Raw genomic sequence first — 60,948 nt, forward strand, 5'->3', positions numbered from 1 at the left:
TCCAGACCACAACATCTCCCACCAGTCCTTCCCTGTTTGTGGACATTAGGTCTAGTGGGGAATCCCCTCAGGAAGGCTCACTAACCACCTGTGTCAGGAAGCTGTCTGATGCCCAATGTCACTGGGGATTCCCTGGCACTGTCTCTCTCTTTTGCAGTGTGCAACCTGGGTCAGTGATGAGGGTCTCAGAGACACTGAAGCAGCAGATCCAAATTTTAGTAAGTATAACCTTTAATGGTGAGCATGGAAAGTGATGGATAATTCCTTGCCTCTTTGTGATCACCATGGTTCATTTAGGCAAGTGGGAAGCAGTGGGTTGCAGAACTCTGTAAAGATTCTTTATAGTCAAGAGCAGGCTGGGATGACGTGTTTGGTGTTGACTGTCCATGACGAAACGCCTAGAAAATTCAGGCTTATGAGCCTTTCTTGCACCTGTGGCTCCAAATCAGTCCCGCTTCAAAGCAAACAAAACAAAAACTCTCTTCATGCTTCTGTAGACATGAATTACCTGCAGTTCTGCATGGGTCAAGTTGTAATGCTCTGGTTTCTCTAGCAATGGGACATGTCATTGCTATCAGTTTGGAGCTGCTTGGCACTGGAGTTTCAGTGCAGCTCAACAAAGAGATGGACAGTGCGATGAGAACAATGATGACACTGTCAAAATCCCAGCCTCTCAGTGAGCGGGAGAAGCTTCACGTATCAGCGCTGGACATGTTTGCCCACGGGTAAGTGTCTAGCCCTATGGGGAAGGGGGCAGGAGCTGGTCTTGTCATTCAGAATCTCCTTGCTGTTGCTGTGTACCACCTTAGCACATGTCCCACTTGCTCTTCTGTTGTCGCTTTCCACCCATGTAAAGGACTGGGAAGAGTTTTACCTACCACAGGTAGAGGCGATGCTTGGGAGTGGTGTTGCCTAGCTGTCTAGCTAGACAACTAGTGAAGGATCAATGTGCAGTGTTGGTGGCTGTGCTGCAATTTATCTACCCAGGCTCTATCACCATGACTGTGTAACCATGAGCAATGTAAGAAGGGGATATAAATTCATATTCCAATCCTGGAATATAAAGGGATAGTGTTCCAATAGTTCATATACAGTATGGAAAGAGTAATCTTGAGAATGTTCCACAAGTAGGTAGTAATTTCAGTGTTATTTTAAAGTAAGCCCCTCAGGTTTTCAATCTAAATAGAAGCCTGAAATATGTTTGTGTTATAAGTTGCCCCCTTAATTAATTTTCAGAGAGCATTGCATTAATAATAGAAAGGAATTTACTGAGTAAGCAACAGCAAGCAAAACAGCGCTGGGTGGCCGGGGAGTCTCAGCTCCGCCAACGGTGTGCACCTCACCCCCGCCAGGGTCCCTTTTTATATCTTGGTAATTCCGGGATTACGCAGCACATCCTGGTATATTCTGCGACTGCGCGCACTGTTGCTAGGGGGTCATCTCTGTCCCTCTGGTGGTCGTGAAGATGAAGGCCGTAGTCTTCCTCAGCATTGTGGTTCAACTTCTTTTTTTATTTGGTCATGTTGGCCCAGCGTGAAACAGGAATGCAGGATGTTGATACACTAGTTTAGCAACTTATCAGGAGATGGTTACATGAGCTTTGCAGCAGTGTCTTTGAACAAAAGAGGCAACTGAGATGCAGAAGGAGAGAAGGAGAGGGGGTTCTCTTTTTTGTTACATTAAGCAAAAGAATTTTCATAGTGTCTAGCCAAGCATTATACAGCTCCTTACTTCAGCAGGGAGCTTTCGCAACTCCCGCTCCTCAAACGGAACTCCTTGTTTTTATAATACAAAAGACAATGAACAAACATTTATTGTGATATAGTATAAACTCACTTTAGGATAGAATAAAGCTTGTGGATTGATATTGTATAAACTTACTTTAGGATAGAATAGAACTTGTGATTAAAAGTTAGCAAGGACAAAGTAAACAACATCTTGTTATCCGTAGACCTTCTGTTACGTTTAAGCATTTTGTTATTTGAAAACACCCCATTATCCGTTAACACTCAGTCAGGCTGAGACTTGAGATAACTTGAGTCAACTGTCTGTTATGTCCTGTTAACTGAGACATCCTGTTATCCGCCGACCCCCAGTTAAACCGAAAGACAACTCAGCATTTTTACAGCCTGGAAAACAACTGATTAAGAAAGTGCATTACGAGGAAGACCTACGGCCTTCCTCCCAAAGACCACTGCCCACATCCTGGAGACCCTGGCCCACAATTCTTGGAAGGCTTTGCGCAAGCGCAAGGACTGATAAGCTAATTAGCATACGAAGCGAGGGTAGGCGGGGTTAGGTAATGAATATGTATAAGTGCTAATTGAATATTCATTGTTTCGCTGTATAAATACGAGATAGTTTGTCACTTCAAACATGCACGATAGGCGGAAGGATCCCCCGTGCATCCAGCGCTGCAATAAAGAATATACCACTTAAGGAAATTCGGCTTTGATCTTTAAATCAATTTGGCACCCCAGATGGGACAACCTCTCTGCCAGTCTGCAGGACCCGCTGGGGACAGGACTCCCTAGGGTACCCCCGGGATTTCCCGGAGGGACTCCTCGACTCACTGGATCACTGCAGAGGCAGACAAGGACCCCATCATTGTAAGTGAGTATATTCTTTATTCTGGTTTGGTTTTCTGGTAGACCGGTCATCTGGAACTGTCCGTTAAGTCGGAAGGTGATCTTCTGCAGGACAGTATTTGGTATATACTTTGTGGTTAGTACCACAAGTATATCTGGGGACCTTGAGGTCCATCTGGATCTGGAACTGTCTGTAAGTCGGAAGGTGATCTTCTGCAAGGCAGTATTTGGTATATACTTAGTGGTAAGAACCATAAGTATATTTGGGGACCTTAAGGAAAGAGCTCGCTTTAAGGTCCATCTGGAATCGTGTTGCCTATTTTGGTTTTCTGACTCATGGAATGTGGTATTTAACTCTGGTTATTGTTACTGCGATTTTGGCTATTTTCTTGGTGATAATAATAAGTTTTGTGACGTTGTTATAAGAAAGATATCATTACAGTGTTACATATTTCGGTTTTCTGACCTATCGCATGTGGAATTTGACTCTGATTATTGTTATTGTGACTTTGGCAATATCTCCTGGTAATAATAGTAGTTTTGTGACATCACTATTGAAAGATACCTGCGTGCCCACATTTTTGTAAGTGATACATATATTCTGAAATTGTGAATTAGAAAATGGGGGGGTGAGAAAGCAGTGAAATTCCTAAGAAAAGTACGTTGGGCTGTATTTTAAGTCATTGGAAGGATATAGGAGGGGTCCCGGGTGGAGGTGAAAATAAGAAAACTCTGATAAAATATTGTTATCAATGGTGGCTGCTTTATAAGTTGTAATATGGAAAAAAGTGGCCTTTTAATGGAGCCTTAAACCATAATACGTTGCTACAGTCAATGTTGTTTTTGAGAAGGAAAATAGAATGGAATGTTGTCAGCATCTTGGAGGGAAAAGGTACGGAATTAAGTTGGTCCCTGACTGAGCCTTTGGTGCTGGCATTAGAAAAGTACAGGCTGGAGAAAGATAAAGGAAGTGTTAAAAGGGTTGTTGAAGGTGGTAAAGGTTGTGTGGCATGTAGTATTTGACAGAGCTGTTTGAAGTTGAATGAGCAGGGAAAGAGGATGTAGGAATGTTAACAGTTCTGCCTCAGCCCAGGGCTGAGATCTTAAAATCTTGGGTGTTAGCCCTCTGGGGCAAAGGGATCATGATGGGTCCCAGAGAGTTGTCACAGAAACAGAAAAGCAGTTAACTCTTAAAACAACCTGAGTTCATGTGTGAGCTCAGATTGCCGATGGGATCGCTCAGGGAACTGTGGACAATTGCATTTCCCTGACCGACCCCCACTAAAACCCTAATCATCCTGAAAATTATGAACAGTTAAGTAAATACTAAAATCTGGACGAATTGGGAATTGAGAATATGCTTCCAATAAGGTCTAAAAGAAACCCCTGTGGAATTTTTGAACCAACTCTGAAATATAATGGGGAAGGAGAAAACAAACAAACAAACAAACAACAAAAAAAAAACAACAACGGTTTGGACCTGGCTTCGGACGACAAATTGACTAGCCTGTTTCTAGGGTAATCATCGGCCCCTGATTTCAACAGGTCTAAGGGGGACCTGGGGTATCTACCCTAGCAGATCCTCCACTGATTATAATGAAGTTAGGAGAGGAACAGAAGTGAAATTTTTTTATTGATATGGGGCAACGTATTCAGTTCTAAATCAAGCATTAATGCCTTTATGGAATGATTATGTTAGGGCAAAAGGGTGCAACCAAAAAGGCTTATTTTCGTGAACCTTTGAAGTACAATTTGGGGAAATGCTATATATGGAGTGGTAATTCGTGTCGAGAAAATGGTTGATATTAACAAAGAAGGGTGATTCAGGAGACTCCATGCAGTCTCCGGTTTCTTGTTCTCCAGCTGGTTCTCTTGTTCTCCAGTCCATAAGGCATGGATGTTTCTGGGTGTTTGCTGTTGTTGTTACATTCAAAGTTGTTTGACCAATAAAAAAGCTGTTTTGAAAAGAACTGCTGTGGAGAGAAGGGTATAAGAGGGGAGCCTGCCCTCAAAGGAAAAAAAAAAAAAAAAAAAAAAGCAACACTATGAAGTTACATCAGTAAAGAAGCAGGAAAAAGAAGTGAAGAGGAACAGGCTGGGAGAATAGAGACTGTTAAGTTATGGAACTTAAAGGATTGTTTATTACCTATCCTGATTGTATGTATGTATAGTCATACTCGGGTTATTATGTAAAGCAATATATAATGTATAATATGTGATGTATAATATATAATTATATATATATATGTGATCGTATATTGTATATTATATGATATATATATTATATAATAACAATCTGCAATAATAATATATAATATATAAGCAATATATAATATATATATATAATATTGCAATAATAATATATAATATATAATATCTGTATACTCTGTATACATGTATTTAGAACGTTTGATGTTTGTGTGTGCGTGTTGGTGGAGCGTAGACTCCCTGCACACCCAGCACTGTTTACTTGCCTTTTATATACCTTTTAGAAATATTTGTTTTATAAATATTACAAAATTCAGACCTCATTTATAACAGGAAACAAATGGGGATACATAGGTTTTTATATCCACCTGGATCTCCAAAATCTCTATTAGGTTGAGATTTGTTAGAACAATTAGAAGCAGAAATTATCTTTGAAAAAGGGAAAATGGAATTAAGGATAGGAGAAGAACAACTAATAAATGTGTTAAGCCTGGCATTAATATAAACAGACCTTAAAAGTGAAATACCCTTAGAGATCATAAATAAAGTATATCCAGGAGTTTGGGCCACTGAAGTTCTTGGAAGAGCTAAAAATGTGACCCCAATAATTGTTAAATTAAAGCCAGGAGAGAAACCCGTTAAGGTTAATCAATATCCTTTGAGGATAGAAGATAGGAAAGGAATTAAAGAGATAATTGATAGATTTATACAGTATGGGTTATTGATTGAATGCGAATCAGAATATAGTACACCCATATTGCCAATTAAAAAGGCAGATGGAAAAAGATATAGGCTAGTTCAGGATCTGAGGGCCATAAATAAGATCACTGAGGATATACATCCAGTAGTGGCAAACCCTTATACTTTGCTGACTAAATTAAGGAATAGTCAAGTCTGGTTTACCGTACTGGATTTAAAAGATGCCTTCTTCTTCCTACCTTTAGCCACTGAAAGCCAAAATCTATTTGCCTTTGAATGGGAAAACCCTGACTCAGGCAGAAAGACACAGCTAACAATGGACAGTGCTACCTCAAGGATTCAAGAATAGCCCCACTATTTTTGGAAACCAATTAGCAAAGGAACTTGAAACTTGGATACCTCCGGACACTGAAGGGGCTTTGTTACAATACGTAGATGATCTCTTAATAGCTACCGAGACTAAAGAGAGTTGTATTCAATGGACTATAAGTCTCCTTAATTTTCTGGGTTTAAATGGATATCGAGTCTCTCAACAGAAAGTCCAGCTGGTTCAACAACATGTGACCTACTTGGGATTTGGAATTTCGGGAGGTCAGCGAGAACTAGGAACTGAACGTAAGGAAGTCATTTGCCGGACTCCAGAACCCCAAACGGTAAAGGAGCTACGAACCTTTCTAGGAATGACAGGTTGGTGTCGCCTTTGGATTTATAATTATGGACTAATGGTAAAGCCTCTAAATGAATTGATAAAGAGTAATCAGTCAAAGTTAGTCTGGACTGGAGAAGCATGAAATGCCTTTAAACAACTTAAACGAGAATTGATGCAAGTTCCGGCTTTGGGATTACCGGATCTCTCAAAACCCTTTTGGTTGTTTTCTCATGAGAGACAAGGGATAGCTTTGGGAGTACTAGCACAAAGATTGGGTCCCTATAAATGAGCAGTAGCTTACTTCTCTGAACAATTAGATGAAGTAAGTAAAGGATGGCCCGGATGCCTTTGAGCTGTTGCAGCTGTTGTTATCAATATACAAGAAGCTCGGAAGTTTACAATGGGACAGAAAATGACAGTGTTAGTCTCCCATATGGTCTCAACAGTTTTTGGAACAAAAAGGAAATCATTGCCTTTCACCACAAAGATTTTTAAAATATCAAGCAATATTAGTAGAACAAGATGATGTGGAAATTGTGGTCACTAACATCGTAAATCCAGCTTCTTTCCTTAGCGGAACTCTGGATGAACCTATAACTCATGATTGTATAGAAACAATGGAGACTGTGTATTCTAGTCGACCCGATCTTAAGGAAGAACCTTTAGAAGATGCTGATGAATCTTGGTATACTGATGGGAGCAGCTTTGTAAAACAAGGACAACGTAGGGCAAGATATGCTGTTACAACTGCTCAACAGGTAATCGAGTCTAAACCATTACCCCCTGGGACATCCGCCCAGAAAGCAGAGATAATTGCTCTTACACGAGCACTGGAACTAGCAGCAGGAAGGAAAATAAATATTTGGACAGACTCTAAATATGCATTCAGCGTGGTACATGCTCATGGAGCAATTTGGAAAGAACGTGGATTGCTGACCGCTCAGGGAAAACAGATAAAACATGCTGAAGAAATTTTAAAATTGTTAGAGGCTGTAAAACAATCAGAAAAGGTAGCTATCATGCATTGTCAAGGACACCAAAAGGGAACGCTGACTTTGAAATTGGAAATCGATTGGCAGATCAGGAGGCTAAACAGGCAGCTGAAATAACTGAGGTGAAGGCATCGTCTTTAATACCAGACGGTAAAATCCAAACTATATACATGAACATTTGAAAGGTAAAATGAAACCAGATGGATGGGTATATTTAAAAGATAACTGTGTAATAATACCCTCTAATTTGACATGGCCCATAGTTCTTACGGAACACAATAAAACACATTGGGGAAAACAAGTAACTCAACAATGTAGCATCTGTTTATTTAATAACCCCAATACCAGGAATAGAATAAAATTTGGAATAATCAGTAAAGGAAATTTATCTGGGACCACAGTGGTAAATTGATTTTTTCGAAACTCCCTAGAAAAGGGGGGTATTGTTATTTTCTGGTTCTGACTGACACGTTTTCAGGATGGCCCAAAACTTTTCCTTGTCGAACAAACAAAGCAAGAGAAGTGGTTAAAGTCTTGTTAAATGAAATAATATCATGCTTTGGGATTTCAGTAGCAATGTCTTCTGAGAGAGGTTCACATTTTTGTGTGCAAGTGGTACAACAGATAAGTAAGATTCTAAAGACAGATTGGCAATTGCATACTCCTTATAGACCACAGGCAAGTGGACAGGTAGAAAAATGAACCATTTGATTAAACAACAAATAGCTGAAATCGGACAAGAAGCTAATTTGTTATGGCTTCAATCCTTTCCTTTAGCATTACTCAGAATTAGAGTTAAACCTAGAGTAAAAGAGAATTTGAGCCCCTTTGAAATTTTGTATGGAAGGCCATATCAATTTCTATTTAGTGGAAATGATCTAATGCAGCTGGGATCAGAATATTTATATACTTATATAACTGAACTTCAAAAACAATTAAATAAAGTACATAAATTTGTGTTAGGGACCAGGGTTAGAGGGCTGGATCAACCAATCCACCCCTTTAAGCCTGGGGAATATATATATAAAGACTTTTTCAGGACAACCCCTCGAGGAAAAATGGAATGGACTATATCAAGTGTTGCTGACAACTTACACTGCTATCAAGATTAAAGAACAAGCCACTTGGATCCACTATTCCCGAGTGAAGAAGGCTCCAGGAGCTCCTTGGAAAGTAACACTAGGTGACGATGAACTGAAACTAAAGCTTAGTTGAACAAAATGAGGACATTATGGTCGGGAGTATTTGGTAATATGGTTGGCAGAAAATTTGTTCATAGAATTGTTTTGTTTTTATGGCTTATAGTTGTAATTGTGATTCAAGAAGGTGCCTCTGTGATAATAGAGAATGGAGGGTGGCCTTGAACTAAAGCCGTAACAACAGAGGATAAGAACTTTAATGGAAAGTTAGCAGTTATGGTCATCTGGCGAACAAATGGTAACTATTTATGTAAACCATCAGAATGGCAAAAATTAGGAGCACAAGATAATGTATCCTTAGCTCTTAGTTGTATGCAAGCACAGTTATGGTTACAGGCAACGGCTGCCTTGATCATTAGGGAAGGAAGTGAAGGCATTTTTCCAGCTGAAGTCCGAAAGGCAGTCTGGGACAATACCAATGATTTTGAAAAGAAGTTCCAGTCTTGGTGGACCCTGGTGAATTTTACTTATGATCCCGTTGTTAACATGGCTACTGCCTTCGTGCTTACTATACGTAATGCTACAGTTCATGTTATTCACCTGATCCTTGCACTAGGATTAAACCATGAGAAGACAGTGCTTTATCCTTCGGAGCATAGAACATGGGCACGAATGGAGAATGGGAAATGGCAGTCTGTAAATCTAGAATCATGTGTTACACGGGAACAACAAGGATTTATTTGTGAAAGTAATACAATTGATGCTCAGGATGTATGTTTTGACACCAAGCAAGGTATCTGTCACTTTGAAATTCATCCAAATACTAGTCAAAAGACTGCGCTTGTATATGTTAGTCAAGGGTGTGCGTGTTTAAGAACTGCTTGTGATTTTGTAGAAGTAGATAAGGAGAATATAACTCTCCATAGCAAAAATCATTCTAATTTTTGTATTCGTAGCTTTGTTAGAATCGTTGGGTGTGATTTTCTATGTTTGGCACCAGTGGTATCCCACCAGCTGATCAAGTCTAACAACACAATGTATCATAAGTTACTACCTACACTTATTGGGATGAACCTCACACTAGTGAAGCAACTAGTTAAACACCAAGACCTGATTAAAATTTTAAAAGGCATTCAGGAAAATGGAGAGAAGACTCTAATTACTGTCCATCATGATACAAAGGAAATAAGCAGAGTTTTGCAAAGAGTAAAACGAGACACAAGTCACAACTGGTGGGATACACTTTTTGGATGGTCGCCAACTGTAACTGGAATTTTGAACACATTGAGTCACCCAATTATTGCTTTATTGATATTAGTTGGTATAAGTTTAATATTGTCTTTTGTATTACTTGTTTGGAATTGGAAATTGTTACAACGAATGTCCATGTTAACCTCCTTGACAAATGTGCATGGTAAGGTATTGAGGGGTACATATCATAAAGACTGGGAAAAAAATTTTCGTATTAAGTAAAAGAATTTACTAGATTTTCCAAGAAAAGGGGGGAATGATATAGTATAAACTCACTTTAGGATAGAATAAAGCTTGTGGATTGATATTGTATAAACTTACTTTAGGATAGAATAGAACTTGTGATTAAAAGTTAGCAAGGACAAAGTAAACAACATCTTGTTATCCGTAGACCTTCTGTTACGTTTAAGCATTTTGTTATTTGAAAACACCCCATTATCCGTTAACACTCAGTCAGGCTGAGACTTGAGATAACTTGAGTCAACTGTCTGTTATGTCCTGTTAACTGAGACATCCTGTTATCCGCCGACCCCCAGTTAAACCGAAAGACAACTCAGCATTTTTACAGCCTGGAAAACAACTGATTAAGAAAGTGCATTACGAGGAAGACCTACGGCCTTCCTCCCAAAGACCACTGCCCACATCCTGGAGACCCTGGCCCACAATTCTTGGAAGGCTTTGCGCAAGCGCAAGGACTGATAAGCTAATTAGCATACGAAGCGAGGGTAGGCGGGGTTAGGTAATGAATATGTATAAGTGCTAATTGAATATTCATTGTTTCGCTGTATAAATACGAGATAGTTTGTCACTTCAAACATGCACGATAGGCGGAAGGATCCCCCGTGCATCCAGCGCTGCAATAAAGAATATACCACTTAAGGAAATTCGGCTTTGATCTTTAAATCAATTGTGTATTACAGTTTGGATAATAGAACTGGAAATTGCTATTTTTTTTCCAAGAAAACATTATCTGAGCTTGGATTGGCTTCACTATTATTTTTATTCTATAGTAAAATTCACTATTTCATACACATTTTAAAATTCACTATTCTATTAACCTAAAAGTATTGATTTTTCTGGTCTTGTGGCCTAAATTTATGTTGACATCTCTTCTCAGGCTGTCTATACAGTACATGGTGACTGGTTTTGGCTTTAGCCATCCTGATTTTTTTCCCCTGCATATGCTGGCAACTTCCTTGTGCTTTTCTTAAGTTGCCTGTCCCTTCTTCCACCGGACATAAACTCTCTTTTTCTCCTAGACACCAGGCAGGGCAGACCAGGTCAGTGGCGGGAAGCCGCCGGGCTGCCGAGGCGCCCCGGGGCGGCCGGGCCCCGCGTGGCCGGCGGCGGCAGCAGCAGCTGCCCGGCGGCGGCCCCGGGGGCTCGGCAGCGAGCGCGGCCGGCGGGCTGAGCGGCCCCGGCCCGGCCCCGCCGCCGGCGGCCCCGCCCGCCCCTGCCGCGGCCCCTCCTCTTGAGGGCCGGGAGCTCCCGAGCCGCGAGGCAGGGTCGGAGGAGCAGCGGTGGAGCCATGGCGCCGCTGAGGGACTGCAAGGTCCGGCGGGGCGGAGGGGAGCGGAGCGGCGCGGCGCGACCAGGGGAGGGCCGGGCCGGGCCGGGCCGGGGGAGCCCCGGGGGTGCCGACAGCCCGCGGGGCAGCGGGGTCGGGGTCGGGGCTGGGGCTGGGGCTGGGGCTGGGGGAGAAAAACAAAAAGCTCCTCTGGGTGCTGCAGGTTCTGCAGAGCGCTGCGAAACGGCCGCGCGGAACCAGAGGAGTAAAGAGGAGGGATCGCTCACAGCCGGCTGGCATGGCAGCAGGGACACCGCTAGAAGGGAAGAGTCAGCAGCAAAGCAGCAGCAAGGGCGAGGCTTTGGTCTGGTCCAAGAGAAAAGGCAAAGCAGGAAAAGGAGTGGAGGCAATGGCACTCTCCTCCAGGAAGCCTGGCAGCGGGCAGTCTGTTCTGGGTTTAGGGAGAAGGATGAGGGGAAATGAGCGCAAGGAGCAGCAGAACGAGCGTGTGTGTTTAGGCTCCCTAAAAGTTTTGACGACGACGGCATTAGTTAGGTAAGTTAGGAAGGAAAGCCCCTGAGGTAGTGAGATGACAAATGTGGTGGTTGTGTGGCCATCCGGTTTAGGAAAAGGCAGTATTGCTTGTGTATATAGAAACCTGGAGTGTTCCTTTCCTGTGTCACTGTTTCATATGAGGTGTATCTTCAGCAGAGGCACCAGCTCAAATTTATGTGCAGGGAGTGAAGTATGGTCCTCACCTTGTAAGGTATATAGCCTTTCAAATTCTACAATTTATAATTTTTGGTTCTTTATCCCCACTGCTAACCCAACAAATTGAGATGTATGGACAGGTGCACAAAAAGTGTCTGCATATGCTAACATTGTTCTCACAGCTTTTTCCTGTTTTGAAAAAAAAAATAAACATTTGAAAAACATCAGAATGTCACCACTCTGTCCGTCATCTCAGTGTGTGAAATCCTTCGTTTCTCATCTGTTTGTTGTGCAGGCCTGGCAGGATGCTGGACTCGGCCTGTCCACTGCTAGCAATGAAGCCTGTAAACTCTTTGATGCAGTGCTCACCCAGGTATGATGAAAAATGGGGTCTGAAGGGACTTCTGGATAAACCAGTCTTTGGTGTAGCTGATTTCTACATTCCTTTACAGCTGAAAGATTAGACAGAAGCTGTACTGAGTTTTGTTTCTTGAGGAAGGCATGATTAGGCAATCACAGTGTGTGTGTTTGTGTTCATGTGTCTGCATTGGTTCTTTCCAGTAGCATGTGTGTTGGTTAGCTACTGGCTGTCAAGTCTGACAGGGAAGCTGTGGTATCAGAAATGTTACGTTCTCACACATGTTCTTCAAATTGGGCTGAATTCAGCCATTAGCAGTCAGCAGAAAACCCTCATAGCAGAGAGTGATGCCAGACACTGTAGCTGTAGGAAGAACTTCAGGTAGTGTGCTCATCCTGCTGGACCCTGGACCCATAAGCTGCATAGAGAACAAAGGCTGTCAGTTCTGCTGGTGGCCAAGCTACCTTAAAGAAAGCAGCTTCTGTGTTTTCTTACTGACCTAATTGTATCTGAATGTAAAGGTTCTCTGCTATCATTTTTCTTGCTTCTGACTTTCACGTGGCTGGGAGGAGGAGAAGATGCCCAATGTCACTGGGGATTCCTTGACACAGTCTCTCTCTTTTATAGTATGCAACCTGGGCCAATGATGAGGGTCTTGGAGGTATCGAGGGATGTCTCTCCAAGCTAAAAGCAGCAGATCCAAATTTTAGTAAGTATAATCTTTAATGGTTAGTATGGAAAGTGTTGCATAATTCCTTGCCTCTTTGTGTCAACTGTGCTTTGTTTAGGCAAGTGGGAAGCAGTGGGCTGCAGAACTCTGTAAAGATTCTTTATAGTCAAGAGCAGGCTGGGATGATGTGTTTGGTTTTGTGTTTTTCTTTTCATTTCAAGTCTTCTTAAATGCTTATCATGAAGGGCCTAGGAAACTTCAGGCTTATAAGCCTTTCTGTCCCCTGTCACTACAGATCAGTCCCATTTTAAAACAAAACAAAACTGTGTTAATGCTTCTGTAGAGATGAGTTTCTTACAGTTCCGTATGGCTCAAGTTGTAATGTGCTGGTTTCTCTAGCAATGGGACAGGTCATCGCAAATGGTTTGGAGTTGATTGGTACTGGAAGTTCAGTGCGGCTCAACAAAGAGCTGGACAGTGCAATGAGAACAATGATGACACTGTCAAAATCCCAGCCTCTCAGTGAGCGGGAGAAGCTTCACGTATCAGCGCTGGACATGTTTGCCCACGGGTAAGTGTCTAGCCCTATGGGGAAGGGGGCAGGAGCTGGTCTTGTCATTCAGAATCTCCTTGCTGTTGCTGTGTACCACCTTAGCACATGTCCCACTTGCTCTTCTGTTGTCGCTTTCCACCCATGTAAAGGACTGGGAAGAGTTTTACCTACCACAGGTAGAGGCGATGCTTGGGAGTGGTGTTGCCTAGCTGTCTAGCTAGACAACTAGTGAAGGATCAATGTGCAGTGTTGGTGGCTGTGCTGCAATTTATCTACCCAGGCTCTATCACCATGACTAGTTTTCCATCAGAACTGTAGGAGGGGAAGTGCTGTATGGCCTCTATGTTAAAACGTGAAGCACTCCTTGTGTTAAATCTGTCTTAGATCTGTCAGTGGAGTAAATGGTTTAGAACTAAGATACTTAATATTTAAGTACTCTGATGTCCAGTATAATATAATACACACTTGGACCCACATAAGTAAAGTCTAGAACAGACCTTTCTTCTCCTCTCTGTTGTCTTCCTATGTCAAAATAGATTTCCTCTGAAAAATGGAAAGCCTGTCCCTCTGCATGGGGTTTTTACAACCCAAGTACAGCACGTGGCATTTAGCTTTGTTGCATGTCATGCAGTTGGACTCAGCACATTGATTTGGCCTACCCAGATCACTCTACAGAGCCTTCCTACCCTCAAGCAGATAACAGCAGGTCTCTGTTCAACCCCATAAGAAAATCTTTAGATTTATGGTTGAGCTACTGTTTTTTTCTGTGCAGTTTATAATTTGTTTTTTTTAACACACGAATATTTATTTTATATTGTTTCCCAGAAAGTACCCAGTGAAGATAATGTCATTGTTTCTTACAGGAAAAAAAAAAACAAACTTAAATTCTTTCAAGAAAAAAAAAAGTTTTTTGATGTTGAATTTTCTCTTTTTCAGAATAGCATGAGTTTAGAAGTAACAGTAGAGTTGGGTGTGTGTGCCTTCTTTCAGCATTCAAAATATTTCTATATTTCTAGCCAGCTCCCCAAAGCTTGTGATCTATGGGAACAGATTCTGCAGAGCCATCCAACGGACTTGCTAGCCCTCAAATTTTCCCAGGACACTTATTTCTATCTGGGATATCATATACAAATGAGAGACTCTGTTGCAAGGGTTTTTCCTTTCTGGACACCTGATGTTCCTCTGAGCAGGTAGGTCATGCTTCATTTTAAAAATAGGTCTTTATCTGGTGTAAGGTATACATGCTTTGTCTTTTTAATTTCAAACACATCCAAAGGATAGGATCTACTGAATAAAGACACGTAGAAAAGATCACAGCTTGTAAGTGAAGTCAAGTGAATTATAAGTGACCACACCTAGAACACCTCTCCTATATCCCTGCTGATACTGTTAGTGATTTTCTGTTTTGTTTGTTTTAGAAGTGAGCTTTAGGTCAGTTAGTAATTTTTGCTAGCAAATGTGGCACATCATGTAGCACATAGGATAGTTTTTGTTTGCTTGTTTTATTTCATTTTATTTATTTAGTTAAGTCCTGAAAGTTTTGGTTTCCCAAGGTTAATTTGGGGTAATCTGAATCTACTGACAAGCAGTTAGTTGACAAAAACAATTATGTGGGGATAATTTTTTAAATTATTTTTAAGACCTGTTAAATTACTTGAAAGCTGCTAACTTTATGTAAAAATCTACATCAAACTATACATCAGTGTATACATTTAACACTTAGAGATAGAATAGACCCTCCATAGTCAAACATAAATTTCTAAATGTTCTGTGAATATTTACATGTATGTAGACCCATGCTCTGTATCTTGATATCCGGTACAATCTTTTCTCCTTTTCTCTTCCACAAGCACTGTAAAGAATATAGACTGAATGCCTATATTCTTATAGAATGTCTATATTCTCATTCTTATTCTCTACAATCATAATAATGAATCTAAAGCACGCCACAAAATGTCTCATTTTTCCAGCAGTGTTATCTCAATTTAGGAAAAAAAAGTAAAATACTTTGTTCTTCTTAACTACAGTACGCTGATGTCATTTCTTGGGGAAGTAAGACTCCTTAGCAGCTTTGACTGCATTTTTGTAATTTTTTCTGGACACAGTGTTATAAAAGTGCATTCGTTGTCCACTTAAATGTAAATCAACAGGAAATACCCATATATTAAACATTTCTTGAAGTATAGAAATCTGACAGGCATGTAGAGTTTTGTATGAATCGATACCTTGACCAAAATAAAAAATCAACCTTTATTCCTCTCAAACCATGAAATAAATCAGGTGCAATGTACCCCACATGTTTTAGTATTTTTTTTCTGCCTCCTGAGTTTAAAACCAAAACTCCAGCAGATACTTTGAGAAACAGAGATGTATCCAGTAGTGTTTTGCAATCTACAAATCTGCAAATACAATAGCAGTTAAATATTTCTTAAAATGACCGCATCATGTACATGCACAGAAGCATACAACTTCCCTAATTTTCCTTTACATTGGACTTTTATTGCTTAACGGGGATGCCTTGTGACTTTAGAATGACGTTAACCAGTTTTGAAGAGCCACTTCATTTAAAGGCACTTACCTATAGGTTAGTGGGCACTGGAGAAAGTGCAGAAGACTACAGCCATATGCATTGCATTTGAGATATACAGATAATTTTGGTGGCGGTATTTTCTTGCTTCTGACCATCTAGTTCTGCATTTTTATAAATGTTATAGAGATTAGATTCTTCTCTGCAACTCTAAATTCCAGTTTATCCAAAGAAGTAAATGTCAGCTCTCAAAACACTGGTGATGTGCATTTTGTTCCTGATTTCCATGCTGGTGTCTCTTGGCCTCTCATTTCCTATGAGAGCTAGCTTATTGTTCTGTATTCTGCAAGCTTGAGCCCTTTGAATATTATCAGTGTGGCTTACCACCACCAGCAGCAGCCTGACAGTGAGTTTGTTCTATCTCCAGCCTGTTGTATTGGGGGAGCCAGAATAGCCACTTTATACAAACCAGAAAGTGTTTTGACACATTCCCACTCACTGTTTCTAACTGTAAATCTTAAGTCACTTGTGGGTGCTTTTTTTTTTTTTTTTTTTTTTTTTTTTTTTTTTTTTTTTTCCTGTTGGTAAAATTCAGTATGCTTCAGAATGTGTTGAATTTGAAAAATGCTAGTGGTGGTTTAGACTACCTACAGAAAAGCAGACATTGAGTCTAAATATTGTCTACATACTCTACAATTCAGAATCAAAAACACAGTGTTCCCAGTTCCATGTGATGCTCTGGCTAGCACAATAAATAGATTGCATGTTTTTTAGTATACATGTTGGGCATGAGGAAGAGTTGGTCTTTTGTTAGATACACATTTAAAATAGATGGGATCTGAGCTCTTTGCATGGTTCAATATAAAGTGCACTGTAAGGACTGTTTTGAGTTAACTGTATGTTCTGGTATGTTTTTCAATCCTACCTTAAATCTAGTTCTTAATGATGAAGCATTGTTCATTTCTCTTTTGCTTAGCTACGTTAAGGGCTACTATTCTTTTGGACTCATGGAAACAAACCTTTTTGATCGTGCTGAGAAGCTTGCCCTTGAGGTAATTGCCTTTTATTGATGGTAAAATGTTTTAGAATTCTTAGTCATGCTCCCTATCTCTGAGTGACGTTTTGTGCAGATACTGTAAACTGACTCATCGTCATCCCAGTTGTTAAGAGAAGTAGCAAAGAGATAAAATTTAGCATGGAAATTCTCACAATTTCACAAAGAACTATTGATTAATATTCCTTAGAAAGATTCCTATATCTATGCCATACCATGGCAATTTCATCTTAACTGTATTGCCTTCATTTCCTTACAACCATGCCATGCAAGATGGTATCAAAACAGCTGTCTAAAATCCACGAATATCGAATTTTCTGTTTCCCCCATGTATAACTGTCTGTTGACTCCTATTAAAGAATGTTAGATTGACTTGACATAATTTGCTCTTGACAATCCACCCTGTTTGGGTTCCTCCTCCATTTTTTTTCTAGATGCACATTCATGAATTATTGAGCAATTAAGTCTACAGTGTTCCTGGGGATCAAAATTACTTGGTGTGTTCCCTTTTTATGAAGACAGTAGTTACACCTGACTTTCTGTAGTCCTCCAGGGGTCTCAGATACAATTCATCTTTAATGGGTGTTTTTGCCAAGGTTCTGTTAAATCAAATGGCTGAAAGTGACAAGAAAGACTTAACTTTACGAAATGGCTAAAACTTATTGGTAAATGGAGTGAGAAAGAGTAAATTGCTCAATAGTCAGAGCTGGACATGTTCTTAAAGGAATGATTACCTGCAAGAATGTGCTATGGGGTATATTATGCCTGTGTATGCAATTCTTTTATGGTTTATATTGACATATGCCTTTGAAATAAAACATCATTTGATAATCTTCATTAAAGCCTGCATTCTAAAGCTGTTCTGCACATGTTTATCTCTGTGCAGTAGAAGTCAGGAAGTGAAGTCAGCCAATAAACATTTTCTTCCTTTCTGTCCAAATCAGTCTTCCAGGCTATGGTTAGTAGGAATAGTGCAGGGATGTACTTAACGTGCAGCTAATAAATACAAGTCTCTTGCTTCTATATCAACAATAATAAATATGTTTATTTGCAAGTTTGTAAGATCACATTTTCCCTTTTCGACTCACAGGCTTTGGCTATAGATCAGACAGATGCGTGGTCTGTTCATACTATAGCTCACATAAATGAAATGAAAGCAGAGGTGAAGAAAGGGTTAGCATTTATGAAGGAGACAGAAGCCAACTGGAAGGTAAACTTTCTCATAGCATCTCTGAAAAAAAAATCCTAGGTCTTCTTTACCTCCTTCAGTCAAGTTCTCTGATTCTTCATCTAGTTTATTCTTCTCTCCATACATGTTACAAGCAATGCAAATTTCCCAGATTACGAGAAAAATCACTTGTAGTGCTGTTATCTGTGCCAATTTTGAAGCATAAAAAAATTGTATATTATGAACAACACATACTTTGAACCACTTTATGCCATCGTAACTAGGACTGCTGAGATTACACAAATGCCAAACACATTGGTTGGCCATGTTTCACAAAAAGTCTGTCTTTTCACACTGCCTTATTTTATCTAGAAATATTGAAAAAAATACTGCTTTTCAACAAGTTTGTACACACACGCGCCATAGTTTCTTTTTCTTAAGCAGATGGAACTGGCTAAATATTTTATATCTCATAAAGTCATGGCCATTGCTGGAAGATGAAATATTAGATATGAAAACTGATTTATTTATACTTGCATGTTTATAGAAGTAAAATGACAAGTGTTATTTTCATGAACTTTTTGCTTAGGCTGAGGCTGAGCAACATACATCAATTGAGGAACCTATGTGATCTTCCTCAGGGGAACCAGCTCTGAGATAACACAGGCAAAGCAACATTTCAGAAAGCTCATGTATTTAATGAACTTTTTGATTATTTTTGTTTGTTTGTTTTTGTTTACTTCTTGATAGGGAAGGATGCTAGGTGAGCTGTAAAGAAAAGATAAATTATGCTTTTGTCTCTTTTCTAGTCTACTCAAGTTACTTCGTACATCCAACTTATTTGAGTATCTCTCAGTGGTATATTGAACAGTTTTGTTAATTTGTCATGTAGTCCTTTGCTGTAAGTGGAGCTTAATTTTTATTTGTGTTGAACAGCATGTCTTTTCCTAATGATTAAGTGAAGAGCAGATAATAATATTCAGAGCATAAGGTTGTGGAGTTTGAAGTTGATAGAACCCACAAGAGTTTGTTTTAGAGTCATCTCAACTCACTGTACCATGTTGCCCAAAGAACAGGGCTGGATAGTGAGGCTAGAAGGATGATTTTTTTTTTTTTTTTTTTTAAATTAAATCATTGAGGTACCAAGCTTGGATATGCAAGCAGTCAATCCTCTCTTCAGGTTCATATCTTTGATGTCTCAGAAAGGATTCTGTCCTTTGACATATTAGTTAATGAAACAGTGATACATGGAACTTACAGTTTGGGTGACACCTTCAAAACTACCAACAACCATTTCTGAAATCAGCCCCTGACTTTTGGAACCTGTTTGAACTCTGTTTCTTAAAATAGTTCCATTCTTCTGAGCTTTATACCCTTTATCCAAATAAAACGAAGTGCCAGATCAGTAAGTGGAATTGTCTAGAATACCCTCATGTCCACTCCAGTACAGTTAAGACTTATAACTGCTGACATTGTCATAATGATAATGTATATAATCACTTCTTTTATGCAATATTTTTCATCTTAGCCTTCATGAACCCATCTTTTCATCATGAACCCAGTTAAAATGTAATCATGTGGAAAAAAAAGCAGGGCTTTCTAAGGGCTTATGTTTGGCCTGGTGAATTGACAATTAGTACTTCTTTTAATGACCAGGATCTTTTATATCTAGCACCACTAGACTCCTTTTGGTGTTTTTAATTCATCTTTCTTTACAGTAAGAGTCATAAAGAATTTGTAAGGTTTTTTTACATGGTAGTTTACTTTTTATTGTTCCTCTCCACACAAAAAAAGAAGATGCCTTTTTTTTATGTATGTTTCAGCACAAAATCAGAAGGGGCAGATTATGTTACCAGAGGGGGCCTCTGTGCCAGTACTGTTGGTTATTAAATGGGAAAGTTTTTCTCCAGAGCTATTGCAAAGAGTTCTCAAAGTCTGCTTTTATTTATTTTAGCAGTCTGCAAGCCCACTTCTGCCTTAGCAATTTAATCTCATTCAGAACTCAAAATCAGCAGCAGAAGAAAGGTTTTGTTTTATTCAGTGAGGTAATCCCATGTTCTTGTTTATATGGCATTTGGTATTGTGGTATGGTAGTAAACGTGATATTATCAGGTTTATGCCAACCCCTTAACTATTTTAGTTGCTCATATTGGTTTTGTAGTATAATATTAAACAAGTAAAGATTACTAGAGGATTTATATTAGCACCATAAAGTTCACTGGGAACCTTTGTACTTCCTGAAAGTGAAGCAGTTTTCATCATTACAAGGAAGATTTTTCCACCTGTAAAAAGATTAAATTTAACTACAGTGTTGTAGGCTATGAAAGAATATTTAAAATCCTGGTACCAGTTGAGAAGTAGGATGCAAAGTTGGTACAGTTCAGTGAATATTTATGATATTCAGTTATAATAAATAATAATAATAAATATATATAATAAATATAATAATAACAAATTCAGTTATATAAACTTCGGTTTTCATCCTGAATTTCAAGTAGCATATGCATAATGAGAAATTTAAAGTAGACAAGCTGATTTAACGTTCTTGTCTCTTCTGTCACTTGAAGTACTCCTTTATGAAGAAGAAAACAGAAATCTGTCTAGATACATTTAAATGGAAAGTTATTTTGTATATAACATTTTTATTTTATTTTTTTTTTGCAGAACAGTGATATGCTTGCTTGTCATAATTACTGGCACTGGGCTTTATACTTCATTGAAAAGGTATGAGACATTTTCATACAGATGTTTTATGGTCCAGACAGATAATTGATCTAATGCTATTTAAAAGGCAGCCCTAGCGTTTATTTATTTTTTTTTTTCAGCTGTCTAGAGGGTTGTGTGTTTTTTTTTTTTTTTGTAAAATGGCACAATGACATTTTTACAGGATAGTTCGCTAGTACAATTATTTTGAGAATAATTTTTTTGTAATTACATTGAACAAAGATCCAGTAGCTTCGTTGGAATGTTGAAAAGTTGCTTTATTACATGATTATTACATGTTCAAAGATAAAATAAGGTCACTAATTACATTTGGCACAATTATTTTATAGAAAGGTGAACCTGGATCTCTAATTTTTAGACAAAAACTTTGTCTAAAAATAAAATTCTCTTCAAATTCAGTACTTTGTTGTTGAACTCAAAATTTGCCGACACTAGAAAAGAGGAAGTACAACAGCTCTAGATTTGATAGCTAATGTTATTAGTCAATGATACTAATTCTTGCTCTTATAGAGAGATCAAATTTATTGAAACCCTTTAAGTTGCAACTTACCCAACCTATCAGGCTGCAATGCAGAATTTCCTTGGACTTGATAATTCTTTGTAGTTGTGGGTCTCAATTCATTCAGGAGACAAATGTGTCATCATGGAAAAGGTGCTGTACGTTGGTCAGCAAACAAGATAACTTGCTGATGTTCAGCACTATTAACACTATTATACAGCTTTTGTATAGCCTGCTTAACATTAGTTTTATTCTTACCTCTTTGCATAACTTCATGATGCAGTAATGTCTGCAAAGAAACCTGAAAGGAAGATTAGAATGAGAGGTAACACCTTGTCTTTCTCCCTCATGTGTAACCTATGGCAGGATTAGTTCTCATTATTAAATGAAACCTAAGCGTAGTGGTTATTTTACCTAGTAAAGCCTGTTTTATCTTAGTCTCTGTTCTTTCTTTTCAGGCCTCAAGGAATTCATTGACTTTTTTTTTTTTTTTTTTTTTTTTTTTTTTTTTTTTTTAAACAAGTCATGAGGCAGTGAAGTAATATGGCACCTATTAATTGTATTTATATGTTTGGTTACTACCCATCACTCTTGTTTTCTCTACCTGAATGTTAATGATATGGTCCTTGATTGCTTTTACAGGGGGAATATGAGGCTGCTTTGACAATTTATGACAATCATGTGAGTAGGAGCCTTAATCTTTACTGGAGAACATGCTTAAGGCCACAATACGTACTTTATTCCTTCTGCATGAAATTGAAACCTATTGCAATTGCCATATTATTTTATTATATTATTTATATCTGTTGTTTGGGAAGCTGTTTGTCAACTACTGAAATGCCCCAAATACTCAAATACTGATTCAAGCCTTTCTTACACTTTTGCTTGAAGTAGCTGTAATGGCACTGTTGGTACTGTTTTCCAGGTGTCCACGTATCTTTTTCATGATGTATAGGTCTAAATGCCCCTGAAAAGAAACTTTTTTAAAAGGATGTGAGATAATTTTCTTGTAAAGTCAAGTTACCTTTATAAAGAAGTGATTTTTGCATGTTAGCTACTAAGTCAACAAAAACATGTCTTTTTATTTCTACTTAATATGTTATGGTGCTTTACTGCATAGATTTCAAAACAATCTTAGTAAATAAGTGCTATCAAATTTCGGTAGTATAACATCTTTGTAAGGTTTGTAAAAATAATGTTGTCATTAAGAAAGCTGCTGTGCAGATTCCGGACTACTAAATCTGGCAAAATGAAATACTAATTATGGCACTGTACTGGAAGCAAACAAAAAAACACCTTGATGACCTTCCATGCTTACTGAGTTTAACTCCATAACATGTAAAGCAGCACAAATGAAGCAATATGTGTGTTTGTCACTGCAAATTACCACATTCAGAAAAGATGCAAATAGGGCTATTGTCAGACAGGTATTTTTGGATGAATAAAAAGATAAAATTAATTCTGTACTTTGAATATAAGTTTGATTATCTGAATAAGTTCCTGCTAGCACATCAGTTGGGCAGCTTATGAATACCTGTGATTACAGATTGCTCCTCAGTGCCTGTCAAGTGGAAGCATGCTGGATATAGTAGATAACTGTTCAATGCTGTACAGGCTTCGTCTGGAAGGTAGGATATCCAACTGTTCTTTCTTAATCTGTAAGAGGAACAGTTTTCTTTTTGCCTTCCTCTCCCTACCCTCACCCCACACACACTGGCATGTTGGAGAAGTTTTTAGAGATACTTACAGAGCAAGCTTGGTCAGTGTTACAGAAGAAATCTTAAAATTTCGTTCTTGAGAAAAGCCTCAATGTGAACTTTATAATATTTTGCTGTTCTGCTTTAGTTGGGATAGAGTTAATTTTCTTTATAGTAACTCTTACGATCCTATGTTTTGGATCTGTGATCAAAGCAGTGTTGATAGCTCACAGATATTTCAGCTATTACTGAACAGTGCTTACACAGCATGAAGGTCTTTTCTGTTTCTCATGTTGCTCTGCCAGCAAGTAGGCTTGGGGTTGCACAAGAATTTGGGAGGGAACGTAGCCAGGACAGCTGACCCTGATTGACCAAAAGAATATCCCATACCCTAAGGTGCTATGCCTAGCAATAAAAGCTCGGGAAAGAAGAAGGAAGAGGGGACATTTGGAGTTATGGTGTTTGTCTTCCCAATTAACTGTTAAACATAACGAGGCCTGGCTTTCCTTGAAATGGGTAAACATCTGTCAGCTGATTAGAAGTAGTTCCTTATTTTGCTTTGCTTGTATGCTCAGTGTTTGTTTTATCTATTAACCTGTCTTTCTCATCCCACAAGTTTTCTCACTTCTGCCTTTCTGATTCTTCTCCCCATCCAACTGAGGGGGAGGCAAGTGAGCGAGCTGCTGGGTGGTGCTTCGCTGCCTACCAGGGTTAATCCACATCATGTGCATAACCTTTTTTCTTTCCAAGATATTTTTTTTTCCCATGCCAGCACAGTATTTCATTCAGCTCAAGCTAGCAGAGGTTACATATTTCTTTTCTGGAAGATTTAACTTATATTGTCCCTGGAGATCTGAGGCTGAATAATTGAGTACGTTAGCTTCTAAAATGCTATAGAGCTTTCTTGACGTAAATTTCAAATTAAATACTTTATATTGTGATATTGGTTGATATAGCAAGTGCACATCTATTAGCCTCTGGCTTTTGTGTACTCTCATAACTCTGTGTCATTTCTTCTCAACTTTTTAAAGCTAGAATTTGCACACTGGAGTTCCTGAAGGGTGGTGTTGGAGGGTGCAGGGTTTCATAATATTTTACTGAAACACTAATGGTGCATTGGGTTTGTTTATGCAATCCATCTTATCTGTCTGTATAATTTGATTGCTATAGGCAATTCACTATGAACATCATCTCCAAGAAGACACGAGCAATCTTGTATTAAAGCCAGAACCTTGCTTAATGCAGTCTAGAATACTGGCAATAAATTACTGACAGTCAATAAACCCTTTGCCCAGATATGACAGGCTGTAACTAAGCATTACTTATATTATTATATTATAATAATATTATAATATAATTTTGCCACTCTAGGGTCTGTTTTCTTGAGTTTAGTAGCAGTGCTATCTGTGCTGTGTGATGCTGATTACAAAGTGATGCTTTTGCATGTGGTATTTTTATTGAAAAAAATATCTTTTACTCATAGGTGTAAAGCTTGGAGACAGGTGGGACAACGTTCTCAAGATTACAAAGAAACACACCAAAGATCACATTCTTTTGTTTAACGATGTACACATCTTGATGTCTTCCCTTGGAGCCAAAGACCACAAAACTACTGATGAGCTTTTAACAACTCTTCAAGAACTTGCCAAGTAAGTAAATGAATTAAAATGTTATACTGAAAAAATATTTTGTCCTCTGAACTTTAGGGTGGTAATGCCTCTGGCTTGCAGAAGTGTTACAACATATTCTTCTCTGCCTTAGAGTGTTAGTGGGACAAGTCTGGTTTGAATCAGCTGACGTGCAATTAGAAGATCCCTGTAATTATTTTTGAGTTCTATCTAGAGGGGCTTCTGTTTTGTTAAGCAAGAATCGCTTACATTTGAACTCATGAGCACTAAGTGAACATTTGCTTTGTATTTTCTTTTGATGAATTCATACTAAGCTATGTTACATACAATAAGTAAAGTATTTCACCCATATAGTAATGAGGACATTGCACAATATATGTTAGCTCTCTGTGGTGGTTATTTCTGCTCTGCTGTAAAACATTCTTTAATCATGGACCGTTAGTTGGTAGCAATGTTCTAATAGCTACAATTTGGTGCATTGTGAAGTATCTCTGCAGGAAAGCAATTTTTAAATATTGCTAAAGCAGTTCTAGAGAATATTTTGATTTGAATTATGTGCAAAATTTGCATATTGAAGTATTTCAACTAAACAATGTTTTTTCTTTATGTTCTCTTTTGTATTGAATAACTGTAAATGATAGTAATTCTTTTGAAGGGATTGATCTATAGATTACATGTATGTAAATGCAGGTGATAGATCCTAAAAACAAATTACTGGTTTAATGGTATAGTTTTAAGCACAAAATTTAGTAATTTACAAAGTTGTAAACAGTAGACCACCTGATTAGACTCTGCAGCAAACATGGGAGAGAAAAAAGATTAATACTTAACCAATACAAATTTATATCTAGTTACTCTTAATGAAATCTCTCTCATAAGTGTGAGTAATGGTTTTCAATGTATCAATGCCGAACAACTGAAAGTGAACAGAAAGCTGCTGAAATCTGTAGAGATTGTGTCTGAGAACACACAGCTGACCTATGGGCTTGGTAGGCTGGTAAAGTCACAAATGGCAGTCAAATAACATCCCTGTTTGCCCGGCTTCACTGCCTTGAGTTACAGTACCACCTTTCCCCTCCTGCTTTTGGCTATAACATCTTAGGAATTTCAGCGTATCCTGCTCCAAACCCATGATTGCTGGTATGGCAATCATTGCCAGTTTAAAATTTCATTCAGTTCTTCCCCCATATAACTTGTTTTTCCCCTGCTTCAGCATCTATTGCTTCCCTTCCCTTAGAAAAGAAGGAGGAAGAAGAATCTGAAATTCTCACAATTTGTTTCTGACAATAATGTTTCTCAACCAAAAATAAATGTATTTAAGAGTAGTTACGAAAACAAGGATCTGTCAAATCAAGCCTAAGCATGTCTGATTTGACTGAAGTAGGAGACAGTGGATATCTTTCATATAATTATATTGATATGTAAGTATATGTAAAATGTGTAAAACTGCACACACCACTTCAGGAAAGCTGTAACACACTACGTATCTCTCCACCTACTGTTTCCTTTTGCCTGTGTTCAGCCTTTTGTAGTAATAGAACTGCACGTTTTTAGATGTAATTTGAAGCATTATGAAGGTTAATTTTGTTATTTCAGAAAACTGACTGTAAGATGGAGAAATTATTTTAATTGTTTGGATTAGTGGATTACAGAATCACAGAATCACAGAATTTCTAGGTTGGAAGAGACCTCAAGATCATCGAGTCCAACCTCTGACCTAACGCTAGCAGTCCCCACTAAACCATATCCCTAAGCTCTACATCTAAATGTCTTTTGAAGACTTCCAGGGATGGTGACTCCACCACTTCCCTGGGCAGCCTGTTCCAATGCCTAACAACCCTTTCAGTGAAGAAGTTCTTCCTAACATCTAACCTAAAACTCCCCTGGCTCAACTTAAGCCCATTCCCCCTCGTCCTGTCACCAGGCATGTGGGAGAACAGACCAACCCCCACCTCGCTACAGCCTCCCTTGAGGTACCTATAGAGAGCGATAAGGTCGCCCCTTATTTTTTAAGGGGGATTAATTTGTGAATCATGAATATATTGTATTCATGCATGTAAATGATATCTAAGATGTGTTTTACTTGTGGCTTTTTTTATTTATTTGTTTAAAATGCAGTCATAAAAATGACCCAGACCAAATTCATTTGGGGCTTTAAAGTTGACAAGAATTACAAGCTGACTACAGACTGGCACATGCATTCTCCAAAATCCCACAAGGCCTAGGAAAGCTTGTGTTTCTTTTTTGCTAGTTGGCGGAGACATAACTGTTATTTTGTTGATCACATCTGTCAGAATGTGATGACGTCCATCCTGACATTTTACCCCCAAGAACTGGATTTCCTGTGCAGGTCCCTTGACCTTATTCTGTTTAATGGCAAAGGCAGCTTTCAGGAGAATTTGAATTATTTTCTTCCCTTTCTCAAAAACTTCTTCTGCTGTGTTAAATCTCCTTGAGGCACACACTTGATATCCCCATCTTTCTGCATTACCCACCAGGTATAACCTGGTCCTTGGGCAAAGACAATCCCACAACTGTGTTTGCCTTTTCCTTTGGCGGGGGCAACCCACACCGCCTTCTGTGGCGGTCTTTGGTGGTTGGTATCCCATGTTTATTTTCATGGATAGAAATGTTAGTTAATGCAGGGGCGTATATTGTTCTTCATGAATCAATACTTCAGATCAATTGCAAGAGGAAGTAAAAACCAGTCTTTGATGTCTGTGCATTTTCTATGAGAGCTGGAAGAATCGTTTAAATGAAGGATTGTTTCATCATTTTCAGCTATCTCAGACCACTTCTTTAAAATACACATCTGTTATACACTTTTAACTTTCCAGAGGAGGATGCATGTTAAGGAATGATAAACACATTGGGCAACACTGTATACATAAAAATCAGCGTTGACCTAGAGGACAATAAGGGAAATTTATGATTGTGACTCAAAGGGAATATTTAGGGCAAAGCTTAGTGCTTTGAAAGGTAGATCTTTAAAGACATTTTGATTGTTTATACAGAAAGCATACAGATACACACATTTTATTTATTTATTTATTTATCTATCTATCTAAGGCGTGAACTGTAGCAATGGGGCATTTACTGAGGTGTTGCATAGCTTTCTGTTTACACCAGTGTGTACATTTTGTATCATCAGATTTTTGGCTTGGTAAGTTTAAGGCAGTATTGTGGCTTTCAGCTGTGGTTGCAAGCACTTTAAACAGAAACCAGTGACTAAAGTTACTAGGCTGATTCCTCAATGTTAAAGACTTAATTTGAAAATTTACAGAGAAATCTATTCTAAGCAACCAATGGAATTCATAGCATTGACCTGTGCTCCGTATTCTCAGGAATGGATTTGTATTGCTGGCGTCAAATAGCTCTCTTCCCCTTCTGGTACTGCCAACCAAGCTTTTGGCACGTACATGCCACTGCCTCCAGCTGTCAAGGTGTGATCACTGTCAGCTCCTTTTGTAGCAGTGGAAAAACAATTCCACATTGTCCCATTGCAGGTATTGCCTATAGACCAAACGGCTACAGTTTGGCTACTTATATTTTTACATTTTTTAATATTGGGAAGGATGTCTACTAAAATGTATACATCTTCTACAGGCTTATTGTCATGCTCTATGTCTCTTTCACTCTTAGACGGGTTAGGTTACAAGCATTTAAAAGAAAAAAAAAGAGAAAGAAAAATAAAGAAAAACAAGTGCTATCTAAAATCCCTTGCTGTTTTTGCATCTAAAAACAGTCTGTCATGATGAAAATAAGAGAGCAGACTTTGAGAGCTGTCATTCCCAGCTGTCACTGGGAATGCAGTGTATATTCCAAAGATGGTGAGGCACTGTGCTGTGTGGCAAGTTCTTTTGAAAGATTATTATTTGGAGCTCTCTGCAAGAGACTGATTGCCAGTTTTGGCAATGGTAAGGACAGTCAAAGAACTAGCAATAGGATGTTCTGGTGAGAAGATCAGAAGAGAAACTAGTGTAGAATTTTCTGGCTTTTTCTTAGCCTAAACTATTTATTGCAAAGGCAGGAGGCATTGGGCTTGTGACTTGCAAATATGTGCAGAGGAATAAAAACTGATTAATGAGTAACAGAGGTGAAGGTAACATAACCACACAGAAAAAATATTATCCTAGTACGGTACCTGAAATATCAGGCTTTGCAGGGTAAAAAGAATAACTCTGTCTGTAGGCAGTGACAGACTGGCACAGAAATATGCGTGCTTATCATTTGACTTATGCAAGTTCACCACTTTCTCTTTCTACAGAGCACCTTGTGAAGACCATGAACTTTCCCTGGCTCCTAGTTTGGGGTTACCACTGTGCCAGGCTTTTATGGAGTTTGAAAATGGAAATTGTGACAAAGCAGTAGATTTGCTGTACCCAATCCGTTACCAGCTAATCCAACTAGGAGGCAGTAATGCTCAGGTAAAGGAGGTCAATAAAAGATGTTTTAATGCAACTTAATCCTCTTCCAGTAGCCTCCCTTTGATGCTTACGTTATTAATAATACTTCATTCTTATAAAATGAAGAATTGTGCTTGTGACTGAATCCTGTTTACAAACACTTACTAACAGTGTTAGCTATTTAAATATGTCAACGAGAAAATGTTTTCCTTGGGGGCTTTTAGTAAACAAGACATTGTAACCATTGTAATGATGTTCATGTAAGTCTAAATTACATATTAATTTGTATTTTGCTAACTTTTTTTCTGTTTTCAGAGAGATGTTTTCAACCAGTTATTGATTCATGCTGCTTTAAATTGTAAATCAAAAGCCAAACAAAACCTTGCTAAGTAAGTTTTTTTCCTGATTTTTTTAATGGAAATAGTAGTTTTCAAAAATAACGAGTAGTAGCAAGTATACTGAATTAGTGCTGAAATTACACACAAGCATTCATGGTTAAATGTTGCTACATTTATCAAGATAAAAAGTGCAATTGCTTTCAGTTCCAAGTGTGCATTCTTACAGTCTGGATGATTTATCTATATTTGTTTAATGGCAGTTGATTTTCAGAGGGTTCTGTCTTAAACAGTGGCCTCTTGCCTCATGGTCTGTGTACTTAATGGACTCCTAAACTTCAGCAAACTGCTGAAAGTCAAGTCCATCCTAATAATAACAACAGTTTTACTGGGAAATATGATTAACAGAGTCTGATGTGAGCTTGCCTCAGTACAAATTGCAAGTGTCTTGCTGGGCAGAAATCACAGATGTTGCTCATTGACCTGTATGGAGTTCTGTTGAAAGTCATCAACTGGGCCTGCCTGTGCACTTTAAAGAATGGATCCTCAGGGCAACGTAAAGCTTTGCCTGTTCCACTCCTGAAGTCTCTTTGAAACATAAATATTAGGCCCAAAATCAAAATGATTCTTTTGTACACCCTGACTGCTCATTTTCAGTCTCTTGTCAGTGCTAAGAAGCATGCTCTTCTGCCTAAACTTAATGCCAAGGCTAAATGTTTCCAATAAAGGAGATACGCACCTCAAGAGCAGGTCTTTAGGTATTCTTTTCTATCTCTTACAAGGACACTGCAGATGATCTTACAGGAAAAAATGATGTACTCATGACCTTCATCCCATTTATGTGCTACCTATTTTCCTTTCTCAGATGCCTCCTGAGAGAACGTGATGTGATGAGACCAAACTCACCAATGACAGAGCGACTTATGAGGAAGGCAGCAGCAGTTCATTCAATGGCTTAAATCTGTCCTCTGTGCTTGAGATGAGATAGCAGTATGCTTAGCAATCAAAGTCTGGGTGCGGGGAGTGGAAGTGTTCTATGCTGTAGCCCATGTTCGAGAATCACAATTAAGAGTACCCTAGGAGCTAGAGATCTGATGACAATTTCCTTAAAAGATATAAAGCTGTTGCATTTCATGTTATATCTTGGATGATTCTACAAGGAAATAAGAATACCTGCTGATAATACACAGCTATCAGTAGCATCCTGAGGCACTACTTTTCTGGTATGTTTCCTTGAAAGCTCCCTTGACCCTGATAATATTCAGTACAGAAACAGTGCCTGGATTTCAGTTATTCATTGGCCTGGTTTATTACTTCATTAATACGTTAAATAGTGAGTGAACGTTTTAGGTAATTCAAATAGACCTCAGCATTGTCGATGGGCAAGTGTAGGGCCAGAGCCAACACAGACATAAACGGAATTCCATTTCAACCTTCCAGCCCATTAAGGCATGAGTTACCTTGGCATTACAGATCTGTCTGCATTCAGGATCTTTTTCCAGATGCTTTTTTTAAATCTGTCTCTTACAAAATATTAGACTTCAAGATAGAGGCCCAGAACTTCTTGAAATTACAATGTGGAAGAGCCAGACAAGAAGAACAATGGCTGACTGCTGGTTAGGACTATTTTAATGTGGATGATTGCTTGGCACCCTTAAATCTTTCAGGAAAAAATGAAAAAAACTGGATCTCAGCTAAAAGAGTGCTGTCTCTGAATAGTAATTTGGGCTGGAATCTTTGTGCTTAGTTTCTAATAACTCAGGCCTTACTGTCATCTCAACAGCAAGAGACACTTTGTTTAGCAATGTAAGCTTTAAAGCCAATGTTCATGAGCTTTATAGGAACACTGGAGCATCTCAGTGCAGGTGAAAACCGCCAAGGAACTCCTCCAGAAAGAGAGCTAATGGGAGTTGTCAGAAAGCTTTGTCCTGGCATGAGTGATGTGACGAGCCTTGGTGCTGCAAATAAGGCATGATAAGAGACATAAAGCTCCATGAAGTTCTTGTGCTTCTCAGTTCCTGCAGTGTAGCAGAGTTAAAAGCTTGTCTTGCAAGAGTAATCCAGAAATCCCTAATGGAGAGAAGATAGTATTTCAAACGAAACCTAATGCCTTTGTTCTTGTTCCTGTATAGAAATGCCACACCCTTTAATTGCCCAAGCTCTGACTTCGGTATCTACAAGCACTCCAGGACATGTCTGCCCCTCCTTCTTCTCTAGCTTGGGCTCTTCCACATGTCCCACAGTAGCCCCTTTTCACACAGAATCCTTCTGACCTAAAGCACTTGCATAGCTGGCCCTATGCTCGCCCTGGAGTTCCTACATAATAGAGGCTTAAGATATGCAAGTGTCTTGCTGCTTGCCTTCTTCCCCCAACCATCACTGGAGGAAAAAATAGTTTAGTTTAAAAAAAATGATAATTTGTGAACCCATATAAGGGTATTTCAGTCCTTGCTTGCAGCCTTTTGAATGCTGTGGACAGTCATAGTTCACTGCTCTTCAGATATGTCACTACCTTATCTGTCCAGCCATGACTGTGATTGGCTCACTCAGTGATAAAGTTAGTGTGGTTTTTTTTACTGTTAATTTTTAATCACTGCATGTCAAGCAATGACTTTAGACAGATAAATTTTTACTCAAAAGATGTAACAAATCCTACTATCAAACCGAAGTCTGAGAAATCTGCTGGCTGCTTATGAAGTGTGTAGTATAAGTGATGCATTGCTACGTAAATCTAAGAGTGATATTTTAGTACTTCTGATATATTGTGATTTAGAATTCTGTCTGCTTTACATTAATAAATTCAAAGATGTCCTCAGTTGTGCAGCAAATATATGACGTCTTTGCCTGTATGAATGAAGCTTTTAAATGAGTTGACTCGAATTTGTAAACCTATAGTAGGATGCATTCTCTTTCCTTCTATGAATGTGACTAGAAGCTCTCATTCAGCTAGTTCTACACATCTTGCTATAAGTGAGCATTTCTGTTTTTCAGCCTTGTCATCCCCGTTTTATTTGAAATGATCCAACCAGTCTTTCTGTTCAATCTGTCTTGCTTCACCATGCTGTGCTGAACCATTTTCAACTACCGTTATAGTAAATAGATGACAAAACACATAGAGAACAATAGGAGAACCAGAGGAAGAACTTTACTAAGGATTGTGCTGACTCCTAAAAGACCTGATAGGAGCCTTCCAGCACCTAAAGGGGGCCTACAGGAAAGATGGAGAGGGACTCTTTATGAGGGAGTGGAGTGATAGGACAAGGATTAATGGCTTTAAACTAAAAGAGGGAAGGTTTAGATTAGATACAAGAAGGACATTCTTTACTCAGAGGGTGGTGAGGCACTGGCACAGGTTGCCCAGAGAAGCTGTGGATGCCCCATCTCTGGAGGCCAGGTTGGATGGGGCTTTGGGAACCTGATCTGGTGGGAGGTGTCTCTGCCCATGGAAGGGGGTTGGAATTGGATGGTCTTTAAGGCCCCTTCCAACCTAAGCCATTCTAGGATGCTATGAAGAACACAGCCCACAAGTGGCAGGGTTAATAGGCAATGCTAGGATTGCCATAAATAAGCAAACGTGGCTTCTGTTCAGAGTCACTAGTAATGAAAAGAATTGTTTCCAAAATTATGTACTTTATCATGGATACACTTTGATTTAGTCTTACCTTGAAGCTTGCTTGTTGCAGCAACAACTGGAAACATAATTCGGCACTGTGGCCACCTTGATGTTTAATGAAGCATTATTCCTGTCTTCTTCCACACTAGGTCTTTTAACAAGCTCAAAGGGCAAAGGATTACTGTGTGCCTGTTCTTGTAGCTTTCTTCTCTCTTCGGCTCAGTTACCCACACAGAAGTTTTTGTCTTCTTTCCTCAGAGCAGCTCCCATCTACAGTCTGCCCCCGCCCCCGACCTTGATTAAATAGCCAGTATCCTGTGCATCAGAGAATTTTGGCTTTACCCAGCATGTTTCCCATTTCCTGCCACACTATGGAAGTGCAATTTGACAACGTGAAGCATAGCACTGGAGTTCCAATTTCTTCCCTTGTCCTTCTAGATTTTGTAGTTTGGACTGACTTATTTGTCAGCATTTCACTTCATTCTTCATATGCTTGCCTGTCTTGCAGATTATGGTGGATCGTGGGGAGAGGGAGGGAGGTGCAGCACTGTGTCTTGCAAGTGTTCAATTCTTTGAAAGTTACTTATCTAGGTATTCCAATACATCCTTAGAATAAGTCAATACCTGAACATTTTCCCCACATTTTAAAATCAGTTCTGATACTATTTTGCTTTATTGGTTGTTTTTTGTTTGTTTGTTTGTTTTTGTTTTTACTTTAAACAGCTGCTAATAGCAGCTGTTTATTGCATGGAGTCTAACCAAACCACCATAGTACTTAATATCAAGGACATCTTAGCTACAAAGTTAATTTACATAAATATACTCAGTTATTGTGGTTTGGGCTAGGATAGAGTTAATTTTCTTTGCAGATGCTTGCATGATGCTATGTTTAGGATTTTTTTAATGAAAATAGTGGTGATAACACACCGGTGTTTTTAATTGTTTTTAAAGAGCCAATGACTTTTCACCTTCTCATGCTGCCCTGCCAGCAAGGAGGCTGGGTGTGCACCAGGAGCTGGGAGGGGGCACAGCCAGGAGAGGTGACCCAGTCTGAACAAAAAATATTCCATAACATATGGCATCATGCTCAGCAACTAAAACTGGGATAGACAAGGAGGAAGGGGAGGATGTTTGGGGTGATGGTGTTTCTCTTCCCAAGGAACTGCTCTGTGTGATGAGCCCTGCTTCCCTGGAAGTGGCTGAACTCTTGCTTGCCAGTGGGAAGTAGAGAATTTTGCTTTGCTTTGCATGCAGTTTTTGCTTTACCTAGTAAATTGTCCTTATCTCAGCCCATGAGTTCTTGAACTTCTACCTTTCCAATTCTGTCCCCCATCCCACCTGGGGAGAGTGAGCAAGTGGCTTCTTGGTGCTGAGCATCTACACTAAAATGCAAAACTACATCCACACAGTTGTCCAGTTTAGAAACATGGATGAAAGGAAGACAGTAAGCATATGTATTAAGTAGCTAGTTTACTAGATGTGTTGAGTTTTGCCATCCTTTTACACATAGAGACAAACTGCACACTAACAAGCTGAAAAGTGACTGAAAACACATTTTATTTGCAAACATGCCAAAACCCAGTGATTTAGGAACTCTACAGGCAAACCAAAAGTGAGGGAATTTGAATATAGGTAAAACCTTCCCATTTAGTGCATTTGTTTTCATTTAGTTCTAAAACAGTCATTCTAATAAGATATACTAGTTTTATATATTTTCCCATTCTCTGGGTAACTTTGAGAATTTGAGTAGTACACAGGATTGAAAGACTTGTGTTCAAGATGCAAATTACTAGGAAACTATTTGTTTTACTGTAATGCTTATCTTAAATTAACCGTTAGTCTTCCTTTAGCCTCAGCAACAGTTTGTCTGTCAGTAGCTGCACTGCCAGAATAAGATATCTTTCTACAGAAGGTCTTTAATCTACTTATGAATTCATTAGTAAAATTCAGTAGAATCTCTATATGACATTATCCTTTTGGGATGAGAAAAAACATCTAACTTAATTAAAAGGGTTTAACCACTGTTAGTATGGTTGTACCTCACTGACAAATACGAAAAAGAAAATTACCAAAAAATGGACCAAACTAATCAGTATCCAGGATCACCATGCTTGAAGTAGTAAGAGGAACTACACTTGACAGTGAATTCTCAAATGAATGCACTGTGTGCAACAAAACACATATACGAAATACCAGTAGTTCTACCACTGGCATTGAGGTAAAATAACTGGTCTTTTCCAGTTATTTTTTATTTTGGGAAAAACGAAAATTAACTTACACAAGTAGGACTGAAAAGATCAACATTTCTTAAGATGTTTCTCTGGTCCTACAGCATTTGCTAAGCAAGTGTTCACAGTGAGAAAGTACATGGCCACATTCTCTTGAAAGCCTAGCTGACTGTCGCACAGCCTTTATGTATGTACAACCATTAGCTGCAGCCAAACCACCAAATTTTAGTTTAGCTTATTCACAGATTGTGACTTTCATAGTTTCATTTCTGATGTATTTCTGTATAGGTCACAGAGCAAGTTAGAATCTTGAGAACTGTTAAAAAACAGAGAGCTTAAAAGCTACCATACCATTAATTGTTCTCTTAACCAAACCTGTTTATAAAGAGAAATCCTCTATTTCCAAGAAAATGTGTTTATGATTATTTATCTACAGAAGTTGTAGCATTCAGTTTCCTGTCCCATGATTCTGATTTTTCTGCTATGGTTATCCAAATGTCTATGCTTCATTTGGGAGAGAAAAGGGAGAAGACAAGGAAATTAGTCTCAACAGATATAACATCTGTTTTGCCAGCCCTCCTCAACACAAAAATTCTTTGGATTAACATTCAAAAATGTTGTATTAAAAAGAAATATGAGAACACCTGCAATTTTGAAGATAACACAAGGGATACAAACAGCTCTGATCACTTTAAGATATAATACATTTTTTTCCTGCCTCCTTATATTCTATCAGATACTCTGGGTAAATTTGATTTTTTTCAAAGATAACAAAAATGGAGGGATTTAACTTGTTGTCTACACAACTGTCATAAAAACAAAGCCCATCAACAGACTTTGGTGGGGGGCGAACGTAGTCTTCCCTGCCTCGAACATAATCTCCAACCAATACACGAGCCATGAACATGACGTTTGGTTTCACTGCAGACTGACAGTACTCATGGGAATACGAAGCATCTCTAGAAAAGTAACTTCCTAGAAAAAGGTAAAAAAAATATGGTTATAAGGGATGTGTATAAAATGACGGTGAAAACAGAGCATCACATCCTTTTTCAGGAGGCATTTGACCCAACTTTCAGGTCTCCTCTTACTCAGTTTACACAATACTGTATTTACTTATTTATTTTACAAGAGAAAGGGTTTCACCTCAGAACTTCTATTTGGAATTTGCTATTATACGAATAATTATAAAGAAAAACCAAACACAGCATAAAAACACTACAGGTATGTGTGTTGCTATTAGAGGGATAGACAAGAAAACACAAAGACCTTCCATGATCATACTGAGAGAATACATACCTTCTTGTTCCCTGCCATGAGTAGCAGCTATTTCTCTGGCAAGTCTAAATCATGACCTTGAATGTTTAGAAGATCCCACCTCCAGCTACAGAGGCTTTTTCAAAGTCCCTCAACACCTTGTGAAAAAGCATATTGCTGCACAAAGCAAGTTCTTGTCCTCCCCAGAGAGAAGGAAGATGCTAACACCAATTCCTACCTTATTTATTTATTTATTTATTTATTTATTTTGGGGTGGGGGGTGTCTTCATCTTTAAAGACTTCAAAATCAGGGGGTTCTGAGGTCTGACACTCAGTCATTTCCTACATACCCTTTCCATAGTTGGCTCCATTGCTTCCACAAGTTCTCCAGTCAAAGTTGTTTATGCAGATATCTTCCAGGCGGGCATCCTTGGTTCCATGGAAGAGGAGCCTTTCGTTTACTTCCTTCTTTCCAGCTTCCTTCTTCATTTGCTCCTTTTTCCTATCAGAAAAAGGCAGTATGGGAGAGCATGAGCCATGGAAGAAAATTGAGAAAGGGTTTAAAAAAATAATTAAAAGTACAGGGTGTACATGTAAATATTAGCTGGGTAGATTTCCTGTCTGCTTTCTCCTCTCAGCTTGGAAGATGAGACAGACTAGCAGCATGATGAAAAATTGCAAGATGAATGATCTACAGATACCAGTGCCCAGCAATTCTAGATCAATTCATTGACAAAAGCCAGTATTAAGCAAGCATTGACACTACTGCAGTCCCCACTGCTTTTGCTCCTGTGCAGGGTCATACTAGTTCTGCTTCAATGTCTCCTGTCCCTTCCCACATACACACACAAATGCTGCAGAGTGGAGGTTGTACTAATCCATGCTCCAGCATAAAGCCTAGAGGCGGCTTGTTCTTTGCTCCTTCAGTAGACTGAAACTGCCATGCACATGGGGCTAATCACACTGCAAGAGGACAGGGCTGTGCTGAGACAAGTTTTCTGCATGCACCTGACATTCCCTGTATCACACCTTCCATCATAACCCTCCACCACCCTGAGATCCTGCCCCTGCAATTCTGCTGAGGAGACAAGGGCCAGGAAGAGATAAACTGACCATTCCTTCACCACTGAAGACCTTATTAATTTAAGGCCAACATCAGACGGCGAGCTATGAGCAGTAGTATCAAAAGAGGAAATGACAATGGGAGACTTAACGAGTATCTCCCATCACTACTGCACAGCATCACGACCTCCCACAGATTTTCAGAAGCTGCTGAAGTGGACAACAAAGTAACATTCTTCAGGAAGTTATCAGCTACAAAGTTAGCAGACCAAGGTAGAGGGGAGAATACTTCCAACTTTGGAACTGCCTTAGTAAAGTGATAAGAACAATGGACTACAGTTCGTTGATAGAAAACTTCATAACTGTGTCAAACTCTGCCTGGTTAGTTTAAATACCTCATTGGGGAAGGATAAAAGGTAGACAAAATTACATGTTTCCAGGTGCCTAAGTTTTGCTAGATAGAAGTGTTTTATTGAATTAGTAGCCAATAACTTCCAGGGTTCAATTACTTTACAGGTCAAAGTAATTATTTGAGAAATATTTTTCTTCTTCATTACCATTTAGAATGGTAATGAAATGGTCCTAGAATACTTCTAATATGTAACCGTGCTTTTGTTTTAAACTAGACAACTGTTCTAAGCAACAACTTAATCTGACGTGGTCACTGTCCCTGGTGCCAGCTCCAATCTGCAGGTATGTGTCTTGGCACAAGTACCAAGAGTTTGAGATCACTGATGCAGATGTTGAAAACCAGAAAAGAGCTTTGGAAAACAGATCATTATCTTAAAGCATAAGGATGCACCATTCTCAGTGAACACTGACTTCATTAAGAAGAGAAACTCCTGAAGAAGCCTTAAAAAAAAAATCTGACTGGGAAAAAAAAGGGGGCCTAAGCACCCTTACCTTTACCCATTTCTTTTTTCACACAGAATCACACAGAAGGGTTGAGGTGGGAAGGGCCCTCTGCAGGCTGTCTGGCCCAACCCCTGCTCCAGCAGGGCCACCCAGAGCAGGCTGCCCAGGACCATGTCCTGGTGTTTTTTGAAGATCTGCAAGGAGGATCTGGAAGATAGTTTCCTGACACAGCTGGTTAGTGAGCCTACCAGGGGAGGTGCCCCGCTAGACCTTCTCTTCACAAACAGAGAAGGACTGGAGGGAGATGTGGTGATCGGGGGCTATCTTGGGCAGAGTGACCATAAAATGGTAGAGTTCTCTATTCTTGGTGAAGTCAGGAGGGGACCAGTAAAACTGCTGTCTTGGATTTCCGTAGGGCAGACTTTGAGCTGTTCAGGACACTGGTTGGCAGAGTCCCTTGGGAGGTGGTTCTGAAGGGCAGAGGAGCCAGGAAGGCTGGGCACTCCTCAAGAAGGAAATCTTAATGTCTCAGGAGCAGTCTGTCCCCACGTGCCCAAAGATGAGCCGGCGCAGAAGAAGACCGGCCTGGCTGAACAGAGAGCTGTGGCTAAACCTTATGGAGGAAAAAAAAAAAAAAAAAAAAAAAAGAGCGTTTATGACCTTTGGAAAAGAGGGCGGGCCACTCAGGAGGACTATAAAAATGTTGTAAGGCTGTGCAGAGTCAAAATTAGAAAGGCCAAAACTCATCTGGAGCTCAAACCGGCTACTGCTGTTAAAGACAACAAAAAATGTTTTTACAGATACATCAGCACAAAACAGAGGACTAAGGAGAAACTCCATCCTTTACTGGATGCGAGGGGAAACTTAGTTACAAAAGATGTGGAAAAGGCTGAGGTGCTTAAAGCCTTCTTTGCCTCAGTCTTTAGCTGCAAGACCAGTTGTTCTCTGGATACCCAGTACCCCAAGCTGCTGGAAGGGGAGCAGAATGTGGCCCTCACAATCCATGAGGAAATGGTTGACGACCTGCTACAGCACTTAGACGTATGTAAGTCAATGGGGCTGTATGGGATTCACTCAAGGGTACTGAGAGAACTGGCAGAGGATCTGGCCAAGCCACTTCCCATGCTTTATCAGCAGTCCTGGCTGTCAGGGGAGGTCCCAGTCAACTGGCGGCTAGCAAACGTGACGCCCATCTACAAGATGGGCTGGAGGATAGACCCGGGAAACCATAGGCTGGTTAGTTTAACCTCAGTGTGAGGGAAGCTCATGGAGCAGATTATCTTGAGTGTCATCACGCGGTACTTGCAGGGCAACCAGGTGATCAGGCCCAGTCAGCATGGGTTTATGAAAGGCAGGTCCTGCTTGACGAACCTGATGTCCTCAAAGTGACAAAGTGCTTATCCAAAGTGTGGAAGTGATCTACCTTGACTTCAGTAAGGCCTTTGACACCATTTCCCACAGCATTCTCCTCAAGAAACTGGCTGCTCATGGCTTGGACTGGCATACACTTTGTTGGGTTAAAAACTGGCTGGGTAGCCAGGCCCAAAGAGTTGTGGTGAATGGAGTCAAATCCAGTTGGAGGCCAGTCACTAGTGGCGTTCCCCAGGGCTTGGTACTGGGGCCGGTCCTCTTTAATATCTTTATTGATGATCTGGATGAGGGCATTGAGTGCACCCTCAGTAAGTTCACAGATGACACCAAGTTAGGTGCGTGTGTCGATCTGCTGGAGGGTAGGAAGGCTCTGCAGGAGGATCTGGATAGGCTGCACCGATGGGCTGAGGTCAACTGTATGAAGTTCAACAAGGCCAAGTGCCGGGTCCTGCATCTGGGGCGCAATAACCCCAAGCAGAGCTACAGGCTGGGAGAGGAATGGTTGGAGAGCTGCCAGGCAGAGAAGGACCTGGGAGTGATGGTTGATAGTCGGCTGAATATGAGCCAGCAGCGTGCTCAGGTGGCCAAGAAGGCCAACAGCATCCTGGCTTGTATAAGAAGCAGTGTGGCCAGCAGGGCTAGGGAAGTGATTGTCCTCCTGTACTTGGCTCTGGTGAGGCCGCACCTCGAGTACTGTGTTCAGTTTTGGGCCCCTTGCTACAAGAAGGACATGGAGGTGCTCGAGCAAGTCCAGAGAAGGGCGACGAAGCTGGTGAGGGGTCTGGAGAACAAGTCCTATGAGGAGCGGCTGAGGGAGCTGGGCTTGTTCAGCCTGGAGAAGAGAAGGCTCAGGGGCGACCTTATCGCTCTCTATAGGTACCTTAAAGGAGGCTGTAGAGAGGTGGGGGTTGGTCTATTCTCCAACATGTCCAGTGACAGGACAAGGAAGAACGGGCTAAAATTGTGCCAGGAGAGGTTTAGGTTGGATATTAGGAAGTCAATTAGGATATTAGGAGTCACCATCCCTGGAGGTCTTTAAAAGACATTTAGATGTAGAGCTTAGTGATATGGTTTAATGGAGGACTTCTTAGCATTAGGTCAGAGGTTGGACTCGATGATCTTGAGGTCTCTTCCAACCTAGATAATTCTTTGTCTGAGGAGACTCCACTACTTCCCCGGGCAAGCTGTGCCAGTGCTGCATCACCCACAGAGGGGTTCCTGATGTTCAGAGGGAACCTCCTGTCTGCCAGTTTGTTCCCACTGCCTCTTTGGCACAAACAAGTGTTTTTAACAAGTACTTTGTATGCTATAATGGATAAACATTTGTGCAATAGGCAGTTTCTGCTCAACCCCTCTGACAATATACTATTCCACGCCACTGTTGATATCCTCATCACAGTTTTGTGTCATTCATGTATTTCTGTCACCCCCTCCTTCACCTTCGAAGGAGTCATGCAAAGGAAAGCTCTCCCTGGCAATATGGCTTTCTCTGGTCCATCTTAGACTGATAGGACTTAATCACTTAATTTCACTCCTCAGTCTGCCCCTAAGAAGGAAATACCAGTCAAGTTAAAGCACGGGTGGCAACCTCTTTCACTTCATAGGAAGTAGATTTAGGACACCAGTTCTTGCAGACCCCCTGCCCTGAAGGATGACAAAACAAATACTAACCACTGAAATACTTTCCAGAGTGATGGATTCTGAATCCTTTGTACTCTAACGATGTTGTAGGTTTTCATAGTCTGCTCAAACTGCTTCTTTATTTCTTTGTATTCAGAGGATGTATTACTGATCTCCACTGCCTATAAAATATAAACCAAAGCAGAAAGCATGAGGCTTCAGTTTGCTCATAACACAGAGAAGCCTGATTACAGCAGACAAACACTCAGAATGGCCCTCTTTTAACTTAATGGTCCTCATTAAGTTGATTTAATGATTTAGATTGTTGAGAATAATTAGGACAAACAATAAATATATAAATCAGTATGTCACTCCTGCTCTGCAAGGACACCTCACCTCTCTTCAGGAAGGACACTGATAGTGAAGAAGAGGTCAATTAAATTTTTATCATCTCCAAGTAAGGGTTGACACTGGTCGCTATAAATCGCAATGAAAGTGTAATCTCAAAAAGCAAACTTGACTGATAATTTCAGATAATATTTGTTTTATGAACAAAGTTGATTAAGAACAAAAGTATTAGATAACAATTACTATTTGTAACACACATGCGGTCTCCAAGCATCAAACCCCCTTAGCTTTCCAAAGCTAACACTTGGAAAGTTGCATTTAAATATAGATTTAAGGAAAACAAGAAAAAAAAAGCCACATTTCTAAACATGAGAGCAATTAAGATTCTAATAGGATGTTACACTAAATACTCACGTAAACAAATATATTTCTTCCTTTCCTAAAGAAAACAAAGTCTATTAATCCATACTTTGTGTTTAAAAATCCATGAAGAAATGCACATTTTTCCCAGAGAAAAGTTAATGTAAAAGAATTTAAACACGATTTGTGCTCTTCCGCTTACATCATGAATAATTTTCCCAGTTTTCTCTGATCTTCTAGAATGGGCACTTATATTCTGTAAACTAGGATGAAAATGCCTAATGCTGGCAGACTGATGTCATGCAGTAGACATGCAGTCATGCAGTAGAGATCCAGCAACCCACCTACCAAAGGTAAGAAGGAAAGCTGTGGTCATTCAGGGAGGTAATATGAAATCAATACTTCAGCCTATCAGTTGAAAGATGCACATTTTAGAAGGGTAAGTTTGTAGGGGAGATAAAACAGGGATTAAATTTTACAGGTGCATATAAATAAATGAGTGTTTTTCTAGACATCATGTCTAACCCATGCATTAAATACTTACTGAAGAAGAGGTTTATTTTATGAGAGTCTTATAAGGATCAAGAATAAAGTCAGCTGCACAAGGAAGAATTACTTCTTTGTATTTATTAAAAAGTTTTTACACAGTTGAAGAACATTTCCTACGCCCTAATACAAGAATATTTTGCAAAGCCTCTTCACAATGCAACACAAAACAATTTGGACCAGCTAGTATTTATTATCTGCATGCTTTATGACACCGCAGCTTACTGTCACCTACAAGATGAAAATTACGTCAACAATTACGTCAATTTTAGTACTACATCTTTTATTGATACATAAACAATTCTTACTTGGACTATAAAATATGCATTTGCTATGTTCAATCTTTTGTTAAGGAAGTGTAAACTTTCTAGGTACAAAAGAATGTCAGGTACAACAGAATGCCTAAAGCTGTAAGATGGGTACTTCAATTATTTTATGATGTGATGGCTTCCAATCACATCAAAGACAGTTCTACTTTGCATAAACTCTCTTTTGCAATAGTCTTTATTTCCCCAAAGACACAACCCCTACTAACAAAAGGTAACACCACCTTGCTGTAGCAGGTTGGTACTTAGCAATAACAAAAGTTCTTTAGCTCTTTTCATCTTCAAACTTAAAAAGGAAAATCCTAGCAAGGAGAACCATTTGCTAACCCTTTATGACACATCAGCTCTCATCCTTGATACAGCACAGCAGTCTTCAGCACACCAGTCTTCAGCACACATTGTCAAGATTCTGAAACATTGCTGCCACATGAAGACTAATCCTCTAACATAAAAACACACCACCTTCATCACACACACTTCTCAGTCCTACATTAAAGATACAATTTAAAACCCAATATGAAAAGAAAATATCAATTCCTTTTTCGCCTTTAAAAGGTTTATCAGCTACTAACTTCACTTTGTCTGTTAAACATATACAGCAAAGAGATTCACACCAATTTTCCAACTGGTGTTTGTTACCAACATCTAACATGCTTTTCATATACTCTACTTTCTATAGCACTATGACTAAATGATTTACAGATTAAGACACTGCAACACTCAAAAAAACAAGCAATGTTACCAAAACAGAGCTGCTCTTTTTAAGCAAGAAAGACTCTCTCCCTATCTCATAGGTGTTCCTTTTTATAACGGGTCACTTCCAGTGCTGCAATGTTTGTCAGGATTATTTATCAGTATCTGAAGAGAAGGTAATTCATCAGGTCGTAATTGTCAGATGTTACGATGGTCACCACATGCATGCAGAATCCCAGCCAGTCCATATTACCTACTGCAAAAAACATGCTTAGGGCCCCACAGAATTATTTAATCTAGCCCAGGCTTTCATTTTTAGTATCAAAAAGTACTGTGGGCTCTGTCATTTTTATATACAGAATTAACTTTTCCTTTCATTTGAAAGGCATTCATTTTGTAAATTAAGAGACAGTTTTCTTAGGTCACAACTCAGCAAGCAAACTGAGCTCTAGGAAACAAAATGATCTTTATTTTCACTCATCCGCACAAGTTCCACCAGAGATACCACGGATCTGCATGTCACATTCCAAAGCCTCTCACACTCACTTCAGCGACTCCAGAAACATCAAACTGAATGGACTCAACTAAAATTCAGACTGAAATTTTCAGAATAAATAAGGGCAGCACTAAGTGCATACAACTCATAGACCTATAAGGAACTGAGCTACCTGTCTTCACGTCATTCTTTTGAAAAAAATCAAGCCTACGTTAAAAATCAAGTCTTACTCAGATAAGTTGCTAAAAAGCCAAGGGAAGAGCCAATGAGCTGTCTTTGTTATTGTGACAGAGCTCAGAGTATCACAGGTCCAAATCTTCAAAAGGTCTGGCTGCTAGGTTCCCACACAAACTCTTACTAGTTCAACCATCAGGTGCTAGACACCTGAAACTTTTACAGTCTGAAAAAGTTAGTGGTTTTGTTGTCGTTTGCCTGTTTGTTTTTCTACAAATTGTGAAAAACAACTATATGAAGGGAGCTAATGTACCAAGCAATTGACTTAAACTTTACCTATTTTTTTTTAGCAGAACTGTGTTTAGATGAATTTGCTATACACACACACACAGACAGATACTAGTACTACATTCAGTAAGGCACAATCCAACAGAAGGCAGTCAGTGTAAAATTAAACATTCAGGACAAAGCAGAGTAACAGAAACCAGACCATGGAAGCTAAGAGGCATGATAATTCTGGTTCTCATGCCTTTCCCAATGTATTAGCACTAGGGAAAATCAAGTACAAGGAGTGAAAATAGCAATGGAGCTCTATGTCAATTGAAAATAACCAGAAGAAATTATTAGTCTGAAAATATATTACTTCTGTCCTTCCCTTAGCTATCAGTATGTCTGTTCCAATACAATTTGAACAATATCACACAAGATTTTGTAACAGTCATTGAGTAAAACCTCTTGTGCTCAACACGATGCACTGTTCCTTAATCAGGGTCAGAAACAGTATATAAAAGGACAAATGTAACACCAAGAAGCATTTTTTTTAGCATGCTGTAGGACTTCAATAGTCTGTGTTTCTCTTCCAGAAAGACTACTTTTTAATATCATTAGAATGAGTAGTTAAAAAAAAAAAAAAAAAAAAAAAAGATACCTTGTATTTTAAGTCAGCCAAGTCAAATGGATCCCAGTGAGGAGGACAGGCTTGATTTGGAATAGAAGAATCCCTCTGACTGCTAGCAAAGGGAAAGAAAGTGCGAAAGTGTTATCATTTGTAGTCCTGCTCTGACTATTCAATTTGGCAGCATCCCGTTTGGGCAATTCCTACATTTAAAAATAAACAAAATAAACCACAGAGAAATTGGGAATCACTCATTTTGTAAGCTGCCATTCAGTTGTCACAGCCCTCTTTCATGTACCAATTTAAGACATGATTGTCCATCACCAATCCTGTGGACGTGGTACCTGGAGTAACGTATCCCAGAAACGAGGCAATGCACTGAGCAGGCAGCTCATCATATAGCAAGTGGATATGTTTTCTTCTAGCAACAGCTGAATTCTCTGCACAATTACTATCAACACTGGCAGCAATTTTGCCTTATAAATACTTTTCAAATATGAAACAACTTGAGATCATCATTTACCTTTGCTTTATCTTCTGCACTTCTTCATAAGACACAAACTTTGGTCGCCTGCAGACCTGTCTTTGAGTTTTAGAATAAATGTTTGTCTGGGTCATTTCTAGAGGGAAAAAGAGAGAGGAAAAGGAAAAAAATGTAATGAATAAGTATAGCTGATAGGGTCATTAATTAATGATAATCATTCATTAATGAAAAATGGCATATTCATTGTCAATGTTATCTGCTGAAGAATAGTTGCACAAAGCTTATGTAAGCTTCTTGTCCTTCCCTGTAACTCTTATTCAGCCTGTACCTATCTTACTGGCTCCTATACGTCATTCGTGCTCTTCAAAAGTTGCTCCAGCAGCACAGAAAGGGAGATTATCTCACTTTACTTCAGTTTTACTGTGACTTTATGTGAAGACTTTGATCTTTTGATTTCTGTTCCTATGTGAGTCTAAAGAGCATCAAGGAGTAAGGGGGAAGGGTACTTCTGTAAGGAATCACTTCTGTCACCACCTCATTTCCAGTGAGCAAATCTGGTAACATAAGTAAAGTAAGGCATAGCCTTGAAAAGCTGGGATAGTTTGCAAATTAACTTCTGTAAAACCCTGCATAGCTGTAAATGAGAACCTTTAAAATGAGTACCTTTAAAATTGAGCTGGTAACCATACAAGCCAGCCTGGAAAGGTATGGTGGCATCTGGATCTGCCAGATACAAATTCTCAAGTATGTCAGAAGATGGCGAGTTCACAACATCACCTTCTCCCTTTAGGAAAAAAGCGAACAAACGAACAAACAAACAAACAAACAAAAACAACAAGAGAGAGAGAAGAGTAATGATTAAACACAGTCAAGACTAAACCTTAGATAACTAGTTTGGGTAGAAGGAAAGAAGAAGCAATGAGAAGGATGAACAGGGATCCAGCCAGAACTGTCGTGGCCTATTGTGAGTACCAAACACTCCTAAATATGTGGAGATACATAATACTGGACATACAAGTATCCCATGTAAATCTCTATAAGAAATATAGTTCTCTAGTGTACAAACCAATGTAAAACATCAGAGTATGCTGATGGAGATGCTTTCTATCTAAGCTGCTGATTGAAATCAAGGCCCAGCTTTACCACATCCACTATATATATCATATTCCCCTGCCTACCTTTCCCTGTCCCTGGATCAACTCTGCATTCAGCCAAGAAAACCGTTTGTGCAGCTACACTGTGAACCAGGTAGGGAAAACTGATCTTCCTGAGAAGAAGGAGAGGTGCCTTACTTATTTCTTTTCCTGTATTTCTCTGACCAGTGCCCCCTACTCCTGATCCTTGGTAATATGGTTATCATAACTAATGCCATTTTGTAGAGTAAGCAGCCATTATTTGTAAGTGAGATGGTCATATATCAGCCCCCCCTTTCTCCCTCCTCACTAGCCTTGAAGGCCCTGGGGTGCCAAGCTGATTTCTTCCCTCCCTTCTGGTCTTGAAGACTCTGGGCATCAGGCCAACTATTTCCCTCCCCGTCAGTCTCCAAGGTCCCAGGCACTTGGCCAAACAGGACGTGGTGACCCTGCTACAGCCCAGGGAAGTGTAAGAACACACTAAGGACTGCCTGTAAAGTCAAGCAGCTACAGGTCCTAAGTGGGACGTGGACTGGAGCTGCTGCTGGATGCCAAAACCCGTGATCCCCCAGCAGCCAGGGCTGCCTCCACCACTGTGCTTCCTTCAAGGACTGAGTGACTCATAATCCAAGTATTCCAAGTGTAGATTGTGACTGTTATATCACATGCCAAGTGTTAGGATTTGACCCTTTTGTGGAGTAGTTCTTCCTCCAAACTCAGCTGTGGTTCAAGATTAACTAATGTTACATCATTCTTCTATTGTCAATGGGCAACAGGTGTAACAGGTGAGTACAAACAGGTGAGTACAAAACTCCTTGATTATGTTCCAAATCCTTATGGCCTGGATCATAGCTGAGTCTATGAAGTACCAGAAATGGACATTCTGGAAGATAACAGAATGGCATGGTTGGTGGAAAATACCAGATTTACCTTGTCTATCTCATAGCCAGGATGTAAAAGTACTAAGAGTCAATCATCTTGTGATCCTATAAATACTGGTCATAAGCAAAGAGCCCCTTGAGCTCTTCAGGATCGCAGTGGGCTATGAACCAAAACTCCCCCTGAGCTGGCATGCCTCTCAGGGCAGGCTCCTCTAGATTCTAAGATATTCTGCTGCATATGCTGAAAAAAGAGGTAAGTGAGTAATTCACCAAAGGCCAGATTGTTGAGATTCAAAGATCATCTGCTGAATATGCCGATGAAACAAAAGGGTAAGTAATGCACCAAAAGGGAAAATGTCCTTAAAGCATGCAACTAAGTTTAAGAAACCCCTATACCTTGCAGTAAGTCTCATGTGAACCTTGCCATTCTCAAATCTTTAACTAAATCCCTTAATATCACACAAACTAGTTCTGTGGTCTACCATAAAGTGTTAATAAAACCTAATTCCTGTTAAGTTCTAGCTTGTCCAAATTAATTTGTGACAGACCCAGCCTGCAGGGGGTTCAGATGCTTAGAACAAACACTAATTAACCATAAGATATGCTGATTATAAAATACTGTGCTATGCTGATCATAAAACCTGGTGCTACATTAATTACAAAATTCTGTGGAATAATAAATCTTCAATTATAACTACAATTTAGTAGCATCTTCATTCTGCCCAGGATCCCTAAAGAACCATCTGTCCCCATAGCATCAGATGGCAATTTTTCAGACAGATCACTCTCCTATTAAAGAGGATTTGGCCACACAAGGAAAAAAGTGATGTTTGACCTGAGACAGCAATCCTTACATTTCTGAGGCAAAAGAGCAATGCTTAAAACAGGCAAGACTACTTCCTGAATAATTTTAAAAGGTACGTATCTCAGGGATAGTATGTAGAACACATGGACAACTCCAAAACGGAATCTGATGGCAGAAACCAACAAGCATCACTAAAAACAGTCAACATAAGCTGAAAAAAAAAAAAAAGACTATTTTGTCTTCTTGCATTCACCATCAAGATCTTTGTCAAGAAAGCAGATTTGACAAATCATCCAGGTACAAGGAAAGACAATTGCTTGTACTGAATCTCACACTAAGAAGAGGCATGTTCCTTCCCCTCCAGCCTGTTACCATTTTACTACACCTGTTAGGAACATCTGTAGCTTCCCTATCTTATTTGACACTGAAATTCAAGCACAAGTATTTACTCAATTAACCTTGCTTGTGTAAAGGGAAGTGGAGGGAAGAAGCTCCACACATTCCTTCAGGAGTGATTCAAAGCACAGGATGAGGAAGATGTACAGGATATTGACTTGCCTGTTCTCCATATTCAACCCACTGGCCTTGGTCATTCTGCCAATACCAAATCCACTTTGTAGTCAATACAAACATGGGTTGTGTGACAGATGATGGTGTAGAGAGACGTCGAAGCAATGAAGAGGAGCAGGTCATTGTCTGGAAATTAATGTTCTTATCTGCTATACTGTAAGGACAAATTCAGAGATTTATTATAGTAAACAGTACGTATTTTAATAATCTAATCCCATGTTTAATCTGCTGCAATCTTCTTTAATATAATGTGACAGTCTGAACTTAATTAGGCCTGAAATAAGAGTATTTTCCACAGCATGCATAGCAGCTCTGAAAACTGCTTCCAGCATTCAGAAGTGATCTATGGCCTGCGAGAGAGCAAATATCATCTCAGTCACTAGCCACATTACATGCTGCCAGCTTTACAGACAGTCTGGGGCTACACACACAACAGGCAAAGATTTTTGCAGTAAATAAATGCACACAGAAAATTTTTCTTGGTAGAAAAATGAAAGCTGGTAAGCACTTTACTGACTTGGCCAAAAATACCTGCAGCTTATCAGCTTTGTTCTTTTTCTGTGGTTACAAAGAACACAATCACAACTGTGAGTTTTAGAAATCCCACTCCCTGGAGCTACGTGGAATTTTACTCTTTGCAGTCTTGAAAAATTAATTTGAGGCAGCCTCATCTTGGGAATCTTGCTTGTGATTTGCACCACCCAGCAGCCTAGTCAAGCAGCAAACCAAAATAATTTTCTGGCTTAAAAGGCAAGAGCCAAAATGACAATGTCAATTTATCAAGGGCAAACTTGGGGTCCCCTACCAATCCAGCTGACTTACAGTGTAGAATTCAGAAAGGAGTTAAAGGAATAATTAATGACCCTAGCATACATTGGGAAAGTGAAAGGGCATTTCATAATATAGACCAGCTCTGAACTACTGTTAAGAGACCTAACTTATTTTTACTAACTAAGTTCTGATTTATTACCTGAAATACTAACGCTCTAAGCACTGAATTCCAGCTTACACTTATTACTCTGCAGAGAGTTTTAAATGCAAGATACTGACATGTTATACTTTAGAAGATGAAAATGGGGTGATATTTACATGCAGTCACTTTTACTTTTCTTTTTAGTAAGGAAAAAAAACAAAAACAAAAAAAGCCCTCATCTTTGTACATTCCTCCCAGACTCTGAGAAGCTCATTAATCAGAAGTTATAGAAGTCAGACATCCCTAAGAAGAAATCAAGAGCTTTCCCTCATAGGCTCAAGCACAACACTTTAAGCAACGAGTCCAGCTATCAGTATACCTGTTCATTTTTGGGTCACAATAGGCCTTTTCAATTTCCTCCATCATGGAAAGGTCATTCCAGGTGAACCCATTAAATACTTGCCATCGATATGGCAAATGGTAATGAATCGATCTGCATTTGTCTGTAATGAGATCAGATTTAGTCAAGAGCTCTGCAATCACAGAAAGTAAAACAAGATAAGAGAAAAAAAAAAAAAGGAACAAACACTGTTTGCATTCTTTGGCTTTACCTCCTGGGCTTTGGTATGAGCAATAAAGACAGACCACTGAAATTAGAAATGTGTTGAAACAATAGTGGTGTGTGTTTATTTAGTATTATCTAGGAAAGCAACACAAGCTCTCATCCTGCCAAATGTATTCAAAAAAAAAAAAAAAAAAAGTGTTTATGTATCACATCACCATGTTTCTCAGCTCTAAAGGGGCAAGTTTACAGGCACTCCAAAACAGTTACTTCTCTTCCCCTCAATCCCTTAGAGCTTCTGACCTGGTTAACAAGATTGACTGTTAAAGTGTTTTCTTTAGGCCCAGCCCAACGAATGAAGCAGCGTAAAGGACTGCAATACTCCACAGAATATGCTGCAAGAGACTCTACATTCATCCTGGAACATGCAGCACACAGGCCTACTAACAAGACAGTTAGGCACTGTCGGAATTGCTACTTTGCTTCTCAGAACATGGGAAGCAACAACTTCAGCTGCCTTGTATGTGGGACCTGCGTTACACAGAAATGGGAAGACTTTTTAGGTCTGTGCATTTGAGTTCAGACTTTAATGTCTCTGCATGAATGCATGCTGCTCTATACAGGCACAGTCCGACCTCCATGCCTCCCTGTTAGGGTAGCTGATGTGCACTCCACATCCGAGTACAGACCAAACCTCTTATTCACAACTTTTGAACCAAACATCGTATGGCTAAACACACTAACTCTCCAGTGGTTGGGTTTAGCTGTTTGGTGGTCACAGTATAGTTGCTTTGAGCCTGGGCACACCATTCACATCATGCAAGTCAAAAAGCTCATAACCTTCACCCTCAAGCCTGGTCTTAAAGAAGCAGAGAGAGTCTGAGAAACATGATACCAGGCTGGGGTATCTGCTGCAGAGACAGGGCCAAAAAGTTTTATCACTCCTTTCCCTTGACTTTTCTGACCACAGAACATATGACAACTAGCCCTGGTTACAAAAACAGAATAAGTCACTTCTTTTTTCTTTTTTTTTACTTCTTTCTGTTTATAGGGGTGGAACATACCCTGTCTTGAAAGCACCATCTTTAAATTAACTTGAAATGCTGTAGAAAAACAAAACAAAACAAGACAAAAAAACACACTTAGTCTCTCTGGGCTAGATTTCATTTCTATGGTTCATAAAGTACCCATAAAAGGTATCATTTATTTTTAAAGCACTGCCTCTCTTCCAAGTAATGGTGAAGAAGAGGCATTATCAAACCCTAAAGTGGGAAAGAGTAATTTACTCATTTGAGTCAGAAAAGGAGCTTCTGAGGGGAGAACATCTTTACAAGAACACAAACCCACTACAGAGATGTTAAACACACACAAACATCTGAGACCAAAGTATCTTCAAGCAACTAACTACACACTTCCTAAGCAAAAAGTGAACACAGTCTGACCTAGCTAAATGCTCTTTTGCTGAGACAAGGAAGTCAGAAAGGGAGTAGAAATTTAGAAAGTGACAAGTTGACCAGAAGACAAATGTAATGCTACATCCCTCTTATCCAAGGAAGCCTAAATCACTTAGGGCTTAGGAGACTGTTCTGGGACTTTCTCTGAATACAATTCTTATATTTTCCCCAGATCCCTATTATGATCCCTATTATTGGCCACAGCAAGAATCACATTTAGCTTACATAGTACAAGTACTGTATTTTCTTAAGTCATTGTAACAGATCACTTTTTAAAGGACTTAATGGTGCAAGAATATGCCTATTATCAGACGTATGTAAGACACAACAGGAATATAGGATGACATATTATCAACCGTCAGTGAGGAAAGCATAAGGCCAGTCGTTAATTTTATCTAATAGCTACAGAAAGTATAACATTTAACAGTTAAAGGGTTTTACAAAATCATGCCCAAGGCCTGACCTCATCAACATAACTGAAACAGACCGCAAACATGTCATCAAAAGGAGGGAGGGTTTATGTGTATCCACTTGAATTTCCTCTAATTATGTTTGCAGTTCTGACAGAGTTCATTACTGACTTGGAAACAAAGTGAAACAGTGAGAATGTATAACTGGCCATGGACAATGCTGAGGTGCTGACATGCCATGTGCCTCCACTAGTCAGAGCCATCAAGTGGACAGTACTTCTTCAGACACTGCTCTCCAAAATACTATTACTTCTTGTAAGGCTTACCATTATGTTTGCAGTACTTCCAGACATAGAACAAGCAGATCTCTTCAGTGTTATCTTCCTTCTTGTCCTTCAAAATGTTCGCAGAGGAATCGTCTTTTTTACCTAACAAGAAGGTAAACATCAGTCCTTTATTTACCCTGTGAAAACACAACCCCACAAGAAAGATACTGCATTTGGCATTTCATCCCACATATAACAAGGAGTTGACTGTAATAGCCAAGCCAAGCACTTCAGGATCTGACTATCCCTGTATTCTGAATTAGGCCTTTGAAGCCAAGGCCCTTCTGCCCAGGAGGGCAGGAGATGCAAGAGTTCCTATTCACACAGTAGAGCGTGTATCAATATGACCGCTCTACTGCTAAAGCTGTATCCATTCCTTGGGGACAAGGAAAAGATCACAGACACACAACTCTCTCTACCTCCCAGGAAGGAAGCAATGGGTGCAGAGCTGTTCCCGATTGCTCCCCAGACCCGACACACACATGGCTATGCTGCACAGTGCTCAGACAGAAATCTCAACACTCCTCTGCAGGCTGTCTGACACTTTCTGCATATGGTAGGTTAAACTCATAAGCTGCTCTCCCACTACCACAGGGAGCTGTAGGACTGTATGAAACCAAATCCCGGTGAGAACCCCCGATCTCAGGACTGGAGAGTAGAAAAAATCCATACCTTCATCTTTACCTCTGGCACCTGCTGGCAGCTGGAGTTGGCTCTGAGTAGGTTCGTTGCTACTGGGATCTGCATGAGAAGACTGAATGAATAGCAGTGCTGTAACAGAACCTCAGCTAGCTGGCAACATCCCAATTTGTGTGTTGAGGATTACATTCAGCACAGATCATTTTACAGGGCACTCCACTGCTGACAGATCAGCAGTGACAGTTAAAAATTCCAGCTAGTCACAACTATCAGCAGCCACTCGATAGCAATATCACACACAATAGGAAGGCAGCTATCCCTCCTACATGACTTAGCCATGAATCCATTCCCAAATGCAGATCAACGGCAGAAGGGAAAAAAAAAAAAAAAAAAGGCCCATGTTGTAAGAGGGGAAATAGGAAAAAAACATTGGTATTTATTTAGATCTACCTTTTGAAGCTTTTGAAGGTGGTACATGCACCCCGGAGCCCACTGTTGTTTCTAAAGGTAGCTTCTGTTCTTCACTCATTGTATCTGCCTGTTTTTTCATCGAAGTTTCTACTGGCTTACAGTAGTAAACATGGAAGTGATGATGGGGTTTAGCTGTGAGGTAAGGAAATAACAGCTTCTACAACTGTCAATCTCAAAATCTTATTTAAACCCATTTTTTCTTATAACTTACTTTTCTCCTTGTTCTGTTCCTTGTTGAACTCCACATGCTTGTGATCATATATAATTTGGAAGTTTGCAACTATCTTTGCATCAATGCCTGCAGTTTCCAACACTCTCAGTGAGTGTTCATCCAAGAGCTTATGGGATCTCTTGCATACAAAAAATTTACATTTTCCTTTGAGATAGTGTCGGCAAATATGAAGCCTGCTGCAATTGTTTTTCTGGTTGCAGACACCACCCTTTCTGTTGTAAAATTGGCAGACCTATAAACAGGGAGAACAGATATGACACAAAATGGAGACGCACAGTAGATTCAGTGATTTTTTTCTTTGTTATCTACAGGCATTCAGCTTCTATGGCAGAAAAACTGATAAGAAGCACTTCTATACTGTGTGGGTGATGTTCACCGGCATAGGTTGCCCACAGAGGTTGTGGGGTCTCCTGCACAGCACAGGTTTCCTGATGTTCAGGGGGAACCTCCTGTCTGCCAGTTTGTACGCACTGCCTCTTGTCCCCTGGCACTGGGCACCACTGAGAAGGGCCTGGCTCTGTCCTCTTTGCACTCTCCCTTCAGATATTTATAGACATTTGTACACATTGCTCAGACTCCCCTGAGCCTCTAGGCTGTACAGTCCTAGCTCCCTCAGCCTCTCCTCAGCGGAAAGATGCTCCAGTTCCTTCACTGGCTTAGATCTGTAGGCCTTGGCTGAAGAGGCTCATAGGTTACCACTAGTGACAGCCAAGCAACAGGAGAGCATACTGTGAACATTAACATGGACTGCCTTCAACAACACAACCTGTATGTACTGTTTATAAGAGCATGCTCCTATGGAGATGCATAAATGCATAATGTGCTCGGTGAACCTTGGTGTACTATACAAAACATTCAGTTCTGTATGGATAAAAGACCAATAGTGTTTTGTTTTGTTTGTTTTTGTTTGTTTGTTTGTTTTTTTTAAATACTATAAAGGTGTGAAGAACAGCAAGGGTGTTGAACCTCACCATGGATGGGGATTCTGCACAGCATGCCATGGCCCCACCATAGGTGTCTGTCTGATGCTGTATTGTCACGTGTTCCCACAGCATCAGAACAGACTCATAAGATGTCTTTTTGTAACAATCATCGTAATAAACCACAAAACCAGAACAAAGCTGTGCCTCAATTAAACTGAGAACACACTACTTAGCTGCAGTAAGAAAACACACTGTTCCTCGCATTTGCAAGCAAAAAGAAAAATGAGAGTCAGAGAGAAGGCGAAGAAAAGTATAAGAAAATCCTGATTCTGGGGTACTGTTGCTTTTTCTTACCCTGCTCCCAAGTTCAGTCCACAGAAGACAAAAGATTCATTTTGCTTGAGGGTTTTCATTTGTCAGCAGGCACACATGCAGTTAGCATTTCTAAGCAAAAAAAGTGAAGCAGGCTTTCATACCCCTGCCTCAGCTCTCAGGTTTCAGAATAGCCTAAGTCAATGTTTTCCACTGATTGAGCTATTTTACTCAGTAACAGGAGTTACAGTGCTCTACTAGGGGTAATTAATGATGCCCTCCAGAAGTGGGGACTGGACAGATCTACAGATAAGAGTGTAAGAGTAATACCAATCAATGATGGCTGATACTATCTGCTCATTACTGGGAGTAACTAAACAAGAAACATTTAGGTTGTAGATGCAGCCGAGCTGGATGAAGATTATTAATCCTTCTTGCTCATCACCATGATGCTCCTTGAATCTGCCAGCACGACATATTTTAAAACACCAAAAAAATGTTCTATTTTGTCAAAGTCCATCACTGTCACAGCAGGGAATAAGAAAACAATAGAACTGTTATGCCAACAGATCTGCGGAGACTATAACTTCCAAAAGACAAGAGCAGCAGGCACCACTCCAGTAATTTCTTAATCAGGAACAGCTGTAGCCAGAATAGGATACTCCTGGCTTTGAAACAGTACTTTGAAAACTGAAAATTGCACTACCCATATGCACATGCACACAAAACCAGAGACTGCATTGTTTGGCCAAACTTAACAAAAGCAATTACTTACATACGAACTGAACACATGCTGCTTTGTAGGAAAGTGATATACATAAGCCTCAGTGCACTTTGGAAGGGACAGATTTTACATGAAACTGACTGCAGCCAGTTGGTCATTTTCTCACAGATGTTTCTCACTCTTTTATGCCCATGAACATCAAAACATGCAGGCGTATGTAGGCTGGACAAGGAAAGGGGTGCTTGCTTCCCAGTTTCCATTATCTCTTGGCTAAGAGCCAGCAAAAGTGTTTTTTTTTGCTAGGCCTTTATACCCTGTATGCATGTATGGTAACTGTGATCTTTCACCTCCATCTTACTTCACCATCTGTAAATCTCTGATGAAGTTGCTGACATGTTTTGTTTGCTTGTTTTGAGTAACTTTATAGGCATCCTGTTGGGCTAACAGGAAGAGGAATGGCACGCAAAACAGGCCAGATGGAAGCTTGCTGTACGTTTCCTGCTGTCAGAGGGTAGCTCTTCTGCTGACAAGTTATATGTGACAGGACCTAAACCAAGTGCAGGCCTTCTGCTATTTAAGCAAACAATATGCTCCTCTGTGTTTACCAGTTTTATTGCTGTCATTTTTTTTTTTTTAGTTATCAGCACATGGCATTTCTACAACCCTTGCTCTTCAGGTGCTTTCACAGACAGCCATTCCCATTCATAGTTCATTCAGACTAATCCTAATATTTCTGGTACTATATAACTTAAGAGCTTGAAATTAAGATCAGACCCCCACCTTCTTTCTTACCCTTTCCTATTCCTAATAAACAAAAGCTTAAGAAATCAGAACAACTCACATCAGGAAGGAAGAAAGGGTCATTTTGGAGAAGCAGGACTCGCAGCTCATCCTCACTGAGGCCAGACAACTCATGGGTCTTTAGGACTTTTTTGTTCTCGGTGCTGCTGATGTCATGAGAGTACCTACAAGCTCTGCAAGAAAATAGACAGAAATATCATGTGTTCACTTTTTCAGTCAAGTTGGTTTAAAGAGCCTTAGATAACATACAATTTGATAAAAAACATGGAAATAAAGGAACTTTGGCAAAAGCCTCTGTGAACATGCAGATAATAAATTAGCAAGAGTATGAAGCAAGCAGAATAATCACTCTGAAATACAGTACTGTTATTATCTCCATTTTTAACATAAATGTGGCAAGACTGCTTGTAAGAAAGCACAGACACAAAGCCAAGTCTGTCTGCCCCACACTTTCTTCCTCTCCAGTAAAAGGCAAGTCAAGTCACACAACCTGAACAGCTGGAGGGAATGCTAATTTTAGAGGATATACATCAGCAGTGATAGAAGTTGCAATGAGCTCGATTTCATGCATGTAAAATGTTGTCCTAGGGATAGCATGTAAGGAAAGATGCAACAGTCTGAGAGCCCAAAACAAAGAGATAATGAAGCTGAACACAACACGATATTATCTCTGCTGGGTGGGAAGTTTTAAAATAACAACAACAAACCACAACATCCATGGAAGTTCATGAACTTGGAGTTTTGGATAAAGGAATGCTTAAAGGACACTAATGAAATGCTAGTACTACTTACTAACTCAAGATAAACATGTTTAGTGAGTATGAATTACAAAGAAAGGGAGATTCTATTTTTTTGCATTTATTTGTAAAGATATTTCAAAATCAATGGTACGAGGAGAAATAAGGCATATCTATGCAATAATTTAATGCAGTAAAATAGTTTCATGAAAGCTTGCCCTTCAAAAACATAATTTGATATAGCTTTAAGGCCATACATATTCAACCAATAAGTACCTGTTACCCTGTCAGACTCAAACCTCTGTTCTGTTTCTTCCTTTTAGCCACTAGTTAACTACTGAAGATTGTGATAACATTTTACCTGGCATGCTGAATTACATTACACAATTTTATGTAGACATTTCACCACCCAACTGTAGGACACATTGCTTTGTAACCAAATAAATAAGAATGCAGGGTCTGAAGGGCGGGAATATGCCACTGTCCTGAAAAACACTCTTATAAGGATACCAAGTTCTGCAGCCCTTTTTGCCACCAACAGCCACACAACAATCTATATCATATGAGTATTCATTTCTAAGTCAAAGGTTGAAATAATCCAGAAATGCTATGATGAGTCATCAACTGTGGTTTAGCAATACATTTAGGAAAAAAAAAAAAAAAAAAAAAAAAAAAGCAATGAAAAGATACTGGTCAGACACAAGTTAAAAACTAACTTAGTCTGACTAAAAGTCGTAATTTCACTGAACAGGAAGACCCCAGTAACTTGCACAGATGTTTTCCTTTCCAACAACAAAGGATGCAAGATCTAGAAGCAAGCCTTAATTCTATCCCATGAATTAAAAATTAACCTGTCTTGATCCATGTGGGCCATGTAGCCTCTTTCTGTCTCCTCATTTTAATCAACATCCTTCATCCCCTAAATACACCTGAAAGGTGTATCCTTACTTGTATTAGTTATTAATACACACAAAGGCAATTTTAAACTCTTAGCACTACTGAGAGGGCAGGAGGCTGCCCAGGAGCACTCCAGCATGACATGATTTCCTTAAATCATTGCATATTTCTGTTCTTCCAGTGGGGGTGCCTCTGTGCACCTGAAGATATTTCTAACTGCAAATCCTACGTAGCCTTATCTTTCTAAGTCATCAAAGCAACAAAGAGTAACAGAGTTTTAGCATCCTAGTATTTCACTTGTACCATCTGGATACACACTAGGCCTTTCCCCTCCATCTCCTTCCCATCTGAGCATGTGAGGAACTGCTTTGTGGAGGCAGAAGTCCAGTGTGATAACACCCCAGGACCAAGAGCTGCAACAGAAGTCTCCAACAGGAAATTCTTCTTTCAAGTTCATTCTCATTGTACCGCTTTCCATTTTCATTTCTGCATTTGTGTTTCATTTTCCTGACTTTTTTGTTTGTTTATTTACTTAGCTAATAGCTACCAGATTTGGTTAGCCTCGGGGAAGGAAAAAGAACGAAAACAAATCCCCTGAAAGGCTGCTTGGCCTGCCCTTTGCATCCCCCAAGAAGGGCAGAAAAGGGGGTGCTGAGGGCAGGAAATGAAGCCCCATCCCCAGCAGCACCTATCTTTCAGGGCCGCTTTGCGCCTCACCCTTGGCACAACGTTTCACCCATCCACACACCCACAAACCCACAGAGCAGACGGAGGTGCCCCCCTGCCCCCCAGCCGCCCCCCAGCCAGGGGTGCCCACCTGGGACCCAGGTTGCACTTGCCCCCGAGGTGCAGCTTGCAGAGGTGCAGGCGGTCGCAGCCCGGGCACTCCTTGAGGACACAGACCCGCACGTCCGACACGGCCAGCACCTCGGTGGGGAGGCCGTCATCTCCAGTTAGCAGGAACCGCCGGGGCCCCGCTGCCCGCAGCGTCTCCATCAGCTGCTGCTCCGACAGGTCGATGTGCTCCCGGAGCTCTGTGAGCCCCAGCCGGCCGCCCTGGGCACACAGGGTCTTGGTGAGGAAGCTGCACACCACCGGGTCGCTCATCGTTGCCTCTCTGCCTCGGGAGACAAGGAGGCAGGCGACGAGGCAGCCTCTTGCCTTCAGGAATCGAAACTGAAGGCGTGGGGCGGAGCGCCAGAGGGCCCGCCTTCTCTTTGCATATTGTTGTGTGTTTTGTTTTGTTTTGTTTTGTTTTGTTTTAACTTTAATAAAAGAGAAACTTCGCAGCTTGATGTAATTCTAGTGTTCATGTCGTGCTGCTGTTGGTTTTCTGTCTTCTGTGTTGGCAGGGACCTGCTTGCAAGTGCCACTGTTGCATCCTGGCAGAGGGTGCGGAGCCAAGAAGCGGTTCCTGATAAAATGTTGGAGTAGGAATGCGAAAAAGGAGACACAACTGAATCAGAAAGATGGGAGGGGGCTGAGCACCAGATCCACCAGAGTTCAGCTTTAACCTTCAAACTCTCTGGCAATGCAAGCCGAAGAAGCAGGCAGGATCACCCCCCCCCCCCCCCCCCCCACCTCAGGAAGTTAATTACCCCTGACAGAGAAACGGATGCCAGCTTGTGTTGCCTGGTATACATGGCCACCGTGTGAGCGATTGCTGGTCACGTCACAGAACCTCCCCAAAGATCAGGACCGAGATGTACCCTCTGTGGTTTTGGAAAGTTGTGGATCTTTCTATCAGGCATGTTTCCCCATACTCACCCTCTTGCTCTGATGTCAAAATAAAATAAGTTATTTAAATAAAAGAATAGAAAAGGAGGGGTAGAAAGAGGAGTGTACCTTATCAACTCTAGTTTCAGAAATGTGCATTGGTGGTTCTGGGCTGGCTTGTGTCCCAGACATGCATATCTACGTGCGTTCCCAGGTTGTCAACAGGTTGTCAGAGATAATATAACTCGGATCCATACTTAATGTAGGTTTAAATCTGACTGATAAAGTAGAAAATAAGCAGTGAGTCAGCAATCTATTGCCAATGCCACGCAGTAGAAAATAATAATGAAACTGGCAAACCTTTCAGTCATTTGCTTATGTTTATTTGTCTTCTGTTTTTCAGCCAATTCGTGAAAACATGCATTTGCACATTAATCCACTTAGAAATGTGAACTATGTGAGCAGAGGAGTTTCCTGGTTACAGCTTTGGAACAGTGTAACAGCACGAAACGGGGAAATGAAAGCGAAGGACTGCAAGCAGAAAGAAGCTGCAAATACAGCCCTGGCAAGCATGTTCTATTGCTCTGAAATACACTTCAGGAGGGTCTGTGGTCAGTCCTCAGTAAAAGCAAAGAAACTTTACTGGGTGTATTCTGCTTGTTGGAATAATATTTTGCAAACACAAATGCCCAGAGTAGTTGACTTCCTCACCAACTTCTTCAGACAGAACCTGTTTATGTAAAGTAGCACA

The 60,948-nt window shown here is 39.9% G+C and overlaps 2 protein-coding genes across 4 annotated transcripts; one reads left to right on the forward strand and one right to left on the reverse strand.

The window, feature by feature from the left end:
* Positions 1–11,005: 11,005 nt before the first annotated feature.
* TTC38 (tetratricopeptide repeat domain 38) lies at positions 11,006–32,211 on the forward strand. 2 transcript variants are annotated; one of them, XM_084291180.1, is made up of 14 exons: positions 11,006–11,078; positions 12,040–12,117; positions 12,730–12,811; positions 13,172–13,343; positions 14,342–14,515; positions 16,829–16,904; positions 17,997–18,116; positions 20,739–20,798; positions 21,940–21,978; positions 22,844–22,925; positions 24,478–24,643; positions 28,890–29,049; positions 29,344–29,417; positions 30,229–32,211. In XM_084291180.1, exons 1-14 carry the CDS (start codon positions 11,055–11,057, stop codon positions 30,320–30,322), a joined length of 1,401 nt encoding a protein of 466 aa, XP_084147306.1. In that variant the 5' UTR covers positions 11,006–11,054; the 3' UTR covers positions 30,323–32,211. The 2 variants fall into 2 exon arrangements, with proteins under 2 accessions (XP_084147306.1, XP_084147307.1); XM_084291181.1 differs by lacking the exon at positions 17,997–18,116.
* A 2,330-nt stretch (positions 32,212–34,541) lies between these two features.
* On the reverse strand, positions 34,542–59,588 carry LOC311206909 (protein mono-ADP-ribosyltransferase PARP12-like; the record flags this gene model as incomplete). Of its 2 annotated transcripts, XM_084282708.1 has the most annotated exons (14): positions 34,542–36,179; positions 36,812–36,963; positions 41,421–41,551; positions 45,241–45,322; positions 45,731–45,827; positions 46,355–46,475; positions 49,069–49,234; positions 50,373–50,496; positions 52,746–52,847; positions 53,418–53,486; positions 53,835–53,987; positions 54,067–54,319; positions 56,888–57,020; positions 59,299–59,588. In XM_084282708.1, the coding sequence occupies 14 exons, from the start codon at positions 59,586–59,588 to the stop codon at positions 35,896–35,898; spliced, it is 2,157 nt and encodes a 718-aa protein (XP_084138834.1). In that variant the 3' UTR covers positions 34,542–35,895. The 2 variants fall into 2 exon arrangements, with proteins under 2 accessions (XP_084138834.1, XP_084138835.1); XM_084282709.1 differs by lacking the exon at positions 53,835–53,987.
* Positions 59,589–60,948: the final 1,360 nt, after the last annotated feature.

Source organism: Netta rufina, assembly GCF_964035555.1.
Source record: "Netta rufina genome assembly, chromosome: 1".
Taxonomy (NCBI): Eukaryota; Metazoa; Chordata; class Aves; order Anseriformes; family Anatidae; genus Netta; species Netta rufina.

Bases quoted from the DNA above. Each gene is read 5' to 3' on its own strand.
- TTC38 (XM_084291180.1), top strand. From the start codon at position 11,055: ATGGCGCCGCTGAGGGACTGCAAG. The intron at 11,079-12,039 runs GTCCGGCGGGGC...TTTGTTGTGCAG, and splicing joins CGCCGCTGAGGGACTGCAAG to GCCTGGCAGGATGCTGGACT. The intron at 13,344-14,341 runs GTAAGTGTCTAG...CTATATTTCTAG, and splicing joins CTGGACATGTTTGCCCACGG to CCAGCTCCCCAAAGCTTGTG.